The sequence below is a fragment of the Helianthus annuus genome, chromosome 8, assembly GCF_002127325.2.
Source record: "Helianthus annuus cultivar XRQ/B chromosome 8, HanXRQr2.0-SUNRISE, whole genome shotgun sequence".
Taxonomy (NCBI): Eukaryota; Viridiplantae; Streptophyta; class Magnoliopsida; order Asterales; family Asteraceae; genus Helianthus; species Helianthus annuus.
In genome coordinates, this window is record NC_035440.2 from 104508856 (window position 1) to 104580944 (window position 72089).

The window sequence follows — 72089 nt, forward strand, 5'->3', positions numbered from 1 at the left end:
TATGTTGTTGTATGTTAGTTATGTTATTTGTGTAACTATTATTTAAAACTATCACATCGCTTATTCGACACTCGCTTAAATGCATCGCAACGCTCAATGCACGAAAAGAAAAGTCAGAAACCAACTCGCCAAAGCCTTTCGATCGAATGACCCGTCGATGACCATCCGATCGGATGGCCATCCATCGAACGGCCATCCGACCCACTAACCCACATCGCCTTTCTCCTCCTTCCCCTATAAATACCCACCTGTCACATCACTGTTCACGTGATGTGACAGCTCTCCTCCGACCCTTCGCATTCTCGGCCATTTTCTCTCGATCCCTCGCGATTCTTGTAAGTTTTCATCTCAAATCTTGTACTTCTTTGATCTGCACACACTTTCTCATCGATTTCACTCACAAATCTCAACTTTTCACCATGAAATCTGTGGATTTGGGCTGTTCTAGGATGATGTCATCATGGCTTCTCATGAACACCAAAGTGTGACCTCATTCCACCAAGAACAACTCAGATCTAAAGGATTTCTACAATGTTTAAACACTAATTTCACCTAAATCTAAACATTTTCAACTAGATTCAAACCTTCTTCAAACTTTCTCAACATTTCACTCAAAACCGATAGAATCTGAGCTTGTTCAGGCCTTCTACTCATCCTCTAGTGAAGTGCCGGTCTGATAACGGATTACTATCAAAGAGATGACCGACTTAACGGGTTGAACATGAAGTTCCATCAAGAACAGTTAACAGATCGGACGGGGTGATTCCCATCCGATCGGATGACTTGGACTTGATGGGGTTTTCGTTGTTTAGCATGTTGTCACACCATCTTGGTTAAACCGCAAACTTTCTAAACTTAACAAATTTTACAAGTTCTCAAACGAGCAGGCTATCGGACGAATCGCCGTCTGATCGGATTGCCATCCGATTGAACGACGATCCGATCAGTGACTTGTGATATTTTCCAACACTGAACCCAATTTTGCAAAACTCCAAAACTATCAGTTTCCAACGAATAGTCATCCGATTGGATGACCATCTGATCGAATGACTATCTATCATGGCCCCCGACCCGGTTTTACCCGTTTCAGGAGCCGCGGGACAGAAACCCGTGGTATTGTTTATTTTGGCAGCGGAAATTTTAACAGGATCTTTTAAAACTTGAAAATGCCCAATTTATTTTATTTCATAATTTGGGACAAAACCCGTAATTTACAATAAAGGGAATTTCACGAGGAAATCCTTAATTTTACAAAACATGTTTATTTGTTTTATTGAGCCACTACTTCAAACTTGTTTGTGCTCCGTAATACTTTTCCTCGATTCACAGTAAGTCACTGATGTGTCCGCGACTACACATATTTTTACAATGAAATTACACACGATTTGGTTTTAAATTTATAAAAGTGATTATTACTTTTACATCAAAACACACACGAAAGAGGCAAGTGTACCCCGTCATATATGTAGTAAAGTATCGGTAAGAACCAAGTATCGATCCAAGGAAATGGGCGGAGAAATAATACTAGACCTTTGTCACTAAACTACTGGTAAAAACATAAGTTGTTTGATTTTAATTAAACTAAAGTAAGCATAAACAAATACTTATAAAACATGGTAGAAAATAGATAAATAGCCTTGCTTAATACACAACCAAAGTATATCAACTAAGTCGGTTTTGGCACTAGAAGCATTCGGTCAATTTTCCATTTTAAGACAATTAGTATCCCTTTCGGGAATCCTAACATGACAATCATTCGGAAAGTTAAAACGATAAACACACTTTAACCACCTAAAATTGTTCTTTAACGTGCAATTGATAAATGTCTATGAAAATCTCTTAAAAATAAGTTAGTCATCCGTTAGTAGTTTTCTAACATCACTTAAACAAGGAAAGCGACACCGATAAACACAATGCAACCACTGAGACAAGCATAAACTAGATTAAATCACAACCGAGTTCATTTTACAAATCTTGCACATAAATTCACCAAGATAGCAATTTTGGCCTAAACTACTAAGCTAACAAATCATGGCAAGAATTCATAGCAACACCATTTAACCCGTTAAGGTCCTTACGTGACGGAAAGCTTTCTTGATTAACAATAATTACATTTTATTAAACCACTAACCATTTCTAGTATCATGGTGCCCACATTTTAACCAAGCTAAACTAGTTAACCAAGTTTAAAGTTTACTAATACATGATTAATTAAGCTTCATTTTTCAACTATCTTAACTAACCATGTACCAATCATCCAACACAATTACTTATAATCAAGAAATCAATATCAATAACAAGGTTGCAAACTAATCATCAAAGATTAACATAGAAAATACTTCCAAATGGCATTATCTATATATACAAAAACCAACTTAGGGTATGTTTAAACATCACGTCCCTCTCCGTGATCTATCAAAGCAACTCACACCGGTTGGAATTTAAAGGCAATCGGTTGGAATTTTAAAGTGCCATTTCAGAAAACGAAAGAAAATGGAAAACCACAATGACGTGGCGACCTTTTGAAACGACATGTATTATGGATATGATATTTCCTATTATGCCTTTGCCAGCGTTTAACATTAAGTCATACCATCATCTTTTTAAATATTATAATTTTTTTAATTAAAAGTAACCCACCATATTCTAATATCTTAAATTACAAAACTATATAACTAAGGGATAACTAACCGTTGCGTAAAAAAACACACCGTAACAGAACAATGACATCTCGACCGGTTGAATTGATAAAATGATTTTATCTATACATACAAAAACCAACAAAACGTCACCCTTCACGCCTCCCTGAAGAAATTGTGTCACAAAAAGCAAAGGTTGTGTCGATTAAATGAAAAAGATCACGAACGGGTGTTGATCTTTACAAACCGTTGTAATGGTTCATGAAAGTATTATTGAACAATATAAAAGGGAGCGCTTCCCTTTCACTTCATCCATCCTAAATTATCCAAATTTCACACAAACAGTTTACGTTCACAATTCTCTCATTTACACCAGAATTGCTATCAATATGGTTGTTGTATAAACAAAATTTTAGTAAACGGTAAACCTTAAATCGAAATTATGCCCATTCGGCGATTTGTAACATTATTTTTTGGTATCCAGAGAGTCACAACGTCATCTCTTCCTCTCGGGCAAGTCGTAACCACCGCCTCTTCATCTCCGGTGATTCGTAACTACCGCCTCTTCATCTCCGGTAATTCGTAACTGCCGTCTCTTCATCTCCGGTGATTCAAGCAAAAATCATTGTGCAAACCCTTCCAACAATTCATAACCGTTGCCACTTCATCTATGGCGAGTCGTAACCGCACACCACAAATCTACTAACTCCACAATCTGGTCACCGGCTCCGTGACGCGGTTACTTTCTCATTGAAATATCACCAGAATCGTTGTCAGATCAAGCACCAACAATTTCGATGCAGATTTCGTTGAAATCGATCCTTCAAGAGACCGGGTCGTTTCGGGGGGCTAGAATTTGAAAAGAATAAAACCTACCCATCCAATCTTTGGTTTTGAAATATAGGGAAGAGTTGTCATGGTTGGAAAGATGTCTGTGTTTTCCTATTGGTGGGTTGGTTTTGTATTGCAGTAACTTTATTACGTGAAGAGGCAAATGAGGGTTTATTGAACAGTGGCGAGTTCTCATTAAAGGGTTGCAAATGGCTCGCATATTGGTCGGCGACATATCTTTTAGTGGGTTGGGCTCACATACTTCAAATTGTATGTTTATATCATTTGTTTTTTCATTTAATTTTTACCACATAATGATATTGCTGCATAAATATGTGACTAAGCATATGTATATGTGATTAGATGCAGAATTGAATAATAGAAAAGTAAAATGGGTACTGAATAGTAGTTGATAAAATATACCCACAACTTACAAATGAATGAAACGTTTCCGATTATCGGATATATTTTGGATCATTAAAAACGAAAACGTTTTGTAAATACATACATATCAAGAATTTTCGCATCTAATATAAAAAAACGTTCACAATCAACGTCCCGCCGCAACGCGCGGGTCAGCGTCAACTTGTTACAAACAAAGATTAACATACTAATGGCTATAATCAAGCAAGGGAATGTTGTGTTTTTGCCCAAAGGCTACAATAATACATAATAATCAATCTTAATGCTTGAAACATAACAAAATTATGGAAAGACTTAAGAATTCAAACCATAAACAAGCATAAGAATGAGAATCCGGATAGTAATCGAGCTAAACGAGACAATGTGGCTTGAATCCGGGTGAAAGCTAACGCCTCCGGAGCCTGAAAATCGCCTGAATTGCTCTCCAAAATTCCAGAGTTACGAACAGAATGCTACTGTCTGTTTTTTATAACATTTTGCGATCGCACGGTCATGCCAATAAAGTGCACGACCGTTCACTTTTAAATTACGTTGCACCATACTTTTGTGACATCAGCACAGTTGACTGGTCTTCGAGGTCGCACGAACGTTCCTTGGGACGCACGCCCGTTCACTTCCGGAATCATGTTGCACGGACGACTGCACTGGAGGTGCAGTTTCGGTCTTTGGCTGAACATCGGATCCGCACGGGGTGCAATAGGACGCACGCCCGTTCGTTACCGGAATATGCTTGCACGGACTGCTGCATCCTCATTCACTTCCAGACTGGGTTGCATTTGTCGGAGATGCACGGTCGTGCATCAGGTCGCACGACCGTTCAATTTGCCCAGCTCAGAATTCTAACAGAATGTCCGCAGCTTTGTCGTTTCATCCGGAAAGTCCTCGTTTTCACTATCATCTTGTCTGGTATGCTATTTTAGGCCTGTAAACAAAAGTATACATGATTAAGTAACCGAATGACGGTTTTACGGCCGAAAACGCATAAAATGGAGATAAAATGGGGGACTAAAATATGTGTAAATTAGCGAATATCAAATCTCCCCACACTTGAACCTTGCTTGTCCTCAAGCAAGCTAAACTAAAATGCAATAAAAGATAGAATCAAACAAGAACGATAATTTACACACTATTTATTGAAATAACTACAAATGGTTAGCCGGTTTTTCGAAAGACAACATCAAATGAATCAAACCAAACAAGCATATGCAAATATATGTAGATAACCAAAAAGCTATGACTCACTTTCAATTAACTTAACATGTCAATTTTCACACAACTCACAATGTTCACACACACTCGGTTTTATTTATGAAACATACATAAAATGTGTATGTGCAAACACTCAATGCCTCGTCAATGAAATGTGTAATATCATAAGCTTGTCATAAGATCTCGTCTCCACCAACTAACATGCGAAAAAGTGTAAATCAAGAGGTCTTTACGGGGTGTAACGTTAGGCTTGGGCGAAGGGTATGGAAATGGATATTTAAAGTGGCGAAATGGTTAAAACTCGGTAGTTACATTTAACAAGCGCAATACATCAAAACTATACATACAAACGCCTTAAAAAGGCGACTTATGCGACAACGAGCTCATAAACAAGATTTCATCATTTTATCATTCAAAATTGCTCGAATTTCGTCTGCTTCACCCTATTTTAGGGTGTTTTATTTTCTGTTTTTTTTAATCTAATGGATTTATACAATGAATAATAAACTATAATAAGCGCAAGTTAAACGATTACTTTGACCGAGTTTCAACACTAAAAGGTTTAAAACATAAAAAGGCTAAATATGGCTAAGTGGGCGATAATATTGGGTAGACAAAGGTAAACGGGAAGGCTCGACATGGTTAATCCTAAAGAGTAATGTAAGGTTTACGGGAAACATAACACAAAGAACAAGGCTAACACAAAGTGGTAATCTAGGTGCCTCTATCACTTCTACACAATTCCGCAAGTTCATGGTCTTAACAAGCATTTTAGTGACAAGTTCTAAATTACACATGACATCCGGCTCACTCCTACTCCGAAATGAACAAATATATAACAATATCAAGGCTCAAATATGCTCACGTAACGGAAGGAATGGGTAAAAGTGTGAAAAATATCATGCAAGTCTTTCTTTGTTTGTCACGCTTTCCGGTTTTCTTTTTCAAAGTTTATTTTGCTTGTGGAGTTTTTATCAAGTCCGAAGCTTTCTAAAACACAACCAACCGGTTTATTACTAAAAATATGTACAAGGTACTGATATTTTTGAATGAATTTTTCTGAATTTTCTGATTTTTTTTTCAAAGGACAAACAAAGTTAAAAAAGTTAACCCCCTCCCCACACTTGAACTTCGCATTGTCCTCAATGCGAAACCTGAAATATAGAGAAAAAGGATAATAGTACTCCCCTCAAGATGATTTCTGATGAAACGAGACTTCCAAGCTGTATTCCGTGGTGTGCTCCGATCCAAGATATGCTCGCCAAAATCTACAAGTGTGTCACAAGGCACAGCAAAACAAAATAGAAGCATAGGGAATATAAACTCAAACAAACCATAATGTACATAAATATAAGTACTAAGTATCCAAACATAGACAAAACAAACTAACTGAAGTGTCTGGAAATAAAAATACATAACAGAGGGTGTTTGAAACAGTAATCAAAATGAACACCCGAAAAATAAAGTACTAAATCATGATAACCACCAACAAACGACTCCAACAACTACTCGTCGTCATCACCAGCATCATCTCTCGTGAAGGACGGGCCCGCATCTCCATAACCAGGTGGGTTCCAGGGTGGGAACTGTGGAGGATGCTGAAAGTAGTCGGGATAAGCATGATGCATCTCCCCGAACAGGTATGAGAACCCAGCTTGCACTCCCTGGTACAAGCTGACCTGGTTTGCCCTGATCTGATCCTGAGTAGCCCTAATCTGGTCAATATAAACCCCATGCTGCTTCTGTCTAACCTGCATTTGTTGGAACTGCTGGTAGAACTCAGGGTAAGAGGGGATGCCCTCGGTCCACTCCGGGTGGTGGTAGCCATGATGTTGCGGTGAATGTGGTGGCTGGTGTGGTGGTGTCTGTGGCTGGTGCTGCTCGTGCTGCTCCTCCATGTCTATATCCTCATCCTCTGCTGGAAGTGGGGGCAACGGGTCCCAGACCTCGTTGTTGAGCCCCCTCAACCTATCCCCATGATCCGTTTCTACGATAACCCCCATCGCCTTCAACGAACGGATGTCAACAAATACGCCCTCAGTCACCATCGTGAGACCCTCAACTACCTCGTCCGTCATCAACCCCATGCCATATGCGATCTGAGTCACACACTGACCCCCATGAATCTGACTGTTGGGGGTGCGACCAGAACTATTCATGAAATACTCAGCCATCCGTGCAGCGAAGTTTATATGTGCCCCCTCCGCTAGCGCATATAGAAAAAGAAGATCCGATGTTGGACAGTTGCCTAAACAGTCCATGCGGCCGCAGATGGTGTGGCTGAATATATGGTGTATCACTCGATGCAAAGGTCTTTCAATCGTGAGGCTTTAGACATCCTCAGGTCGTAAGGGTCTCCAACCGCAATTTGTGCCCAAAAGTGACCACGATCAATTTTGTTGGGGAAGGTGAACTCATCTGAGAAGAACTCGGAATCCATATCCTCGTCAGTGTAGATTCTAAGTCTTCGCCCCAACCTTCCCACTGTCCAATTATGCCAACGACCGCCCAGTCTGAAATTTACCCTCTTTTTGTGGCGGAAGTTGGGGACTTTATGCGCTTTAGGCTTCACGTACGAATAGGTGGCGAAAAACTCAATCGTAAGCTCTAGATAAATTGGGCGGTTGATATTGACTAGACGCGCAAGTGGGACCGTCAACATGTTTTCTAGACGGTCACACTGATTTAGTTCAGCCATGACATCCCAATCAAGCCTCCTAGGGACACCAAACTGCCCTCGCCTTCTCCATAAGGCGTCACTTTTTGGGATACAAAGAGCCTCTCTCTCATCATTGGGGTTAAACTACAAGAAGGGATGATCCATCTGCATGAGAAATATCGTTAGAATAGAGGGAACAGGAAAAATTTCACTCAAAAACAGCAGAACGCACAATTATGAAGATTTTGTTATGCTGATGTGGGAAAATGACACGGGCGTGCGACCTGGCGCACGACCGTGCGTCACCGAGAACGAGCAATACTGGCCGGCAGATGTCGAAACTGCACGGCGTGCGGTCTGTCGCACAACCGTGCATCACCGAGCCAACAGCGATCAATCGTGAACATCAGGAATCGCACGGACTGTGCCAACGGGGGAACGACCGTGCGACGCCGATTCTGCAGATTTCGGACCCCTGAACTATGAACAGCCTGATTTTTGCAAAATTTCAACAAGTTATGGGCCAACAGGGGTCGGAATCTCAACCGGGTGTTCACGAGATACAAGATTCTTGCAAGGGCTAGGGTTTCGATTTGTTTATGAAGAGAACCCTAGAGAATCCTTGAAGAATCGAACTAATCTAGCCTAGAACACAAATGGAACAGAAAATCGGAGAGGAAAAACATACCATGCGAAAGATCTGTGAAACCGTGCGAGAAGATGGTGCGATTTTGGGTGAATATCGTTCTGGAACGGCTGCAACAGTTTAGGGTTCGCGAAAATGAAAGTGAGGCTGCAGATGAGGGTATTTATACAGCCAAATAACCAAACTGCCCTTGATCTTTCGCACGGGCGTGCGACAGAACGCACGGTCGTGCGTCGCTGAACACTTGTCACTCTGGCACGTCGATCTTGGAACTGCATCGGGGGTGCGACTCGAGGTGCCGGCCTAGCCGCAAACGCATGGTCGTGCGACCCACGGAACGGGCGTGCCACAGCTGCAGATGTGTCTGTTTACTGCAGAATGCAGTTTCAGCAGCCGTTTTCGCCGTTTTTCACCATTTTTACCATCCGCAACATGTTTTAACAATTTTCCCATGTAGACCCTTCACTCGGCACGTACAAAAACTGTACAAACTAACGGAAACTACCAAACACTCCTAAATTACACTAAAACTAGAAAAACACATAAAAAGACGATACTACCCCTAAAGCGCTTTTGACGCACTTGCTACATTTTTGATCCGCGAGTCAGTAACGTAGACTCTCTCCTCCCTACACTTATGATGTGCGCGGGGTTTGGAGCTCGGTGACCTCCACCGCCGACTCTATCGGCCCGGCAACGTACAACTTCAACCGGTGACCATTCACCTTGAAAATAACGCCATCTGCGTTCTCTATTGCAACAGTACCATACGGAAATACCTCTTTAACTATGTATGGTCCTGTCCAACGTGAATGAAGCTTCCCTGGAAATAAGCGCAACCGCGAGTTGTAAAGAAGAACAAGATCGCCCGCTTGGAATTCTTTGTGGTCCTTCAAGCGTTTATCATGCAATCTCTTCATGCGCTCTTTGTACAACACGGAGCTTTCATAAGCGTGTTGTCGCAGCTCTTCTAATTCATGAATCTGGAGAAACCGGGCTTCACCTTCGGCTTTTAAGTCCAGATTTGCAGTTTTTAGAGCCCACATCGCTTTATGCTCCAACTCCACCGGTAAATGGCATGCATTTCCGTAAACAAGCCTAAAGGGAGTAGTCCCAATAGGCGTCTTGTAAGTCGTACGGAAAGCCCAAAGCGCCTCATCAAGCTTATCCGACCAATCCTTGCAGTTTGCACCTACCGACCGCTCAAGGATTCTCTTCAGCCCCCGGTTTGTGACTTCCACATACCCACTGGTCTGTGGATGATAGGGCGTGGATAAACGGTGATGCACACCGTAACGGGACAAAGCTCTCTCGAGCTGAGTATTGCAAAAATGTGTCCCTCTGTCACTGATAAGCGCTTTCAGAGCGCCAAACCGGGCAAATAAGCTTTTCAGAAATCTCACGACCACCCTGGCATCATTGGTGGGTAAGGCCTGTGCCTCCGCCCACTTTGATACATAGTCAACTGCGACCAGGATGTACTTATTACCTCGTGAGGGGGGAAATGGTCCCATGAAGTCTATCCCCCAGATATCAAAGACTTCACAAACTTGAATCCAGTTCTGAGGCATTTCATCACGTGCGGATATGTTTGCTGCCCTCTGGTAGGCATCGCACGCTCTAACCCAACTCTGCGCATCACGAAATATAGTCGGCCAATAAAACCCGGAATCCAACACCTTCTTGGCGGTAAAGTTGGCTCCATGGTGGCCTTCGGTAGGTCCCTCGTGACAATGGCGCAGAATATCTGTCGCCTCTTTCCCAAAAACACATCTCCTGATCACCTGATCAGCACCAACCCGAAACAAGTAAGGGTCATCCCAAATGTAGTACTTGACATCCGAAAAGAATTTCCTCTTTTGCTGGTGAGTCAACCCTTTAACCAGAATCCCGCAAGAAAGGTAGTTCGCAAAGTCGGCGAACCATGGCGACTCATCGCATATCTCAACACTCATCAAAGACTCGTGTGGGAAGTTGTTACTTATGGAATCCCAACGCGCGTCCACGTTGTCTCCATGCTCTAACCGAGATAGATGGTCAGCCGCTACATTCAACGCGCCCTTTTTATCTTGAATTTCAATATCGAACTCCTGCAGCAACAAGATCCACCTGATCAGACGTGGTTTAGCGTCCTGTTTGCTGAAGAGATATCTGATGGCTGCGTGATCAGTATACACAACGGTTTTCGAAAGCACCAAGTACGATCTAAATTTGTCAAATGCGAAAACGACCGGAAAGAGCTCTTTTTCTGTCGTGGTATAATGCTCCTGAGCGTCGTGAAGAGTCTTGCTCGCATAATAGATCGGGTGAAAGTGCTTTTCTCTCTTTTGTCCAAGAACGACCCCTATAGCGTAATCACTCGCGTCGCACATAATTTCAAACGTCAGACTCCAGTCTGGTGCACTAAAATAGGGGCCTCAATCAACTTTTTCTTGAGAAGGTCAAAGGCTCTCAAGCAATCATCTCCAAATATGAACGGAGCGTCTTTCTCCAACAAACGGGTCATGGGCCTAGCGATCTTTGAAAAATCCTTGATAAATCGCCTATAGAACCCCGCATGACCAAGAAAGCTCCGTATCGCTCTCACAGAGGTGGGAGGCAGAAGTCGCGAAATAATGTCAACTTTAGCTGGATCGACCTCCATACCAGCATGAGAAATCTTATGTCCCAGAACTATGCCCTCTTTCACCATAAAGTGGCACTTTTCCCAATTCAGCACCAGATTCGTCTCCTCGCACCTTTTCAACATTTTCTTCAAATTTTCAAGACAATGATCGAAGGAATCTCCAAACACCGAAAAGTCATCCATGAAAAGCTCCATAGAATCCTCGATCATATCATGAAAAATTGTAACCATGCACCTCTGGAAGGTCGCCGGTGCATTACACAACCCAAAAGGCATCCGCCGGTAGGCGAATGTGCCGAAGGGGCATGTAAAGGTAGTCTTCTCCTGATCCTCAGGAGCAACAGGAATTTGGAAGTATCCAGAGAACCCGTCCAACAAACAGTAATACAACTTCCCCGACAGACGTTCCAACATCTGGTCGATGAATGGAAGTGGGAAGTGATCCTTACGAGTAGCATCGTTGAGTTTACGGTAATCAACGCAAACTCGCCACCCAGTGACGGTACGGGTAGGAATTAGCTCATTCCTATCATTTGAAACTACAGTCATACCACCTTTCTTAGGTACAACCTGCACCAGACTCACCCACACAGAGTCGGAAATAGGGTAAATCATCCCGGCATCCAACAACTTAATCACTTCTTCTTCACCACGTCTTGCATATTCGGATTTAAATGCCTCTGATGCTGTGCACAGGGTTTGTATTCGTCTTCCATAAGAATGTTGTGAGTACAAAAAGAAGGATTGATGCCCTTGATATCCATGATTTTCCATGCAATGGATCTCTTATGAAGTCTCAGAACCTCGAGAAGCTGATTTTTCTCATCCTTTTCCAATGATGCCGAAATTATGACCGGTAAGCGACGCTCCTCGTCCAGAAATGCATACTCGAGATGTGGTGGGAGTTCTTTCAACTCCAAAGGCGTCCGATCTTCAACCGAAGGTTTTGCTTTCTCTTCTTTTACATGGCCAATTTCTAGAAACCTCTCCGGACTCTGGGAACCATCGTCAGCAATCTGATAGACTGGCTACTCGAAATCGTGGCCCTCCTGCGTAATGCGAATCAGGTCCCCACACGACAGACGTATGTCCGAATCAATCTCGTCAACAGTGCCTTGAAAATGAGAGCACACACATGCGTCGACAATGTCGACATAGTAAAGCCTGTCATCGTGACTTTGCGGATGCAGCATTGATCTTTTGATATCAAATGTCACGTGCTCGTCATTTACTCGGAGCGTGATTTGGCCAGCTGCCACATCAACAATCGTCCTCGCTGTATTGAGGAACGGGCGTCCAAGTATTAAAGGCAATCTTGAATCTTCGTCCATGTCAAGGATAACAAAATCCACAGGGAAAACAAATTTATCGATTTTTACAAGCATGTTTTCCACAAATCCACGCGGATACTTTATTGAGCGGTCTGCTAACCGAATGCTCATTCTAGTGGGTGACGGCTCACCCAGATCCAGCTTAGTAAAAACCTTATATGGCATAAGGTTGATACTCGCTCCCAATTCAGCCAATGCATGGCTAACAAACATGTTTCCAATCAAACACGGGAGCGTAAAACTACCCGGATCTCCCATTTTCGTGGGCAGACGGTTTTGCAGAACGGCGGAACAAGTTTCATTCATCACCACACATGATATATCCTCGAGCTTCTGTTTATTCGAGAGGATATCCTTTAGGAATTTTGCATACTTTGGCATCTGGGCCAAGGCTTCAACAAACGGTATATTAATGTGTAGTTGCTTAAACAACTCAAGCAACTTACCGTATTGCTCTTCATTCTTCTGTTTCTTCAGCCTACCTGGATAAGGTACTGGTGGAGTGTAATCTTTGACCGGCTCTTGGACTTGTGCTGTACTTGCTGGGCGCAGCCTGGCTTGCACCTCGTCCGGTGTGTCAGTCGGGACCGCTCTAGTGATCGGTGATGAGTCCGATATGACGGGTCCGGTAGTCTTTCCACTCCTGGTCATGACGCATTCACATGCCCGCCTGGGTTTGGTTCTGTATTACCCGAAAGACCGCCTGGGGACCTTTTAGACATCATCTGCGTCAGCTGACCAACCTGATTCTCGATATTCTGAATCGAGGCTTTCTGACTCCTCATTTCTCCCTCGTTAGCTAGAAAACGATCTTCACTTTGTTGGTATCGTTTTTCGAAGCTAGTAAGAAGCTGAGCCATCATATCCTCCAGCTTGGAACTAGACTGAGGGGCCTGCTGCTGGGAGCTACTCCCAGTGCCCTGATTCTGATACGAATATGGACGCTGCTGGTAAGGTTGGTTGTATTGCTGGAACTGCTGACCCTGTTGTGGCGCTGGAGCACGCTGAGTGAACCCCAAAGGGTTTTGATTACCTGTATTCGCTCGTCACCCAAACTTTGGGTGGTTTCTCCAACCGGGATTATAGGTGTTGCTGTAGGGATTGTTCTGCGGCCTCACCTGATTACCCATGAAATCTACTTCTTCGTGGCCCTCATACACGACTCCCTGAAAGCATGCACCAGGCTCATGTGACACTCCACACTGGTCACATCCCGAACCAGCTTGTGCAATCATCTGGGACTTATCGAATTTCGCTGCAAGAGTCGAGATTTGTGCAGTAATGGTCGTGTAGTCATCTACCGCGTGTGCCCCTGCGCGAGATGATGATGATGATGCTGCCCGGCCTCTATCTCCTTCCCGACGCGAGCTGGATTTCAACGCAGCTTTTTCTATGATATCATACGCTCCAGTCGGCGTCTTAGTTCCTAGATCGCCTCCTGCGTTCACGTCTAATCGCTTCTGTGTGTGGTAACTGAGCCCCTGATAGAACGTCAAAACCAGCTGTCTCTTGGAGAAGCCATGATGTGGAACATCAATTAACAGATCTTTAAATCTCTCCCAGGCCGCGTGCAACGACTCTCCCTCGTCCTGGCGAAAGGAAACAATCCGGCTCCCTAGCTTGTTTGTTTTCTCAGGCGGAAAATATTTCTGCATAAACTGCTCTGCCAACTGATTCCAGGTCCTGATGGACCCGGCTGGAAGTGACATAAGCCAAGCTCTAGCTTTGTCACGCAACGAGAAAGGAAACAACCTCAACCGAATTGCATCCTCCGAAACACCTGTAATCCTAAATGTCGAACAAATAGCAAGAAAAGCAGCGATATGCCTCCCAGGATCCTCATGCTCACGCCCGTCAAACAGTACCGAGTTCTGCACCATATTAATAATACTAGATTAATTTCAAAAGTAGGTGCATCTATAGTAGGCTGAAGGATACTCGGCTCCAGGCATGCCCTTCCGGGCTGATTCGTTTCATTCAAAGGTCGATCATCGTCCGCCATAACGACTCTTTCCTCGTCCCCTGAGCTTTCGTCTTCAGAAATTATCACCGGCTCATCAATTGCTTTTGCAATGCGTTGTGCAATGACAAGTGACCTTTCTCGCAGCCTCTTACTTCTCCTAAGATTATGCGCTGGTTCGTCAGTCGGGTCAGCAACAGCGGGTGCGGGAGTTGAGGACATCAACCTGCAAACGAAAATTTGACACAATGAATATTTTATTAATATAATAATGCTATTTTTTTTTTGCTGAAAAGAAACAGAATATTATTTTAAATGGGCTGAAAAATTTATAAAAATCCGAAAATGGGCCCGAAATTTTATAAAAATTAAAGCAATGAAAATAATCGAATTGGCTAGCGTAAAAACGATTTTTAAGAGCCGAAAACTCAACGAATAAATGAATAAATAAATCCGGATTAGAACAACTAAATGGAACAAAAATTTACAAGTGTACAAAATAATCTAGAAAACGAATAAAATGAATTAAAATCAAGAAATATTAACAAATAAATAAACAAATAAATAATCAAGAAAATATTCACAAATACTAACAAGTATATACACCAATAAAACAATGACTCGGGTTGTTCCTAAAGCTCGCCAATTCCCCGGCAACGGCGCCAAAAACTTGACGAGTGCGCGACTACACATATTTTTACAATGAAATTACACACGATTTGGTTTTAAATTTATAAAAGTGATTATTATTTTTACATCAAAACACACACGAAAGAGGCAAGTGTACCCCGTCATATATGTAGTAAAGTATCGGTAAGAACCAAGTATCGATCCAAGGAAATGGGCGGGGAAATAATACTAGACCTTTGTCACTAAACTACCGGTAAAAACATAAGTTGTTTGATTTTAATTAAACTAAAGTAAGCATAAACAAATACTTATAAAACATGGTAGAAAATAGATAAATAGCCTTGCTTAATACACAACCAAAGTATATCAACTAAGTCGGTTTTGGCACTAGAAGCATTCGGTCAATTTTCCATTTTAAGACAATTAGTATCCCTTTCGGGAATCCTAACATGACAATCATTCGGAAAGTTAAAACGATAAACACACTTTAACCACCTAAAATTGTTCTTTAACGTGCAATTGATAAATGTCTATGAAAATCTCTTAAAAATAAGTTAGTCATCCGTTAGGAGTTTTCTAACCTCACTTAAACAAGGAAAGCGACACCGATAAACACAATTCAACCACCGAGACAAGCATAAACTAGATTAAATCACAACCAACTTCATTTTATAAATCTTGCACATAAATTCACCAAGATAGCAATTTTGGCCTAAACTATAATTAAGCTAACAAATCATGGCAAGAATTCATAACAACACTATTTAACCCGTTAAGGTCCTTACGTGACGGCAAGCTTTCTTGATTAACAATAATTACATTTTATTAAACCACTAACCATTTCTAGTATCATGGTGCCCACATTTTAACCAAGCTAAACTAGTTAACCAAGTTTAAAGTTTACTAATACATGATTAATTAAGCTTCATTTTTCAACTATCTTAACTAACCAAGTACCAATCATCCAACACAATTACTTATAATCAAGAAATCAATATCAATAACAAGGTTGCTGTGACACCTGTGTCACCGCGACCATCAAACAAATACCAAGCTGATGAAATATTGTATTTCATACTTGGGATCTTGTATAAATATGTGTATGTTTTGCACATATCAATTATTGTTCCATTTCAAACTCTACATTGCTTCCTAGAGCATTATACGCAAACTGGTGCGTAAACGTACTCAGTTTAATGTGACAAATACTCCGGAACATCAACATATACTCAACATACCTTGAATAACCTTTACATAACTTAGAAATAAGTTTTGAAGGCTTTGGTATAGCAAAAACAAGTTAATTCGCTTACAGGGACTAAACTTGACAAACTGCGAAAGTATGCCAATTTGAACTGTAACGAACATTCCGGAACATGTCCATAAGTTAAACATACCCTAAATATCCTCTACGTAGCTTAGAAATAGGCTTTGAAGTGTTTGGTATGCTAAAACAAACTTTTGGATCATTCAGGGACTAAAAGTGTCAAAAAGTGCACAAGTTTGCACTTTCGCGCATAACTTACGTTCTGAATACATCCGGACATCCAAAAATTTATGTAAGCATCCTTATATTATGCCTTAGTGTTTGGCATGAGAAAAATCCATTCGTCGCGTCATTTGGATCGTTTTTCGCGCTTATGCGCATTCCGTCGTAATTAAGCGAACATCGCGTTCGTACGACCAAACGAACCAACATCCGGAACATTTTTGAGCATGTTTCATGTCCACAATGTTTAGGCATCATTTTAGGGCCTTAAAGTTGACTTTACGGGCCTTAGAAGTGTCAGAAATGGCTTAAATACGCAACAGGGACCAAAACTGTCATTTTTCAAAGTATATGCAGATCAGACGGGCTCAGGCGGCCCGCCTGAGTTTTTGCATATCCTGACGCGGGCCGCGTGGGACTATCAGACAGATTCAATGTATGCATTTAATGCAGTTGGCCTTTCGTTCGATCAAGGGGCGATGCCCTTTCACCCAATCAAGAGCCAAGGGGCATTTTCTGACTTACCACAACATTTCGACAAGTATACGCACAAGATCGCGGCACGATATTCGATAAACGATCCTAACGGTTCCACTTTTCCTATAAATACCCCCCCCTTTGTTCCAAAAACCCACACAATCTGATCTTAAGGCTCTAAGTTGGAACCATTGTTTCATACCTGAGCTATTTGATCTAGATTAGCACTCGGGGACCCTCCGTAAGTCTTCTTTCGCTCTTTTATTCGCTTTTCGAGTCCGAAAGTCAACGTTTTGTTGACTTTCTGCATTGACCAGCTTATGGTCGATGCGAAGTTCATGGAACTTCATAACGTGAGCGTGATCACGATGGTTATAGTCCGTAGTGACTATACCTACTGATCACCACGTTATCTAGGCTCAGTGACGAGTCGTAGTTTCGGCCAAAATGTGCATTCTTGCATATTTTGTAACCAAACTACTCGTGGGCATCAAAGTCGTTTGTTTTGATGTCAAACCTGTTTTCAAACTTAGTTAAGCATGTTCTAACATGCTTAGCTCGTCACTTTTAGTTTAGTGCTTATATAGGGTCGTAAGGTAAGCGATCTAAACCATCGCTTATACTTTCGAACCCGACCCATTTGGTCGATCATTAGGATCCGACCAAACACTTTAGGTGGCCATAGTTGTAACCTTCCGGGGTTATACCTAGTGGTCACGATGTTAGGCGTTCCAGACGCGTTCTACGCAAACGACGCGTAAGGTAGCATAAGCTACCTAAACGGGTCGTGATGGACCGTAAGCACTTAGGTTAAGTTTCATTTTAGTATGTAGGCTTTGTTACACCATATTACACGAGCCTCCATACTCGTTTGGTTTTCGAACCCGCGTACTGTCTGATCCTTCCGATTTGGTCCGGTATATTAACATAAGCTACCTATTAGGTGCCGTTGGTATTCCGTGATCTTTAGCATTATCTGGTTATTATACAAGGAACTCAAAGCAATCTCAGGTGAGTACATTGAACCCCTCTTTTACTGTTTTCCAAACTGTTTTGGGGTGAAACACATGTGCCTACTTGCTACTTTTATGCATTCCGGTTTTCACATCATATACTACTATGTTCGATAGTACATATATAGTACATGATTTCATTGTGTTTATGCTACGTACGCCCATTGTGTGCATACGTAGTACATTGTTTCACATTGCATTACTGTTGCATATGCTCATCCAGCATATGAACACATTACACTACATTTTGAACCGTTGTACTCTACAATACATTTCATGCTACGTACGCCCATTGTGTGCATACGTAGTACATTGTTTCACATTGCATATATGTTGCATATGCTCATCCAGCATATGAACACAGTATACTACATTTTGAACCGTTGTACTCTACAATACATTTCATGCTACGTACGCCCATTGTGTGCATACGTAGTACATTGTTTCACATTGCATGTCTGTTGCATATGCTCATCCAGCATATGAACACATTACACTACATTTTGAACCGTTGTAACCATTTGACTATGTGAACCGTCTTACCCCTTTGATTTCATGAACCGTCTGTAACCATTGAACCGTGTAAACCAGTTGTATCCGTTGACATGGATTACATTTGACAATAGACATTTGACTATACATGAACATTTCTACCGTTGTTAAACATTTCATCTTGATGGTTTGGTTTGAGTAAGTGATTTAAGTAACGAGGCATGTGTAATATGATACAAGCATGGTGGATACGCCGCTGGTACTTCCTATATATAAGTGTTTGTATGGTATTACATATCGTAGCGTTATTTGAATCATTTCAATTTGAGACATAGAACCTTTTATACAAATAACACGCTTTTCACAAGACATTGATTTACAAACAACAGATCTTATACAAACTCTTTTTACATGGTCATTCAGTTAACCAGGCATTGTTCTCTTATTTATACATATCATTTGATCTTACCGTTTTTCAAATGATTTACAAGACAAAGCAAAATACGAGGTTCATGACTAAACATTTTCTCCAACTCAAGTCATGAATTCCGTTTTCACAAAACCAATGTATCTCACAGGCATTTTTATGCTGACGTACCTATTTTCACATGTGTTTTCAGGAGATGATGCATAGGACTTATCAAGACATACTTAGGCGGACCTGTGCCTTAATGACTTAAAACGAGACAAGAACTAGTTAATTCATGTTATGTACACTTTGATTATTGTTCAGACAATGTAAACTTTCATGTTTGATTTATAAAACGAAACTTCATTTACCATGGATTTGAAACAATTGATTCTGTTACAACACTCCCCGACGTTTCCGCCACGTTTTGTATGTTCTACGTGGTCGGGGTGTGACAGAAAAGATGGTATCAGAGCCAATGGTTATAGGGAATTAGGTTATTAGTAATGCTTTGACCTAGTCTATAACCTTCCTAGGACCCTAACGCGAGTTTACTTGCGTTTAGTCATAAAACAATACCGTCACCTATCCTTAGGCGACGACCACAACAAGAACATAAATTTCAAAACCGCCTTGAAAACTAATCATCTGTTCTAGGATGATTGATTACTAGGTTCTGAACCCTCTATTGTAAGGTTTTGAACCTTTTGTTATAAGGTTTTGAACCCCTTTGAATTTTCAAAACTCTCGTCAAAAGTTTTGGGTCCTAAATAGTGTGAACACGTGCGAACTGGAAGAGTGAATGCCTGTACCCTGGGTTTTCTGTCTAAGGTTAGAGTGTTCGTACAAATCCACATAATCGTACCAGTCACTCTTACCTGGGAACTCTTGGGGTGAGTGTCCACTTATAGGTGAGCATGTCTTCGCGATACACTATGAGGATCTATTTGCTTTGATTCAGCCTTGGTGTTGTTTGTTTGCTTCATGATTCAAATAAATGGCCATCAACCGTGATTGTGGTCGGTGATTGTAACATCCTATTCTTACCCAATACCATTTTATTTGTTTCCTTTCATGTTTTCCTCTTTTAGAATGCCTCCTCGACGCGAACACCAGATAGCAACTGCCGAGCTGGCAGAAATTATTGCGCAGCAGATGGCTGCTCAGTTCCCAAATCTCTTTGCTCAATGGAACCAAGCCAACAACAACAATGGTACATGCAATTTCAAGAACTTTAACTCGGCTAAACCACTCAAGTTTAGTGGTTCTGAGGGAGCAACTGGGCTTCTTCAATGGTTCGAGAGCATCGAGAATACCTTTCGCCACGTGCAGTGTCCGGAAAATCGCAAGGTCGAGTTTTCTTCGAGTGTGTTTCAGAAGAGGGCTCTTACATGGTGGAACGGGGTAATGAGAGACCGTGGTGCAGATGTTGCTCTAGTACAAACATGGGCTGAACTGAGAGCTCTTATGATGAGAGAGTTTTGTCCTCGTCATGAACAACGAGCGTTGGAGAAGGAGTTTGATGATTTGAAACAAGATAGTGGCGAACACAGGGCATATACTGGTAGGTTTGAGGAGTTGAGTCTACTTTGCCCGACTATGGTCGCCCCACTCGACAAGGCTATCGAAAGGTACATCGACGGCCTGCCTGACTCGGTACAAGACATTGTCACTGGTAGCAACCCTACCACACTCCGTCAGGCCATTGAGCTATCTGCAACCTTGATTGAATCGCAGATCAGAAAGCATAAACTTTTTCGAAAGGGTGACAAGAAACCAATCGAGGAATCAAAGACCATGGATGAACAGACTGAATCTCCTAAGAAGTCAAAGAAGCGAAAGGCTTCTCAGAACTTCGCCATGGTCGCTCACAATGGTCAAGCCGTCCCCAACCAACCAGCTCAACCCCCTGCTAGAAAACCATACAATGGAACTGCACCCTTGTGCAACCAATGTAGCCTCCATCATCACGCCAATGTACAATGCCGCAAATGCCAAACTTGTGGACTTATAGGCCACACAGCAAGAGTCTGCCCAGCTGCAGCTGCGCCAAACCAAGCTGGCAACAATCCTGCTCAAGGTCGTTTTCTACCAGGCTCTTGTTTCAACTGTGGCGAGATGGGTCATTTCCGAAGAAATTGCCCAAAGCTTGCTAATGCAAATCCAGCACAGGGATAAGCATCTGACTGACTAGAAGACAACATCGTTTAGAAATAATCACGTCTTATGTATTATTTTCTTTTGTTGTCAAGGTCCAAGAAACCGTTGTTATCGTTGTTTATAAATAAATCTTTTATTTGCATTGCAATGTATTTCTGTGGTTGCATGTATAAACGACATATCCCTTACAATACCGACAATCAAGGGACCGTATTCCTTAAAGAACAAACTACCCCCAAAATTCTCCCATTCTATAATCGCTTGCATCTTCTACAAAATTCCTAAGTACCCGTTTATTCTAAGGAAACGAAGTACAAAGCGCAGGTTACAACACAAGATGAATACCCAAAGTATCACTATAAATCCTTAATAGGGTACCTAAGGACTTCCCGTAAGTCTTTAATTGTTGTATACCTTAATTCGAATGTGGTGATTCCTTGTAATCAAAAATCGAATTTTGGGAGATCTTTCTATCTTCTCAGATAGATCCCAGTGAACATTGAGACCCGTCGATTGGTTTCCATATCCGTATTCAATCAATAACAAGTTAATAACAAATTGTAATCAAGTTAAACAATTATGTGACTTTGTGCTTATATGTTCCCTTATGTGTTGTTGTGAGATCCAAATTATGTTATCCAAATCCTCGTAGAATCTTGCATATCCTTGTACAAGAGATTCATAGTAGGATACCCAAGGGTATTACTTAAAATCCTCAATGGACTTCTATGTTATAGTTAAGTCCTTTGGATTATAAAGTACTACTTCATAATTAGACCCCTTGAGTGGTCTAGATAAACAGATTGATCCAAAAAAAAAATCTGGCTAGGGATATCCTGTGATGATATGGCTGAAAGGACTCCTTGGTGGCCTAACTAAGAAGATCCCCTGTCGATCTAATTAAAAGGAACCGATGGAAGTCTAGTCACCCTCATCACAAGTTTGATATCCTTCCCCAAAACATTACAAAACAAACTGTGCGGACTGTGCAAGGGATTACGTAATTATGGATGCATACATAATTATGGAATTTAGTGCACAGAAATCACAGCAAGTTCTGTCATGTGTCTAGAGTTAACCCTATTCATTTCCAACTCTGATGAAGCAACCGTTGAAGATGACTCTGTTAGTTCATTTTCGTTTCTGAAGATTTATCCGTTGAGGAAATGAATATCCGTTGTGTAACCCTTCATTTCCAACTCTGAGGAAGCAACCGTTGAAAATGACTCCGTCCGTTCATTTTCGTTTCTAAAGATTTATCCGTTGGGGAAATGAATATCCGTTGTGTAACCCTTCATTTCCAACTCTGAGGAAGCAACCGTTGAAAATGACTCCGTCCGTTCATTTTCGTTTCTAAAGATTTATCCGTTGAGGAAATGAACATCTGTTGTGTAATCCTTCATTTCCAATTCTAATGAAGCAACCGTTGAAAATGACTCCGTTAGTTCATTTTCGTTTCTGACGATTTATCCGTTGGGGAAATGAATATCCGTTGTGAAATCCTTCATTTCCAACTCTGAGGAAGCAACCGTTGAAGATGACTCCGTCTGTTCGTTTTCGTTTCTGAAGATTTATCCGTTGAGGAAATGAATATCCGTTGTGAAATCCTTCATTTCCAACTCTGAGGAAGCAACCGTTGAAGATGACTCCGTCTGTTCGTTTTCGTTTCTGAAGATTTATCCGTTGAGGAAATGAATATCCGTTGTGAAATCCTTCATTTCCAACTCTGAGGAAGCAACCGTTGAAGATGACTCCGTCTGTTCGTTTTCGTTTCTGAAGATTTATCCGTTGAGGAAATGAATATCCGTTGTGAAATCCTTCATTTCCAACTCTGAGGAAATAACCGTTGAAGATGACTCCGTTAGTTCATTTTCGCTTCTGACGATTTGTCCATTGAGGAAATGAACATCCGTTTGCTTATTCCGTCATTTCCATTTCTGAAGAATACTCGTTGAGGAAAATGACTTCGTCTGTTCATATTCGTTTCTGAGGAATGACCGTTAAGGAAATGACAGGATATTGCCTTGCATATCGCTGGTGGTTATTTGGCAAAGTCACAAATAGACTCCTACGAATAAATTTCGGGACGAAATTTCCTAAAGTAGGGGAGACTGTGACACCTGTGTCACCGCGACCATCAAACAAATACCAAGCCGATGAAATATTGTATTTCATACTTGGGATCTTGTATAAATATGTGTATGTTTTGCACATATCAATTATTGTTCCATTTCAAACTCTACATTGCTTCCTAGAGCATTATACGCAAACTGGTGCGTAAACGTACTCAGTTTAATGCGACAAATACTCCGGAACATCAACATATACTCAACATACCTTAAATAACCTTTACATAACTTAGAAATAAGTTTTGAAGGCTTTGGTATAGCAAAAACAAGTTAATTCGCTTACAGGGACTAAACTTGACAAACTGCGAAAGTATGCCAATTTGAACTGTAACGAACATTCCGGAACATGTCCATAAGTTAAACATACCCTAAATATCCTCTACGTAGCTTAGAAATAGGCTTTGAAGTGTTTGGTATGCTAAAACAAACTTTTGGATCATTCAGGGACTAAAAGTGTAAAAAAGTGCACAAGTTTGCACTTTCGCGCATAACTTACGTTCTGAATACATCCGGACATCCAAAATTTATGTAAGCATCCTTATATTATGCCTTAGTGTTTGGCATGAGAAAAATCCATTCGTCGCGTCATTTGGATCGTTTTTCGCGCTTATGCGCATTCCGTCGTAATTAAGCGAACATCGCGTTCGTACGACCAAACGAACCAACATCCGGAACATTTTTGAGCATGTTTCATGTCCACAATGTTTAGGCATCATTTTAGGACCTTAAAGTTGACTTTACGGGCCTTAGAAGTGTCGGAAATGGCTTAAATACGCAACAGGGACCAAAACTGTCATTTTTCAAAGTATATGCAGATCAGACGGGCTCAGGCGGCCCGCCTGAGTTTTTGCATATCCTGACGCGGGCCGCGTGGGACTATCAGACAGATTCAATGTATGCATTTAATGCAGTTGGCCTTTCGTTCGATCAAGGGGCGATGCCCTTTCACCCAATCAAGAGCCAAGAGGCATTTTCTGACTTACCACAACGTTTCGACAAGTGTACGCACAAGATCGCGGCATGATATTCGATAAACGATCCTAACGGTTCCACTTTTCCTATAAATACCCCCCCCCCCTTTGTTCCAAAAACCCACACAATCTGATCTTAAGGCTCTAAGTTGGAACTATTGTTTCATACCTGAGCTATTTGATCTAGATTAGCACTCGGGGACCCTCCGTAAGTCTTCTTTCGCTCTTTTATTCGCTTTTCGAGTCCGAAAGACAACGTTTTGTTGACTTTCTACATTGACCAGCTTATGGTCGATGCGAAGTTCATGGAACTTCATAACGTGAGCGTGATCACGATGGTTATAGTCCGTAGTGACTATACCTACTGATCACCACGTTATCTAGGCTCAGTGACGAGTCGTAGTTTCGGCCAAAATGTGCATTCTTGCATATTTTGTAACCAAACTACTCGTGGGCATCAAAGTCGTTTGTTTTGATGTCAAACCTGTTTTCAAACTTAGTTAAGCATGTTCTAACATGCTTAGCTCGTCACTTTTAGTTTAGTGCTTATATAGGGTCGTAAGGTAAGCGATCTAAACCATCGCTTATACTTTCGAACCCGACCCATTTGGTCGATCATTAGGATCCGACCAAACACTTTAGGTGGCCATAGTTGTAACCTTCCGGGGTTATACCTAGTGGTCACGATGTTAGGCGTTCCAGACGCGTTCTACGCAAACGACGCGTAAGGTAGCATAAGCTACCTAAACGGGTCGTGATGGACCGTAAGCACTTAGGTTAAGTTTCATTTTAGTATGTAGGCTTTGTTAAACCATATTACACGAGCCTCCATACTCGTTTGGTTTTCGAACCCGCGTACTGTCCGATCCTTCCGATTTGGTCCGGTATATTAACATAAGCTACCTATTAGGTGCCGTTGGTATTCCGTGATCTTTAGCATTATCTGGTTATTATACAAGGAACTCAAAGCAATCTCAGTGAGTACATTGAACCCCTCTTTTACTGTTTTCCAAACTGTTTTGGGGTGAAACACATGTGCCTACTTGCTACTTTTATGCTTTCCGGTTTTCACATCATATACTACTATGTTCGATAGTACATATATAGTACATGATTTCATTGTGTTTATGCTACGTACGCCTATTGTGTGCATACGTAGTACATTGTTTCACATTGCATTACTGTTGCATATGCTCATCCAGCATATGAACACATTACACTACATTTTGAACCGTTGTACTCTACAATACATTTCATGCTACGTACGCCCATTGTGTGCATACGTAGTACATTGTTTCACATTGCATATCTGTTGCATATGCTCATCCAGCATATGAACACAGTATACTACATTTTGAACCGTTGTACTCTACAATACATTTCATGCTACGTACGCCCATTGTGTGCATACGTAGTACATTGTTTCACATTGCATGTCTGTTGCATATGCTCATCCAGCATATGAACACATTACACTACATTTTGAACCGTTGTAACCATTTGACTATGTGAACCGTCTTACCCCTTTGATTTCATGAACCGTCTGTAACCATTGAACCGTGTAAACCAGTTATATCCGTTGACATGGATTACATTTGACAATAGACATTTGACTATACATGAACATTTCTACCGTTGTTAAACATTTCATCTTGATGGTTTGGTTTGAGTAAGTGATTTAAGTAACGAGGCATGTGTAATATGATACAAGCATGGTGGATACGCCGCTGGTACTTCCTATATATAAGTGTTTGTATGGTATTATATATCGTAGCGTTATTTGAATCATTTCAATTTGAGACATAGAACCTTTTATACAAATAACACGCTTTTCACAAGACATTGATTTACAAACAACAGATCTTATACAAACTCTTTTTACATGGTCATTCAGTTAACCAGGCATTGTTCTCTTATTTATACATATCATTTGATCTTACCGTTTTTCAAATGATTTACAAGACAAAGCAAAATACGAGGTTCATGACTAAACATTTTCTCCAACTCAAGTCATGAATTCCGTTTTCACAAAACCAATGTATCTCACAGGCATTTTTATGCTGACGTACCTATTTTCACATGTGTTTTCAGGAGATGATGCATAGGACTTATCAAGACATACTTAGGCGGACCTGTGCCTTAGTGACTTAAAACGAGACAAGAACTAGTTAATTCATGTTATGTACACTTTGATTCTTGTTCAGACAATGTAAACTTTCATGTTTGATTTATAAAACGAAACTTCATTTACCATGGATTTGAAAAAATTGATTCTGTTACAACACTCCCCGACGTTTCCGCCACGTTTTGTATGTTCTACGTGGTCGGGGTGTGACAGTTGCAAACTAATCATCAAAGATTAACATAGAAAATACTTCCAAATGTCATTACAAACAAAGATTAACATACTAATGGCTATAATCAAGCAAGGGATTGTTGTGTTTTTGCCCAAAGGCTACAATAATACATAATAATCAATCTTAATGCTTGAAACATAACAAAATTATGGAAAGTCTTAAGAATTTAAACCATAAACAAGCATAAGAATGAGAATCCGGATAGTAATCGAGCTAAACGAGACAATGTGGCTTGAATCCAGGTGAAAGCTAACGCCTCCGGAGCCTGAAAATCGCCTGAATTGCTCTCCAAAATTCCAGAGTTACGAACAGAATGCTACTGTCTGTTTTAATAACATTTTGCGATCGCATGGTCGTGCTAATAAAGTGCACGACCGTTCACTTTTAAATTACATTGCACCATACTTTTGTGACATCAACAGAGTTGACTGGTCTTCGAGGTCGCACGACCGTTCCTTGGGACGCACGCCCGTTCACATCCGGAATCATGTTGCATGGACGACTGCACTGGAGGTGCAGTTCCGGTCTTTGGCTGAACATCGGATCAGCACGGGGTGCAATAGGACGCACGCCCGTTCGTTACCGGAATATGCTTGCATGGACTGCTGCATCCTCGTTCACTTCCGGACTGGGTTGCATTTGTCGGAGATGCACGGTGGTGCATCAGGTCGCACGACTGTTCCATTTGCCCAGCTCAGAATTCTAACAGAATGTCTGCAGCTTTGTCGTTTCGTCCGGAAAGTCCTCGTTTTCACTATCATCTTGTCTGGTATGCTGTTTTAGGCTTGTAAACAAAAGTATACATGATTAAGTATCCGAATGATGGTTTTACGGCCAAAAACGCATAAAATGGAGATAAAATGGGGGACTAAAATATGTGTAAATTAGCGAATATCAGTCACCTGAAACATGTTTTGAAAAGATTTTATCAGCAAGGAAATACTGGCGAGTCATTCAAGTTGCACAAACGACACATTGTTATAATATACAATATTAAGGGTGATTACAATGTTTCTATCAACCAATTACCCCAAATCGGTATTTGTCACTTGACAGTGTCTGTGACTATGGTCAGATCACCCATTAGCTAACCCGATGTCCAATGGTGACGGGCATCAAGTAATGTATACAAAACCCCATATACTGGCAGTAATTGAAGATTACAATGACTTAATCCCTGTAATTATAACTAGAAAACATTTAGGGTTTTTTAAAGCACTTTGGTAAAAAGAGAATGACACACATTGCAGATTTAAACGGGCAGAGTTTTGCCTACTGATTTTAGCCTGGTTAACCTAATTCAAATAAAAATGCACACGAAACTAGGTCAGTAACTTAATACAACTTTTATGACAACTCACGAGATCAAAACCTTCACGACGAATGACAAAGTATAGCCGCATTACGGGCAACACTTAAACATCCATCGGATTGGTTTGTATCGATCGGACATTGAATCGTAGCAGTGATCGAGTTATTACCCTGTTATCGCGGCAGAATTTCATGCTTGTGTGTGTTTTTGGAGTAAACAGACGATATCTCAGTGTACAAAACGAATTTAAACGTCGAACCAACGCAGCCATGCAAGTGCCAAGGCCCTCTATTTATACTGAAAAATTGTCCCTGTCGCGTGGCACGACAGGCTGTCGCGTGGCGCGACGGGTGCCCTTCTAGGATAGGGTAGCCTCATGTATTAGTAGCCTGGGTGAGTCGACAGATCGATAAAATTTGAATTTTACAGCAAATTGTGTAGATAATACCAATTAGGGTTTACCCCCCCTCCCCCTGAGTTTTAGGGGCCCTGATCCTAGTTCCAATTGTTCTGAAAATTTTATGAGCCATGCAATATTACTTGGGGTCTCAATTAGGGTTTCCTATTGGACAAAATAAAATAAGAAATAGTAATTTTAGCGAGAGTTGTTACACTATCCTACCAGGAGACTTGGATCCTTGAAACATCTCACTCGAACGGATCGCCATCCGAGCGAACGGCCCTCCGTCCGGATGACCGATGGGTAGAGATATTTCTCTCTTTTTAAAATGCTACAACGAAAACTTCAAAGTTCATACACAAACACATCCATCCCAAACGGACAACCCTCCGAATGAATGGCCATCCGTCCGGATGACCATCCGCCCGGAAGGTCATCCGATGGGATTATCCTTCGTCACTTATTCCACCGACACGCTATTTCACGCACTGTTCATCGCTTATGCTATCGTTATCTGATCAGGCTAATCTCCCAAGCGCTCCCTTCAATCCAAGCTTGTGTTTATTTATTTAAACACGAACTGTGAGTATACTCGAACCCTTTTTGCTTTACCCATTGTCGATAACCTACTAGTTTCATTTTTCAACATGTTACATGTTGGTTATGCGTAAACCGCTTCTCGCTATTATACTACTATTAAATTTGTATGCTCACCCTTACACCATGTGTATTGACCTATTTTAACGTATGTGACAGGTGTTTAGGATGCTTCTATTTGCTAGATGTCATGGAATCAAGCTTAGGTGGTCTAGAAACAAACTAAATAATTTATGAGTTGTCGGAACAGTTTTTATCTGTCTTTGAGAACAATTTGTCTGTAATAAATGTGTTACTTTATATGTCACAGTATGGGACGTAATGATTAAATATTTGGTAATTATAGTTGTTATGGAATCTATTGGACAATTTGTTTTGCTCAGTGCCTCACCCCGATGTTTCCGCCATCGGTTGGGTGTGACAATCAAGTAGTGTATACAAAACCCCATTATACTGGCAGTATTTTGTAGAATACAAAGACTTAATCACTGTAAGTATAACTGGAAACATTTAAGGTTTTGTAAAACAATTTGATAGAAAAAGAGAATGACTCACATTGTAAACTTATGTCTTTCTACGGGCTTCCTGGTGATACTTCCTGATTATCTTCTTGAGTTTCTACTAAAAACATATAATGCACGCGTGTTAGTAAAATAACCAAATCACATTAGCCATACAACACGAGACAGAACCCTAACGGACTTAGTCAGGCGGAGCCTAGACATGCGTTGCTGGTCCTAGATCAATCGAGTAGGGTAACGAATTAGTGATCGGGGGTTAAAATACTTACAACGGGGCAGAACTTCGTGTTTTAGGGGGTATTTTGGCTATAAATTCGGCTTATAGAGACTGAGAGAAAGAATAGATTGAACGAATTTGAATTGTCGAACTGAGGCTCCTTTTATAGTTTTTCCGGGGGTCTCTCGCGCCCCGCGGCCCGACCAAGGGGGCCCTCTCGCGCCCCACGAGAGTCACCTAGCTACGGCCAGGTTTGACCAATCATCGAGTAGGCCCAACATCTATCCCGACACGTGGGACCTTGGGTATTCGGCAAGACACAAGCCTGTCGCACCCCTCGACACACCTAGGTGGATCCTGTCACGGCCTGCGAGCAACATAAAAACATTATTTTATTTGATTTCTAATAAAAACTAGTATTTTGCCCGCCGCGCGTTGCGGCGGCGCGCGACGGGTGGAAACATATAGTAAGACAAAACACGATTCGTCAAACACAGTGCGTAAAAGACAATTACAAAAAAAAAGTGTAAAACACAAAGGTAGACACAAAGTGTAAAACAGAATGCCTAAGACATTTCGTAAAACATAATACATTAACATTTGGAAAAGTAGGAGTTGTAGTCTAGGGGTTATAATTGCAACTTTTAAAAGTTGGACGGGTGTAAAAAGGGAGTAATAGCGCAAAGGATAAAAAAAAAGCAAAGTCTAAAAAAGACAGTGTAAAAGTGTAACAGCCCAAAATCATTTAATATGAAAATAAGTGAAAATAAATAAAAAACTTAACTTAGTTGATGAATTATGATAAAAAGGTAGTTAAGTTATGGGGGATGCTTAAATTAAACACATATTCATAATAGGAGGGCTGAATGTGTATAATAGTAAAATGAAAGAGTTTAACAATTATCAAAAATCAAAAACACCCACACTGTGTAGTGATGGGTTCGAACAAGGCAGAGGGAGAACAAGGAAATCCTTGTTTGCTAAATTCCACCAAATTACTTGAAATCTCAAGGAGAATCTAGTGCATGAACTTCAATCTACACTCCTTTGAACTCGTTTATTGAAGTGGTAAGTTCAATTCTTTGAAATTATGATTTGTGGGACGTGGGTCACAACCCAATCTTGAGTTCATGAAACAATTTGTGTAAATTGGATGTTAGGACTACTCTCTAGAACAGGAATCATGTTTGATTATAGGTCAATTGAAAGATTTTAGTATAAACCCACCTTATGAGAATGTGTTATAAATAGGATGATTGAAGTTGATACAACTATGTGAAAACTTGAACTATGATGTTTTCGTGACACTTGAATCTTAGACAAATGTGGTGTAGGATGAAAGATTGTTATGAATTTGATTGATTGTTAATAAGTTATCTGAAGAATTAGCAGGAATCATGCTTTGAAAGCTTGTACATAATGTTTTACAAATGCGAAACCCCCCAAGTGTTCGATGAAATGCCTAAGAGAACATATACGTGAAATTCGGAAAATTATGATAATGTTGCCATATCCTAAACTATGTAAACGATGAAATGATATTCGGATGGACTAAAAGATTGAATGAACATGTTAATGTAGGCGTGAAGGAAGAAGGTTCAAGTACTAGGAAAACGGAAGACGCACAAGATCGAGGTATGTTGTTTTATGCATACAACTTTATTTTATAAGTTGTCGTTTTTGTGCTAAAATCATAATCATGGAAATTCGTAGTAGTTATATAGTAGATGGTATGACCCGTCACAAACGGGTCATATGAAATGAAAGTTTATGAAGAAATTGGTATTATGATCGGTTCATCTCGGATGAATAGTATATTGGAAAGTTAAATAAGAAAGGAAGGAAACTACTCGATCCATTATATATGGGTTGGAGCAGATGTAAGTAAAAGAAAATAATGAATGAAAGGAATGTATGCATTCGTGGTAAACGGACCGATTGGAAGATATGTTGCGAATGTAATTACCCGTTTTTAACGGGTAAGTGATGAATGATATGTTTATCTCTATCTTGAGTGTAACGCCCCAAAACCGAATTATTAATTTGCTAGTTTGTTATCATGTTTAACAAAAGGGGGTATAATAACTAGGTTAGTAAACCTAGTTAAATGTCTAGCAAATTAAGTAAAGGATTGAAACTTGTGGTAACTATGATGGGTAATAAACTTGAGGGACTAGGATTGCCAAAGTTGAAAGTGAATTTAATTAAAACAAAAATCTCACACACACAAGGTGTGTGTGTGCGTGAGAACGATCAGGAGAAGGGAGTGAGGGGTGTAAACCCTAACCCTCAAGAAACCATCAAATTGAAGAAGGATTTCAGCCTAAACTAATGCATGAACACGTTTTCTTGATGATCTAGCCCTATTAAACATGTGGTAAGTTGTAATTTACGATTTAATGATCTTGCTATGAAGTGGGTTATGAACAATCCATGAAATTGTACGAAATTGATCATGTACATGTGTTAGAATCACCATATAGAACATGAACTATGCAAGATTCTAAGTAATTTGAGGATTTTGGATGAAACCCACTTGTAGTAGTGAAGATGATGATATGGATAATCATACATGTTTAATTGTTGTGTAAAATTCATGTATGATGTTGTATGTAATGAGTAATTGTTAGTTAATTTGGGTATATTATGAGAATTATATGATTCTAGTGGAACTTGATGATCTTGATATGAACTTGTAATATTATGCATAAAATACTTGTACATTAGGCTTAGAATGTTGTACGCACACCAAGTGTTTGATGAAATGTCTAAATGGAAATGATGTGTGAAATTGTATGCAAGTAATAGGTAATTATATATAGAACGTGATAATAATGTATTGATAGTAAACTAACATGAGAAGTGCGTTTTAGATATAGTTCATGCGGAGGCTATGTTGAAATGATGTTGGGTTAGCTAAGTATGAGTTAAGGTGTTAGTTGTGAAGATATGAAAACGTTGGTGTGGAAGAAATGGATTATGTATGTACATGTGTATACAATTAGGTGATCATGTAGTTTAATATGTCATATAATACGATCATGAAATGCGTATAATGTTAATACTATGCTCTACCATATTAAGATGGATACATGTTCATAAGTTGAAAGTGTGTAAGTAAGACAGTTGACTTTTTGAAAGTCAACAATGAATGAATAACATGGTTAGCCTTTCGGACACAATTGTAATAGTAGAGAAGTAATGTGTTATGTACTAGATGATCTACATGTCGTGTACGATGATGATTGAGTTGCGTGAATGTGGAACAAGGTAACTTTTAGTCTATGCCTTATGTATGTGGTATTTGGTTAATAAAAATGCAAGTAATATATGAATGGAAGGAAATGAATGTTAGTATGAATGCGCATTTGTGCTAACCATAATGTGATTGTAATGACATGAAAGGATAGGGATCACATTAGCATGGACTCAAGAACGGAACGCTAACGGGTCATGAGGAGGTAAGGAAGCAAGCTTGAACACGAACGCTTAAGGTAGGTGATTTCCGTAATCACTTCTTAGTTGTTTACGTAAAGATATGTGCTAGTTAATTAAGTATGATAATTGAGGACAAATAAGGATGGTTCGTATGAAATCGATGATTTTCGCTAAGTAGAGGTAATGGATCAAAATGTGGTTTTATTACTATACCGGAAGGGTTGCGTAAGTGATGAATACGGTGCTATAACCGGGTAAGGGTAGAATGGTACATAAGCACGCTAATCAAGAATTAGAGGCGCGAATTAATAGTATAAATACCCGGTTGTGAGTTACGGTTAATGGACAATCAAGTTAGCAAGTTGAAATTGTATTAACCAAGTTGTTTTCGTATAAATGAATGAAATGAATAAGTTTAACGCATACCGGGTATCGGGTACGTAAATCCCAAGTACGAAACCCCGGATAATGTAAAAGTATTATGGTTATAAGGTTCGTGTAAGTTTTGGGCTAAAACGAATGAAATGTTTGATAAAAACATGAACGGGTCGAATAATCGTACATGAATATTAAGCCGATAGCGTGTAAGTTAAGAATTTGCTTAATCCGGATATGGGATTTTAAGTTCATATGATAGAATGTGAATTTACAAGCATGTAGAAAGAAACGGGAGGTTAAACGGGTAAACGGTTCAAAAGTTATGCACGTTTTAGTGCGTACGGACGACGAAACGGATCTGCAGAAAAATGGGTTTTCTAGAGGGCGTCGCCGACGGGGTTAGGGCCGTCGCCGACGGGCTCTAGAAAACCTATTTTCCTCCGACGCCTTATTTACCTGTCTACGGGTGTTTCTGGCTACGGGTAAATGCAAGGCCCGTCGCCGACGCCCCTAGGGCCGTCGGCGATGGCCTCCCCAAGTTCCAAAAGCTGAAATCTTGTTATTTAAGTTGATTTATGTATCGTAGGCTTCGGTTTGTCATCCGTGGTCTACGGCAGACCTTCCAAACATGATTTTGTTGGTTCCTTAGATGTTTATGGGTTATAAAGCTAAGTCTAAGACCCATGTAAATATTGTATGATTATGTAAGAGGTACGCGTGATCTAGCACGTGTACGTAAAGGTATGTACGAATGTAGATGTGTATATATGTATGTATAAAGATATGTACGAGTATATGCATGTATGTAATGATGTAGGAAAGGTATGTACAAATGTAGGTGTGTATATATGTATGTATATAGATATATACGAGTGTATGCATGTATGTAATGATGTATGAAAGGTTTGTACGTATGTAGACGTGTATGTATGTATGTAAGTATAAAGATATGTACAGGCGTATGCATGTATGTAAAGATGTAGGAAAGGTACGCACGTATGTAGATGTGTATGTATGTATGTATAAAGACATGTATGAGTGTATGCACGTATGTAAAGTTGTAGGAAAGATATGTACGTATGTAGATGTGTATGTATGTATGTATAAAGACATGTATGAATGTATGCACGTATGTAAAGTTGTAGGAAAGATATGTACGTAAGTAGATGTGTATGTATGTATGTATGTATGTATGTATGTATGTATGTATGTATGTATGTATGTATGTATGTATGTATGTATGTATGTATGTAAGTACCTATGTATGCATGATTTAGACACGTTGAGGGTTAACGTTATTAATGGTGTACCTTGAGAATGAAAAGTAATGCAGGTACGTTATTGAAGCCTCACCAGGAAATGGATACGCAGATGAAAAGCTTAAAGTTTGAAAGAAGACGAAATGTGAAGTGTACGTGAATGAATCTTGTTATTATAATGTGTGCTAATGTTATGAATGTATGTGGTGAGTGCAGGTTGTACGGATAACGGGCGATTATCACAAGGATTAGAGATCGAAGACCGAGTCACAAGATAGATTGTACGGGAATAATTGAGTATGTACTATTAGTAAACAGGACTTATGCTTTATCTTTGTAAAAGATACATAATAAAACGAACTTTCAAGTAAGTCAAGACGTTTGTAATGAAAGAAATTTTATGGCACGAATTTCCGCTGCAACTTTTTGTCAAATACGAATTAGGGTCTTACATTGAGATAGGTATGTTTCGACCCGTTTCAACGGGTAGTAAATGCAAGAATGATGTAAAGGCATGAAATGGATGAATTGGTGTATTGAATAAAGAGTAATATAGATGACGGAATTAACTTTACTAGTTTGTTTTTTGATGTAGGTAAATCCTCGGCATAATGGCTTGGCGACTTGGAACGAACACACTCGAATCGCGCCCACTTTGCGCTTCCGAAAATGTTTATTTTGTGTGGTCCTAGTTTTTGTCATATGTCTATTCCCATATGTGTAAACAATTTGTCGTCTTTGTGTTTTGCCATAAACTTAGTTAGTTTGGTAGACTTGTATCTTGCCAACTTAAGTTTGTTACTTTTGGTTAAAAGAAAAGGTTGTTTATAAAATAGTTGGGTGTTTTGTTGTTAAAAACAGGGAAACGTTTTTCTTACGAACAGGTTATGCCCAAATTTTGTAAATTAGTATGTCATTATTGTTATTTCCGAATGTAAAAAGAATGGGCTTTACAAAAAGTATAGGGGTGGTGGTGAAAATGTGTAAAAGATGAGGGATGTTAGTGGAAATATAAAAGAAGAAGGTTGGTGGCGTAACTGTGTAAGAGCTAAGGGGGTGATGGTGGAAAACCAAAGTAAAGGGTTGATGCTGACAAAATTTGAAAGATGTGGTTGTGATTTTGGAAATTCAAAGTAGAAGGTTTAGGGACTAAATTTGTCATTTTATGAAACTTTAAAGATACCAAAACCAAAGTGCTAAAATTGCAATATCGTTAAAGTACAGGAGCTGAAAGGCAAAACCGGTTGAAAATCCACCGACTTTGTCTTTTAAGATTGTATACAATAATGTTATACGGGTTCAGTTACGTGTATACGGGGTATGTTAGGTGTTTTCGAGGGTTGTTATACCTACTTTTTCCCATATTTTTACCATATTTTCGCAACCCAGCACCGTAGGCTACATTGGAACAGGTTGAAGTCGTAGTCTACTACTAACAGATTCTTATCAAAACTGTTTTTTAAACTAACCTAAAACAAGAAATATCAAAACAAATTCACGATTACCATTAATTACTGGAGTTGTCACCGTGAATCGAACTTCACAAACCATGTTGTAGTGTGTGTGTGTATGTGCGAATGTAATGTAGATGTGAAGGGGATAAGATGAGGGAGGTGGTGGTGTGATTGGGGTGAATGACTGTGGTGGTGATCCGGTGTCCGTCGACGGAGGAGGTGGTGCAGTGTGTGTGGAGGTGTGGGTCGTGTGGTGGAAGAAATAGAGTATGTCAGAGTGTGAAGGGGGTAAGATAAGGGATGAGAGGATGAGTGGTTGAGAGGTTTGGACAGTGAATTTACCATAATACCCCTCAATTAAACGGTCAACTGACAGTCAATAGACGGCGTCGTAATAGAGTGCAATGTTATTCTAACAGAGAGAGACAATGCAAAATATGAAAAATGTGTTGTCATTATACAACATGGACCAAACCACATGGGGCAAATTGTAATTTACTATATAATATTGATCGGATATGTTGGACGATATTATTATTACTAGATGATAAACAACAACCATATGTTAAAGCTATTGGTATAGAGATAAACATAGAAAAAAATTATAAAAGAATAGTTAAAATATATAGACACACACAAGTAACAAAGATAGATATAGATCTGCATGGGTAGATTCTAGACGGAGAAAACAATGGATGGTGAAAATAGTCCATTATTTGACACCGAGAGAGCAAAAGGGAGGAAGCTACACAGGGTGTTTGCAACGACGGTGTTAGTGAGTATTGTATGGATATGGGTATACAGAGCAACACAACAGCCACCATCAACGGCAGTTTCCGGTGGGCGGAGGTGGTGGTGGAGGGGGATGTTTATGGCCGAGCTATGGTTCGGGATGTATTGGGTGTTTACTCAGTCGGTTCGATGGAATCCCACGTACCGGCGCACCTTCAAACAAAGACTCTCACAAAGGTTCTGAACTTCTGGTCATTTTTTGTCTCATTTGTTGTCTATTTTAACACAACGGAAGACAGCCTATAAAATATTAAAATCACTTCATCCTTTGAAGATCTAGTAATAGAAAGTGTGGGATGTTATTAATAAAACAACCTTAGAATATCAAAAGTTTCTAGAAAGAAATCATATATTAAATTGTCTCTTGAGTTCAATTCAAACAATATGTAGATTAGGATTAATAATTTTTTTTTTTTAATTTAGGAGTGAATAACCTTTGTCCTTCAAAAAAGAAAAAAACTTTTTTTATTAATATTTTATAGGATATTTTTTTTAAATTAAGAGTCCGTGTTAAAAATATCGACCCTCGTTAATTTTTTCACCGCTTATTAAACATCATCAACATGTAACATCATTAGTAATTTCTGCTTTTTATATGATAACATTTATCAACTTTTGTTTGCACGATAAAATTCTATAGCATAAGGAGTAGAACACATTTAGTCAACCAGTTAAAAAATTTTACCAACTTTTATGGCAACATAAACTAGGTATGAAGACCAACTGCCGAGGGTGGACCTATTCGTTTGCACGGCTGACCCCAAAGTCGAGCCACCAATGATGGTGGTCAGCACTGTTTTATCAGTAATGGCATACGACTACCCGCCGAAGAAGCTCGCTGTCTATCTATCTGACGATGGCGGCTCTGAACTTACCTTCTATGCTCTCACTCAAGCTGCCATCTTCTCCAAGCATTGGCTGCCATACTGTAGAAACTACAAGATCGAGCCACGCTCTCCGCTTGCCTATTTCAAATCAGCATCTCGTCCTTCAAACACGAAACAGGATCAAGATTACACCAATATTAAGGTAATCATATCTGTTAGGACTCGAGCTCAAATATCCTCAAAAGCTCACCAGATCGATTATTTAAAAAAGTTAAATTATTTAATTTTCTATTTTTTAAGGTTTTGAGGAAATTATTTAATTTTCTATTTTTAAACAAAAATAATAATTTTAGAATAAACATAATGCATCATTTATAAACTACAAAACTTTTAGTTTATATAATTAAAATTAGGTTATTACTTTGGTTATAACTGATAGATAATAAAATTTGCGTTTAATTTAAACAAACCAAATAATGGCAAGCTTACATTCGCTCGGGCTAGGCACATTTACAAATTAGCTGATTTCGAGCGAGTCTCGTGGCGCAAGCTATTTCAACTGAAGTAGTTAATGCGGTAAAATATTGGATATCGGTCAAGGACCGATATTTGAGATATGGGTTATCGTGGTGGGATATCAGTAATTTTAATATCATGCTAAATTTATATATATATATATATATATAGGGGAGGGTTTAAATGAGAACGCTAAATATTGTGAGAACCGTGAGAACAAATGAAAAAACCATGAGAACTTGGTCAAAAACAATTCAAATTCAAAATTTTTTTCTACACTTATCATTATTATTCGAATACAATGTTAGAAATTCAATTTACACGTTTAAATTTACGTGAATTCGTAAATAAAGAAAATTTACACATGTGTAAGTTTGCCATTTACACATGTGTAAATCTGCTATATTTACACATGTGTAAAAAATCTAAAAAGAATGATTTTGAAATGAGAAATGAATTATTTGATGTTGTAAATTCTTGTTTTGATGTTGTATCTTAATTACAATGAGGTTTGTATAAAAAAATTGGTTTTGGTTGGTTTTTTCATTCGTTCTCACGGTTCTCGCAATATTTAGCGTTCTCAAGATAACCCTCCCCTATATATATATATATATATATATATATATATATATATATATATATATATATATATATATATATATAGCAATTTAACACTAACAATTCAGTATACTCTCCTACCATTAATAAATTAACCTTTTTCAACTTGCAAAACGCTAAAAATTGTAGCAAGTAGGAGTTGACTAAGACTTAAAAACACTAACAACTAATAATTAAGTCTTAAAACACTAATAGGAGCAATAAGAAGAAAGACGAATAATAGAACTAAGATGGAAGGTATTGATATCGGGAAATCGGTGATATATCTGTCGATGTCGCCGATGATATTATCGGTATCGATATAAATAGACCGATATTTTGCACCGATATCTCACCAGAGGACCGATAACCGATATATAACTGATATATCGGGATATCAACTACATAGATTTCAACAACCCTATATTCGTGATTATAAAATTTCTAGATCAGAAATGTGTTTCGTTCAAATTGCAGAAATTATTTGAAGAAATGAAGGATCGAACTGAAAATGTGATGAACAATGGAAGAGTTCATGATGAATTGCGCTTAGAACACAAAGGATTTACAGAATGGGATTCATTTACATCTTCAAAAGATCATGCCACTATCGTTCAAGTAAACCCTTAGAGCTGTAAACGAACCAAACGTTCAACGAACAGTTTGTGAATCTTTCTGCGGGAAGTTCGTTTGTTTAATAAATAAACAAACACGTACAAGAATTTTGTATTTGATAAGTTAAACAAACGAACATGAACAGGGGCTGTGTTTGTTCGCTTATGTTCGTGAACGTTCGGTAATGTGTTCATTTATGTTTGCGTGCTTATGTTCATTTGTGTTCATTTATTTAAAGATTTTCTTATGTTATATTTTTATTTTATTGGTTTTAGTTTTTAAAAATTCGAAACCATAGTTATACTAGACGTCTCCACCAACATCCCTCATTTGATCATTTCAATTTCAGTTTGTGTTAAAGCTTGACAAACTTTTAAATTTTTTTGTTGATTATGTTTATGATAATTATGTCAACTATGTTCGGATAGTTATGTTAAGTAATTATTTATTTTTGGTGGATTCTTCGTAATCATTCTAATGAAAAATGCAGATTTTATTTTAAGATGGATATATAACGTTTGTTCGTGTTCATTTATTTTCATGAACATTTGTTTGTGTTCTTTTGTGTTCGTTTACGTTCGGTAAGTGTTCACGAACAGTTTATGAACATGTTCATTTAAGGAAATGAACGAACACGAACAAAAGATCTCGTTCGGTAAGCGTTCGTGAACCGTTCATAAACATGTTAATTCCTTAATAAACGAACACGAACAAGGTTTTGTTCGTGCTCATTCGGTTTGTTTACAGCCCTAAAACACTTAAAAGTTATATCACCTTGTCTTCCAACTCAAATTTAACCCATGAAACTCTTGTGTTTTTGCAGGTTTTACTTGATCAAAATGAAGATGCAGAAGGTCATAGCCTTCCAAAATTGGTATACCTGGCTAGAGAAAAGAGACCAGATCATTTCCATAACTTCAAAGCTGGAGCCATGAATGCATTGGTAAGTGTTTACCATTATTTAATGAGTTTCATAATTTGTTTTGAATTAGTTATGTGTACTTTTTTGAAATTATTTACGACGTTATCTGAATTTTGAAATCGGTTTAACAAGTGGTGGATTAGTAAGATAACCGGTTCAATGATTGGTCCGGTTCTAAAAAATTAAAGAGTATTGCTGGTTTGAAGTTGTAATAATCAGTTCTATATGCCTATGTATTTTCCTAAAAAAATTGTCATATTTATTAGTTAATATATTAATTTCTTAAATAATGAGAATTTACTAAAATAGTCAATGATTTTATTATTTACAACTTCAAGCAACAACACTGTACATCCAAACACTAGTTTTTACAACACATTTGTTACAACAAATTATTCATTTTCTGGGTCTTATAACAAGACAACGGTTTAATGTAGATAAGGGTCTCATCGAAGATAAGCAATGGCCCGATAATTCTCAATGTCGATTGTGACATGTACTCAAATAGCAGCGATACCGTGAGAGACGCTCTTTGCTTTTTCATGGATGAAGAAAAAGGCCACGAGATTGCTTTCGTTCAGTACCCGCAATGTTTCGAAAACGTTACGAAAAATGAAGTTTATGGTGGTTCTATGAGAGTAATTTTTGAGGTAATATTAGTTTCTAATAAAGAGGTGGCAAAATGGTTGTGTCGGGTTGATTGGATAAGTAGTTAAAATGAATAAAATTCTATGAGTTGAAAGGGGCCAATCATCTTGATTTAAAACACATTTGGCCAGAGTTTATTTTAACATACATTGTGAAAAGTTGTTACGAAAACCATACTATTATTATTATCATCTCGTGTTTTTTTAATAAAGTAGCACGCTTTTGATTCCCTTTTAAGATAATGTTTTTGGGGTTAAAGTCTTGTAAGATTCGAGTTCGAAATTCCGAGGTGATTGTTGGGAATTCTGAGCAATGAAACCGACCTACTTGGCGTGCAAGGCTCAAGGAGGGTTTTAAGGAGTGGATAATTATAGATTACGAAATGTGATTTGATGTAATAATTAGGCTATGGGATGTGGGGTTCGAGGTAGGAAGGGAGAAATGAGGTGGAGGATGTAGGCCGACGGAACATCACCCCCGATTGAATTTTGGTGCAATCGGCAAAATCCCACCAATCTCCCCGATTGTTTTTTGTAGGTGATTGTCCAATAAGAAAAAGCAAGGGGGAGGGGGGGGAAGGGGGAGCACACCCTTGGATGGGGGAAGGGGGTGTGAGGTGGAAGGGGAGAGTGACGGGACGCTGAGGTGGAGGATGGGGGAGATAGGAGAGCATACCCTATAGCCTTAGTTGTAATTATCACGTCCTAGTTAATTAATTAGATAATTAGCATCTTAAACGAGTTAGGTTTAGATGTCTTTAGGATAATTACGTAAACAATCCTAGTTATAGTCTGATGCGTTAGGTTAGCTATATATATACTGTGTATTGGGTAAGGATTTGTAATCAAGTTTTTGAGTAGTTTTCTTGATCTAATAATATTGTGGGAGTTACTTATAATTTTGTGTTCGTTTAGATATCAATTGGGACTTGATTTATACGAGTCTAACTGTAAAAAATGGCACAGATCTATGAACTACTGATGAACAAATGAACAATACAAGAAATAGCGACAAAAACATGACGAAAATCTTATTTAACCAACCCAAAAGAAATTACCCCGCAAAGAACCCTAGATCTCACAACTGTGAGATCTATACAATACAAAGTACAATGATACAGAGATGATCATCAACCGATGATCAATCCACAAGAAATACAGCAATCTCTCACTGATACAGGTGAGAGATCGTAACCAGAAGACAACCGTCTTCAACAAACCTTAACAAACAAACGAGTACAGAGAAACAAGAAGAAATTTTCGTAACAATAATGGGGGAGAGACTTCTGGAATATCAGCTACTTCTCTTTTATATCACCAAACACAAAATTTACACTTTAAACCCCAGAGAATGATCCAAGTTGATCGCAGCCCTTCGACACTTTCATAACAGCCCCTGCACTCTTAAACCTGCACACTCAGACCCAAAATATTAATAAAACTAAATACCACACAACAATGATGAAATGCACCCCAACCTCATACTTAGGACAAAATGAATGAAGACCAATTTAGGACATATTTTTTAACATCCCCCTTCATTCATTTGTCCTAAACAAATCTACCAACCCCAACTTTTCACAAAAATATTCATGCTGACTTACACTCAAACCTTTAGTAAGTACATCAGCCAGTTGACTTTCTGAGTCAACCTTTTCTGTACTTATAAAACCAATGGATACCTTTTCTCTAAAAAAATATAAGTCAATTTCGAAATGCTTAGTTCGCTCGTGAAAAACTGGGTTCGCAGCTATTGCAATAGCTGCAGAACTATCACAAAATAACTTGATTGGTAATTTGCAATCAACTTTTAATTCTTTTAACACATTAACAATCCAGACCAATTCACATGTTGCTGAACACATGGCCCTGTATTCAGCTTCCCCTATGGACCTTGAAACAGTACTATGTTTCTTACTTTTCCAAGACACCAGGTTTCCACCCAGAAAAACACAGAATCCAGTAACAGACTTTCTTGTTATCAAGCACTTAGCCCAATCTGAATCAACATAGCATGTTAACTCAGAATCACAACCCTTCTTAAACACAAGACCTTTACCCGGGCTAGACTTTAAATATCTTAATAATCGCAACGCAATTTTAAGATGTATTTCCAGTGGATAATGCATAAATTGACTCAAATATTGGACAGCGTAACTGATATCAGGACGAGTCAAAGACAAGTAAATCAGTTTCCCTATTAATTTTTGATAGCTAGTAATATCTTTTAGACTTTCTTTACACGTACTCATTCTAGCATTCACAACATGGCTCAACTCAATAGGAGTAAAAACAGGTTTACAAGCTAAATACCCAAACTCACCTAACAATTCAATGCAGTACTTTCTTTGGTTTAAACAAATTCCAGATTTGTCATATATAACTTCTAAACCTAAAAAATACTTTAAAACCCCTAAATCCTTAATTTGAAATGTGTTACTGAGTAATGTTTTTATTTTTGTAATCTCTGTTTCATTGTTTCCTGTGATAATTATATCATCTACATAAACTAATAACACAATGAACACAACACCTTTCGAATATGTAAATAAAGAATGATCACAAGTGCTTTGAACAAAACCAACACTAAGTAACACATTTGTAAGTTTTTCATTCCACTTCCTAGGGGCTTGTTTTAAACCATACAACGATTTAACAAGTTTACACACTTTATTTTCATTTTTATTATAATACCCCTCAGGTAGAGTCATATATACATCCTCGGAAATAGATCCATACAAAAAAGCGTTATTCACGTCTAATTGGAACAAAGTCCAATCATTTTGGACAGCCAGACTTAAAACACAACGAACAGTCACCATTTTCACGACTGGTGAAAACGTCTCACCAAAATCTATACCTTCTCGTTGGTTGTACCCCTTGGCAACCAGACGAGCTTTGTATCTTTCTATCTCACCATTGGATTTATACTTTATTTTTAAATCCATTTACAACCTATTGGTTTTCTACCTACAGGTAAATCAACAACATCCCAAGTTTTATTTCTAAGTAAAGCTTCCATTTCTTGATTCATAGCTTCTACCCACTTAGGATCAGTAACAGCCTCATTAAAACTACTAGGTTCAATAGACTTGTTCAAATTAGACACAAAACATTTATTTTCAAAAGACAAACAAGCATAACTCACATACTTTTGTATACCATACTTAGCTGTACTGTTTAAAACAAAATCATCAAATCTTTTAGGAAAAGATGCAACCCTAGAAGACCTTCTAACAAATTCAATATTTCCCTCAGATTGGACCGTCTCAACATTTGAGGTTCCTGTGTCCTCTGCCACGCCAGATTCACCTCCACTACTATCCTCAACCCTAGACTCAACATGTTGAGATTCATCAACATTACTAGTGGTGGTAGATGTAGAGGGAACTGGCTGCTGATCATTACAAGATACCTCGTGAGAATCAGTATTCCCCTCTTCATCATCGGGAGTGACAGGAACAATGGATGAAGACGTGTCAATACTATCAAAAAAATTCAAATGATTCAGACCATTTAACACATTTTTTTCTTGGTTATTCATTTGATCAGATTTAAAAGGAAAAACAGTTTCAAAAAACTTTACATCCCTAGAATAAAAGTCCCTTTTTTTGTCTAAACTCCACAACCTATAACCTTTTTTTACATTAGAATAACCAATTAGAACACATTTTTCCGCACAAAAAGAAAACTTATTAGAATCATCTAAGATAGTACTGAAACATAAACAACCAAAGTTCCTAAGATGCATCAAAGAGGGTTTAAATTTAAACATCAACTCATACGGACTTTTACCTAACAACACTGATGAAGGTAACCTGTTAATCAGATATACAGTAGTCAAGATATAATCAGACCAAAAACGAGGAGGTAGACCACCCTGAAACATAAGAGCCCTAGCCATGTTTAAGAGATGCCTGTGTTTTCTCTCTATAATGCCGTTTTGCTGTGGTGTATAAGCACAAGTAGTTTGATGGATTATACCCTTATTTTTACAAAATAAACTCATTTGGTTGTTAACAAACTCAGTTCTGTTATCGCTTCGAAACATCTTTATCCTTTTATTAAATTGAGTCAACACTAACTCATAAAAAACTTTAATATTTTAAAACACTTCTGTTTTATTTTTTAACAAATAACACCAAACAGATCTTGAGTAGTCATCAACCACAGTTAAAAAATACTTATATCTATCTCTACTTGTGACCTTATATGGACCCCAAACATCTAGGTGAACCAACTCTTCTACATATTTAGTTTTATGGTCGCTTATAGGAAAAGGTTCTCTAACTTGTTTGGACCTATGACAGATATCACACGGATGATTAACAACTTTACTAACACCTAAGACATCTTTTAAAACAGTTAGAACTTGGTTTGCAGGGTGTCCTAACCTACTGTGCCAAAGATTACTATTATTCAAGCTATTAAAGCAGAAATTAGCAGTATTACCACTTTTGTTAACAAAATAAAGACCATTGTCCTGGTTACCAGTCACCAGGACTTTCTTTGACTTCGAATCCTGTACAGAACAGGTATTCTCGTTAAAAACAACAATGATCTGATTATCTTTTGACAGCTTGAAAACAGACAATAAGTTAACTCCATAATCAGGAACAAAGAAAACATCATTTAAAACCACCCCATCAGCTAACTTGATATTACCAATTTTAGATACTTTGGCACTAGTCCCATTTGGGTGACACACTTTCAAATCAAACTCAGAAACATCAATACTATTAAACATGTCTTTGTCAGTATTAACCATGTGTTGATTCGCCCCCGAATCAACAATCCAGTTATAATCAAAACCAAAGTTTATACTAGTGGAACAACAAATAAAACCACCATTAACATCATACACACAATTAGACTTACCCCCCATATTGGAACTCTGAGGATCAGACCCGGATTTCTCACTCAAAAGACTTAAGAGTTTTGCAATCTGCTCAGAAGAAAAAGGAGACACAGGAGAACCAGAAGACAAGTTTGATTTACTGTTTGATGACACATTCTTCCCAACCTGACCAACCCTTTTTTTAAAACCTGGAGGATACCCTACCAACTCATAACATCTATCAATAGTATGACCTAACATGTTGCAATTAGTGCATTTTAGATTAGGGTTAGGTCCTCTATATGGTTTCTTTTTAGAATCATACGACTGATTAGACTTAGAAACAAATGAAACACTTTGACTTTTGGGACTACCACTAGTGTTTCTATGAGACTCCTCCCTAGATACAATAGAGAAAGCAACTTTGATAGAGGGCAACGGTTCTCTTGTTAATAAGTTTGTTCTTATAGGCTGGTATACATCATCCAAACCTATAAGAAACTGCATTAGCTTGAGAGTTGAAAAATCATTACAATCTATAGCTGCATTACAAGAACATGTAGGTAACTGAACCATAGCATCAAACTGTTTCCACATGGTGTTCAGTTTGTGATAATATTCAGAGACAGAGCTCCCATTTTGAGAGATACAATTGATTTTTTTATATAAATCATAAACAACAGAACCGTCGACCTTATCATAAGTCTCTTTCAAATCTAACCAAACCTCAGATGCAAGTTTAGAAAAAACTTGACCTAAATATAATTCCTCAGAAACAGAATTAAGTAACCAGGTCAACACAACTGAGTTGCATCTATCCCATTGACTACTCAAAATAAGATCATCCGTAGATTTTTTACATTTACCATCTATAAAACCAAATTTATTTTTAGCTTCTAAAGCTAATTTCATAGCACTAGACCAGACCCTGTAGTTTTCTGTACCTTTTAATTTTATTCCAACTATAGTCAATGAACTAGAATCACTAGGATGCAAATACAGAGGATCTCCTATACCCAGTTTACTTATTAAGGTTTGTGAAGTTCCTTCACCCATGATAACAATGCACAAACAAACACAAAACACAAACAGACAAGAGAAGCAATAGAATATACAAACAGAAACCACCTAACAAAGGCGAAGCTGAGTCAGGGACCAGATTCCAGGATCGTCACTCAGAGGTGCCTGGACAAGCCTTTACTCAGGAGCCCACACTAAACCTAGAAGATCTAGGACACAAGACAAAAAAAGATAAAAAAAAAAACAAGAACCAATACAAACACAAACTAGCAAACAAAAACACAGAAGCTAGCACAACCAGCAAATAAGAAACACAAAAAACAAGTAATATGTGTCGGTCCTCACTACCCCGACTTCAACTATTCAACAACAGAAATGAAAAAAGGGAGAACAGAACGATCTTACAGAGGGTGCAATTATCTTCAACAAAAAATCAGATCTGTAGTTTTCATGAACTACAAAATCTGATGCAGAAAATCTTCAAGAACACTTCAGGTTAGTTTGCCCTGAAACTTCAATGGTTTCAGAGACTAACGCAGAAGTCAGATCCGAGAAGACACACAGAAGCCACCAAACCCTAAGTTTAGGGTTTCGTCTGATAACAACACAAAACACCACCAGAGGCACCAGATCTGAGAAGATCAGCCACGCACAGATTCCAAGAACAGAAACCCTAACACAAAAAATAAGACGATCAGAAACAAAGCAGCGGATAACGTAAAACAAACAAATCAGAAGCTATCTAGCTCTGATACCATGTAAAAAATGGCACAGATCTATGAACTACTGATGAACAAATGAACAATACAAGAAATAGCGACAAAAACATGACGAAAATCTTATTTAACCAACCCAAAAGAAATTACCCCCCAAAGAACCCTAGATCTCACAACTGTGAGATCTATACAATACGAAGTACAATGATACAGAGATGATCACCAACCGATGATCAATCCACAAGAAATACAGCAATCTCTCACTGATACAGGTGAGAGATCGTAACCAGAAGACAACCGTCTTCAACAAACCCTAACAAACAAACGAGTACAGAGAAACAAGAAGAAATTTTCGTAACAATAATGGGGGAGAGACTTCTGGAATATCAGCTACTTCTCTTTTATATCACCAAACACAAAATTTACACTTTCAACCCCAGAGAATGATCCAAGTTGATCGCAGCCCTTCGACACTTTCATAACAGCCCCTGCACTCTTAAACCTGCACACTCAGACCCAAAATATTAACAAAACTAAATACCACACAGCAATGATGAAATGCACCCCAACCTCATACTTAGGACAAAATGAATGAAGACCAATTTAGGACATATTTTTTAACACTAACAGGTTTTGTTGATTAATGAAGGTAGATTTTCACGGTTTGGATGGAAATGGCGGAAGTATGTATATTGGAACGGGTTGCTTTCACCGGAGAGATATTCTGTTCGGAAAAAGCTTTGATGATGAAAGTAGAATTGATTGGAAAATGGAGAATGATCACAAGGAGACACTAGAAAACATGATCGAAGAACTAAAGAATCTTGCGAGCTGCACCTATGAAATTGATACCGAATGGGGCAAAGAGGTTATAAGCATTCGTCTTTGTGTTTCTTACATTCTTAGTTATCAAAAGTTTATATTCAGTTGTTTTGTGTCGGGTTGATAGGTTGATAGGTTGAGCTAATGTACCCAAACATGACTAATATATGTATCCTTGTGAAATTTATCAACCCTAACCCAAACACACTTAAAAACTTAAACACTACTAATATATGTATCCATTTAAATATGTATCAGCAAGCATAATGGGCCAACCTGGCCCAACCCGTTTCAGCAAGCAACAAAATTACTTGTTTGAATATGTATCCTCTAACAAGTTGACTTTGCAATGTGTTTTTGTATTACAGATGGGCTTGAAATACGGGTGTCCAGTTGAGGATATACTAACAGGCCTATCGATTCACTGCCGAGGATGGAAATCTGTGTATTACAATCCAAACCGAAAGGCGTTTCTAGGTGTTTCTACAACCACACTTGACCAGACCCTTGTGCAGCACAAGAGGTGGTCCGAGGGTGATCTATTGGTTTTGATCTCAAAATATAGTCCGGCTTGGTTCAGGCTCGGAAAGGTTAACCCTGGTCTCATAATGGGCTATTTGATATACTGCTTATGGGCCCCTTCCTCTGTGCCAACTCTATATTACTCCATTGTCCCTTCAGTTTGTCTCCTTAAAGGGGTTCCACTTTTCCCAGCGGTATGCATCTATTTATGATTTCTTGTTCTTGTTAAATCATGTAAAACTAGCCCTACGGGTGGGTGGCTGGGTTTTGGTAATCCGAGTCCCATACATGTTGGATACTTGTCACCCATTGGGTTGCCAATTTGCATTTATGTTAGGGGTATAAAACGAGTTGAGCTGCTCGTGAGCAAATAAAGATTGACTCACTAAAAACTCATATCAAGTTGAGCTTAAATGAGTTTTGAGGCCAGGATTGAGCTTTTATCAAGGCTCATTTAATAAACAAGTTTGATCCCAAGCTTAACATACCGCGCTCTAGCTGGCTCGTGAGCCTAAACCAACTTTTTGTATATAATACATATTTCATATATATTTTTATAATAATATTTATTGTATAAAAATTAGTATATAAATAAGTAAATAATATATTATATTATATTATATTATATTATATAGAAGTTATATAAGTGTATGTGTATATGTAAATAGCTATAAAAATACTTTACTATAGTAATAATAATAATAATAATAATAATAATAATAATAGTAATAATAATAATAATAATAATATTAATAATAATAAATGAATGAATGAATAAATAAATAAATAAACGAGACAAACCCGAGCTTTAAAGACTACTGTCAAGCGGAGCATGAGGTTAAAAAAGTACTTTCATGTTTAGCTTGGGCTTTAATAGTAGAGCTCTATACGAGCTGAACTCAATCCCGAGCTCTCTTAAGATAAATGAGCCTGGGCTCGGCTCAGTTTATTTACACCCATTGTATGCTTGTGAGTATCAGGTATGCCATATACATGTTTGATCTCACCCTAACCCACTACCCACCTAAAAGTTTATATTTTGTTCATATCCAGGTAACAAGTGGATGGTTCCTCCCATTTGCATACATCATAGTCTCCATCACTGCTTTCGACTACCTCGAATTTCTCCGGTGCGGCGGCACCACCAAAGGGTGGTGGAACGGTCGAAGAATTTCGCTCTACAAACGAACAAGTTCGTACCTTTTCGCGTTACTTGACATCATTTTGGGCTCCGATTTATCATTCGTAATCAGCTCAAAAGTGATGGATAATGACGTTCAAGCGAGATACGAGAAAGAAATGATGGAATTCGGTGTGTCATCGCCTTTAACAACAACTGTGGCAACGATATCGATGCTCAATCTTGTGTGTTTTGTTGGGGTCGTTATGAAGTCTACGTTGATGGATAAGGTAACTAGGGGAGTGTACTATGAGACCATGGCAGTTCATGTTGTACTTTGTGGTGCATTGGTTGTACTCAACATGCCATTGTACTGGGCTCTTTTTGTTCGTAAAGATAAAGGGAAGATCCCGGATCCTGTTACAGTTAAATCGGTTGTTCTAGCTTTGTTTGTTTCCACTGTCTTATATTTTATGTAGAATATTGATAATTAGTACTTTGGTAGTCTGGTACCATGACATGTACTTGGGCCTAGGTCCATTTTGATAATTATACTTTGTAAAAACAATACTTTGTTTGGATAATTTACCGAGTGTTAATAATACAATATTTGACAACAAAAACTATAAAGCCACCTCTATGTTGGTTATTAACTCTTGTAAACAAATCAAACATTTAGAAAATCATTTGTGAACCGTTCAACGGAAGGTGTGTATACGTTCGTTCATTTAATAGATTAAATTAAGGAGCATGAACAAGAAATTTTGTTTGGTTAATTAAACGGACGAACATGAACAAAGGATGTGCTTGCTCAATTATGTTCGTGAACGTTCGTTTATTTTCATTTAATATATGAAGTAACATGAACATGAAATTTTGTTTGGTTAATTAAACGGGCGAACATAAACAAAGGATGTGCTTGCTCAATTATGTTCGTTAATGTCACACCCCAACCGATGGTGAAAACATCGGAGTGAGACGAAAACGAGATTGTTCAAGACTTCATAACTTGCTATTTGTGACAATATTTAAATAATTCGAATTTGATTTCATGATAGAAGAAATACATTGTTCAAAAAGGAAATACAAAAACTAGAACATAACAACTAAACAACGAAACATAATTTAAAATAAGGCACGTTTCTAGTCCATCATACTAGATTTCTTTTTAACGCATCATCGTCATATTCCTGCAATATATATTAAAGTAACGGTCAACACATAAAGCATTGGTGAGCATACAAGTTTGGTTTACTAGCATACGTATAAAAATTTAACAAAATTCACATGGCAAAATCGTATACTAAGGCATAACTTAACAGAGGCTAGCATGCATCACATAAATGTCAAACCAAAATTCACATCACATAACTTAACAATCACCCATCACCGGGCAGTGCGCTACTCCTATAGCGCTATACATGTTAAGGTGGCTCATGAAGTTAATGACAAGTATTCGTGCAAGAATGTCTTCTAGCATGCAAGTATCCTAGTGTATAACGTATTAAGCATGTATGTATGGATTTGTTTGTTTGAAGCATGTGAAGGTTTGTGTATGTGTAAGTTTGGTACGTATATATATTGCACTCTAAAAATATACTTAAAGTAAAAAAGGGGTCATGTATACTCATGGTTTTGTAAAAGCTTCCAAAAACGTGAGTGGAGAGTCTTGAGAGTTCGGAACGCCGATCGAGGTCACCCTACAAGGGGAAAACGAAGGCGTGTGAGTTATGGAGTTCGGTATCGAGTTAGATTCGGGGTTTAAAGTAGTATGAAAGTATTCATATTGCAAGAAAGCACATCTTGTCTAAAAGCACTCATATGGACATTATGTTGGTCATGTTTTCATGGGTACCGATTTACCCATTAGGGTCCATAATTTGAGGAACTTAGGCTAAGATGAGAATTACCATAATGCATAGCATTCAACCATGGGTTTGGTTGATGTTATGATTCGGTTCTAAGTTATATATATATATATATATATATATATATATATATATATATATATATATATATATATATATATATATATATATATATATATATATATATATATATATATATATATACAGGGTCGTCTCCGAAAATCTTCGAAAATTTCTGGGCCCTGTGCGAAGATAAAATACGGGCCCCTAAAATATAAATTTTTAAAAAGAATATAAAAAAGTTTTAAATATATGAAAATGAATTAAAAATCTGTGGAATCACCCGCATGTTGCGCCAGGCTGCTTTTTTACGTGAAACGTAGTTAAAAAGCACATCACACGCACATTGGACAACGTAACGTAGAAAGAAAACATGTTGTAAGGGTAAATTCAGAAAATACGGAATAGTTAAAAATTGTTATTTACGATCATGTAAACCATTGTAACCTATCCAAATTTATTTAGAAAATGCACGGCGTTGAAAGGAAAAAAAAAAACAAAATAAGACTTTGTTCATTAAAAAAAATGGAACACATAAAACTAATTGTAGATTGAATTATATTTTAAGAAATTAACATAAATAATCATTTTTAAACTAGATTTGAGAAGTAACTATGATTCCCATTTTGATTTAGTGTAACACAAAATTAGTTAATTAATATAATACATAGGTAACAAAGATAAGGAAAAAAAATCAACTAAAAATGAAGCTATCAGGTTTAGAACCCAAGACCTGCTTGCAAATAGAGTGACTTGGAAACCACCAGACCACCATGCATCTCATCATGTCATTTCTATTTCAGTACTTATATATTCTAAGCTATACAGCATAACTTTATTAAAAAAAAAAAATTCGGGCCCCCGGAGGGTTTGGGCCCTGAGTCGTCACCCACCCCGCACCCCTTCCGGGCCGCCCCTGTATATATAATTATTTAGTCCAAAGTCATATATGGTCATGCATGGAGGTAGGATGAATTCTATCTATTTAACCTCATTGTATGCATTCACCAAAGCACAAAATCATCAACTTAGTTAATGATTTCGGTTGGTCATGAATAGGAAAAGAATGAAAGTGTATTATCTAAATCATCAAGTAACTAAGTGAAGCTCAAACTAGATTAGTGCATTCCACCATCTGCCACCACCAGAAAAAAACACTATCACCTCTGACCATACATCACCACACCGTCATCAACCACTTTCAACCCCATCGCCACACCATCTCCGTCCCCCTTGTTCCTCCACCGAAAAATTTGAAACAACCACTGAAAAACAACGGTCTTCGGTGTTATCAACACTCTCAACCCTCTCCGTCACAACCAACCTAACCACCCACACCAGGTTCAACGGCAACAAAACCTCATCCACTCCAACACCACCTATAACCTCAGACCATCCCCATTAACCACAACCTGTAACCTGCTTCGTGTTGTTTGGTGGAATGACAGTGGTGGTGAGCGATGTAGATAATGGTGCAGTGTAGATGGAGGTGAGGTGGTGGTTATGCGGTGGGAGGTGGGTGGTTGTGGTGGGTGTTGTAGAGAGAGAAAGTAGAGAGAGTGGGTTGGTGGTGGTTGAAGGTGGCTGGTGGTGGTGGAGGTAAAGGGAGAAAAGGATGAGAGAGACATGTTTTTTCTGTCAAATATGGTCCACATCATCGTATATCCACATCAGCGTCCACATTAATGGGGGCCAAATTCTTACAAGTTATGATTGTTGGATAGAATTTTTTAAATGTGATTAAGTATCGGACCAACAGGTAAACCTTAGAATTATTAAAATCGATCCGATAACCCTTTTTCAAACCATTAGAATAAAAACATCAAAAGTGATAAACCTCATGGAAAAAAGGAAGATTGAAAATAATACTTCCTTTCTCCTACGAAATAATTTTCCCAATATTCAAACAGCCATGCTGCATTACTTTACTTCCCACGAGACCGTCACTCAATATTCATACAAGCACTACGCATTTATGACTGATCTTACTTATTCAACTGCTATCAACCACTAGTAAGTAACCATTCATTTAATTACAATAATAATCCAATTAAATATGCCGAAAGTAGAAACTAGAAACTACACCATAAACCGTCCTTCCCACGTTGTCTCCCAAAATAATGCATATCACCGACATCTTAACATGATTCCGTTAATCCAACGGCTCACAATAAGTAAACCAAAGCGTGTAGACCATTTTTCTCCTTAAATTTCGGTGCAGGTGGCTTAGTATAAAATTGCACTTCACTTTGTCTACAAGTTATAACTGTCTGAAACTGAAACTGAAACAAACAATATGGATAATTGCTTCTGCTAGCACCTCCAGAAACCGAATCCTATAATCCAGAGAGGTGAGTTAAACTTACTTATTCCTTATATCTGACTTGATGTCGTTTATGGCTTTGTGTTGTATTGTTATGGACATAAACAATTGCAAGGTATCAGACTTGTCCCATATCGATTGTTGTATGGGCGACACATGTGGGGTTTATAGACCAAACACGCTCTCTCACCCACCAGACTAGTTTTTTGGGTTGACTTCTCTTGTTTGGGCCGTACGTTGCAATTGTTTCAGTCTTAAGCATTGCACCAACGATTGCATTTTATGTTAGTTACGCGGGAAAAACAATTTCTAATGAGAATTGATTTAACAAGTAGAATATAGATCTTGGTTTAAAAGAAAGCAAGAAACACACAAAAACAACAAGGTCTAAAACCGAAGCGCAAAAACGCACCGCTTTTCGTACCTAAGGCACAAATAGTTATATAATTATTTATATATTTTCATATAGGATTCTAGCATTATTTACCCAATGGTTAGAGGCATATAAGCTTTATATATGTTTTAGTATGAAAATTACATACATGTACAACCTGAAAAGCATGTTGTACAACTACCCACTGCACAAAAATATGGGAAGTACATGAGGCGTGCGACCACGTGCCTCAGGGTCAATTGTTTTGCCAAGAAACCACGCCTCAAGTGTGCCTTTTGAAAGAAATGTGCCTTATCCTACCAAAAGGGCATCGCCTTGCGCCTAGACGTGCTTTTTTAAACCAAGATATAGATTTTGAATTTCATAATATTTTGTAATTTATGCAGAGGTTATGATAAACAGAACAATATCATGGAAATTTCTTGCAAAGGTTCTTTGTATAGTTTCAGTAATTTGATATCAAACATTTGAATTGTTTCACAGGCCTACCAAGAACTGTTGCACACCGAGCCGCCATGTCATCAAACGATGGAAACCGAACGTCACCAACAACCCCTAGCCAACCACAACCCTCACTAGCAAAAGATCAAATAACCTCCCTTAAAAGAAAACGATTCAGGCGAATTAAAAGCGCCCCGACATCAGATTCATTTCCTTCACAATCCAAATCGACCGCCTCTCTTCCACGGCCCAAATCTGTTTTTAACTACCTCCATCCAAGTTACCGAAAAGTAGCCATCATATTATGCATCTACTTGGGTACCGGCACGCTTTGTTTTTACTTCCTTAGACACCAAATCAAAGGCCGAAAAACAAACAGCGTTCTGGACGCAGTTTATTTCACAGTGGTCACAATGACTTCTGTTGGGTACGGAGATCTTTTCCCCGGTAGTGATCTTACAATACTACTCGCCTGCTTATTTGTCTTTTTTGGTATGCTTCTTATCGGGCTGGTACTAAGTAAAGCTGCAGATCTTTTAGTCGAAAAACAAGAACTACTTCTTGCGAAAGCGTTTCATATGCATCAAACCGTTGGTACTGCAGAAACGCTTAAAAGAATGGAATCAAATAGAGTTAGAAACAAGTGTATACTGTTGGTTGTTTTGCTGGTGGTTCTTATGGGGGCCGGGACCGCGGTTTTGGTTGCTGTTGAGGATTTGGATTTTGTTCACGCGTTTTATTGTGTCGTGGGCACGATCACGAGCTTAGGTTATATTGATAAGTGTTTTTCAACGAAAGGGGGGCGGGTTTTTGCTTTGTTTTGGATATTGTCGGGGACTATTTATTTAGGCCAGTTGTTGTTTACTTTTGCTGTGTTGCATACTCAAAGGAGACAGAAATCGTTAGTCAAATGGGCTCTTAAAAGAAAGACGACACCTGCGGATCTTGAGGCGGCTGATCTCGATGATGACGGGGTTGTTGTGTAAGTACACAAAACCCTGATATTGTCCATATACTAATATTGAATGATCCGACATGACATGAACCTGACATAAAATTGAACTAGATAAGTGTATTTTTGTGTATATTAATAATTTGATTATTCTATAGGGCGGCGGAGTTCATCCTATATAAACTAAAAGAAATGGGAAAGATCAGCCAAGAAGACATGACGCCGATCATGGAAGAGTTTGAAAGGCTGGACTTTGATAAATCCGGCACATTGACTACATCCGATGTTCTGCTTTCACAATCATCATGGTACGACCCAAAGATGTTGCTTACGCAAACATCCGTCTGATGTTGCACATGACACAACTATAAGGGAAATATGATAGGTAACTGTTTTATTAGGTAAATCTAGTTGCTAATATACTAATTTATTTGTTTTATCAGAAAATCATACTTTTATTGATTGTCACGATAAAATCGTGTTGTAATAACTTTTGTACTAAAGCTATTTTGTTTGTAGACTATCAAGATCATGTGTAATATATGGGACTAAAGCTATAAACTGAAAAGCGTGTTTAACACGTATACCCAAACACGACGTGAGTTTTCTCGAGTTAATACGAACACGACCCCGTTTAAAAAAATGTATGTTTTATCTTTTTGCTGCATATCAATTCTCTAAAACAATGTAGAATTTTGCATAATGTAAAAAAGAGTGGCATTGACCATTTATGAAAAAAAGATCTCTTATATGTTCAAGCTTATTTTCTCGACCCGACCCGCTAATTCTCTGATCCGCTAAATCTTTGTTTCCGTCCATACGAGTTAACATCTTGTTTTGATTGTGACGGTAGTGCTCCGTGTGGCCCAAGATATATGTTGGAAATCTGTGACTAAATCTGTGAATAATGAAGAGTAAATCTGCAGAATGTTCTAACCGATAATGTTCATAAAATGAATTGATAAGTTTACAAATGTGGCGATACAGATATATATACATACATTCATAGGGTTTTAATAAATGTTTGTAACCGCCCCATGATATATAAGAGTTATAACTAAAATAACAAAAATAAAAATAATTATATCTAGCTTATCTATTTAGTATACATATAATGCAGAACATATATGTATTCTTGTACGTCTAACACCCTCCCGTAAGCTAGATTACTTCAGATGACATACGAAGAAGCTCCTTAAGTCTTATGAAGTCCTTTGGTTGTAATGCTTTTGTCATAATATCAGCTATCTGATCCTTTGTTGCACAAAAAATGACATTCAGTTCTTCTTTCTTGACTAGATCTCTGATGAAGTGATACTTAACTCTTATATGTTTGCTTTTTCCATGATAAACAGGATCCTTTGCTAAACATATCGTGGATTTATTATCACAGTATAAAGGGATTGAGGAAACGTTAGTTTCTTGTAAATCGTCTAAGATTCCCTTTATCCATAATGCCTGACAGCCAGCTAGTGATAAGGCCATGTATTCTGCTTCTGTAGATGATAAAGCCACTACCTTTTGTTTCTTTGATTGCCATGAGATTGGACCTGACCCTAAATGAAATATATATCCGGATGTACTCTTGCTATCATCCATATCTCCAGCATAATCACTATCACTAAAGCCTATCAGAACTTTCTTTCCTCCTTTGGAATAAGTAATTCCTTGATTTTGAGTTCCTTTAATATACCTAAGTATTCGTTTAGCTGCCTCCCAGTGATTCTTTCTCGGGTTTTCCATAAACCTGCTTATTTTACTAACTGCAAACATGATGTCTGGTCTTGTGTTTGTGAGATACATCAGACTTCCTACCAAGCTTCGATACATACCTTCGTCTACAAATTCTTCTGGGTCATCTTTTGATAATTTTAACCCATACTCCATAGGTGTAGATACCGTATTGCATTGTGTCATTTTATATTTATCTAATAGGTTTTTCATGTACTTCCTTTGGGACAGTATGATATTTCCGTCTTCATAAAGTACTTCCATACCCAGGAAATAATGTAATCTTCCCATATCAGTCATTTCAAACTCCTTGTTCATTGACTCTTTGAATTCTTTAATTAAGTGCATGGAATTACTTGCAATAATTAAATCGTCGACATATAAGCATATCACTAACTTCCCGTTGTTAGTGTCTTTTATATATAAAGTATGCTCATATGCACTTTTCTTAAAATTATGTTGTAAGAAGTATGAGTCTATACGACTGTACCATGCTCTTGGTGCTTGTTTTAAGCCATAGAGAGCTCGTTGAAGATGGCATACCTTTTGTTCTTCTCCTTGTTTGACGTAACCTTGAGGTTGTTCTATGTAGACTTGTTCATTCAGTTTTCCATTTAGGAAAGCTGTCTTAACATCCATTTGATGAAGATGCCAACCATAATGAGCAGCTAGGGCTAGTACTATTCGAACTGTCTCGAATCTTATTACGGGTGCAAACACTTCTTGATAATCTATTCCATATTTCTGCCTGTATCCTTTTACGACTAGTCTGGCTTTGTATTTGTCTACATTTCCCTTTTCATCATACTTTGTTTTGTAAATCCACTTTACCCCTATTGGCTTCTGATGTTTTGGTGGATCTACTAATACCCAAGTGTGATTTTTTCTAATGGAATCCATTTCCCTGTCCATTGCTGCTATCCATTTTTCATCTTTACTTGCTTCTTCATAACTTGACGGATCTGTACTAGTATAGAGAACAAAATTCACCACTTGATTTTGATTGTATTTCTGCAATACCTCCGCATTCGTCAGTTTTCTTGTATTGCGATAAACATTCCTAATGCTTTTGGTTTTAATGACTTCATTTTCTGAATCTGTAGATGAAGTGTCACCATTGTTTTGTTGATCTTGATCAGCACTTTGTTGATGTGCTTCATACGTCCCCGAGCTACTGCAAACTTGTTGATCATTATTTGAAGAGTCCTGTGGATCTTCGTTTACATTATCTGTTGTGTGGTTATCAATTTCATGTTCTTGATTATTTCCTTCATCATGTTGAATTTGTATCTCATCTACATCAGTAAAGATGAGCGGTGCATTTGAGTTTTCACCTTCGAAGACCCATCTCTTATTTTCGTCAAAGATTACATCACGACTAATGATGATCTTGTTGGTTAGGGGATTATATAGCTTATAACCCTTGCTAGCTTCACTATATCCAACAAATATAGTTTTTATCGTTTTGTTGGATAACTTATCCCTGTGTTGTTTGGGTATATGAGCATAAGCTAGACAACCAAATACTCTTAAATGTTCTACATTTGGTTTCCGTCCATTCCAGGCTTCGTAAGGGGTGATGTTCGGTCTAGTCTTCGTAATTGTTCGATTTAAAATGTAAGTAGTGCATGCTACCGCTTCTGCCCAGTAACAGTTAGGTAATTGCTTAATGTTCATCATGCTTCTACTTAATTCCATCAAAGTCCTATTCTTTCGTTCAGCTACTCCATTTTGTTGGGGTGTATAGCTGTTAGTAAGCTGATGTCGAATCCCATTAAGTCTCAGATATTCTTGAAATGTTTTGCTACAGTATTCTCCTCCGCGATCCGTTCTCAATGTTTTGATTACATGATTTGATTGCTTCTCATTCAAAATTCTAAAATTTTTGAAGTGATATAGTGCCTCGGATTTAAATTTAAGAAAATACACCCATGTTTTTCTAGTGTAATCATCGATAAATGTAATAAAATACCTACATCCACCGATGGATTCTGTTCTCATTGGACCGCATATATCAGAATGAACTAATTGTAATGGTTCGGTAGCTTGCCATGCCAATCCTTTTTGAAATGGTTTTCTGGCATGTTTTCCAGATATGCAACCTTCGCATGTACTGTCATCCTTCCTTATCTTTGGTAGTCCAATTACTAAATCCTTGTTTTTCATGTCAACTAAAGTATCCATGTTCACATGTCCATAGCGTCTGTGCCATAGACGTGAAGGATCACTGGTAGTCATGTTCATGACATATGTCAGATCGCTTTCAGGATGTAATGGGAACATCTTATTGTTGGTCATCCTAACAGTACCAAGAAGTTCACCATTTGAATCTTTGATAATGCATCTATCTCCCTTAAACGCAACTTCATATCCTTTCCCTATGAGTTGCCCTACGCTTAACAGGTTGTGTTTCAACCCCTTTACATATAATACATCTGGTATCTTCTTTTCTCTTCCTCTAATCATAATAGAGATACTTCCGCTGCCTAATACTTCCAACCGTTTATCATCCCCTGTTCTTACCTCCTTTTTTAAAGATTCATCGAGATGAGAAAACAGTTCTCGGTTACCACTCATGTGGTTACTGCAGCCACTATCAAGATACCAACAGTCACCTTTGACTGTCTCCTCCATGTTAAAAATCATGAACATGGTATCATCTTGTTCATCGACATCATCTTCTGTATGAATTAATGCATTATCTGTTCTTTCGCTTTCATCCTTTTGTTTACAAAACTTGGCTGTATGTCCAAGTTTATGGCAATTGAAACATCTAATTGAATTCATATTAAAATTCTTGCCCTTATATTTATTTCGTCCCTTTCCTGTGGAATCATTCTTGAATGATTGTCTAGATCTATCTTGGTTTACACTCGCTATTTGAAAGGCATGTTCTACAGGACTGTCATCGTATCTTTTCAACCTTAATTCGTGTGATTGAAGTATCCCCATTAATTCTTCGGTGGATACTTCAGCGAGATTTTTTGTTTCTTCGATAGTGATGACAACTGATTCATAATTCCTAGTTAGACTACGTAAAATTTTCTCTACGACCCTCTGTTCATCTAATTTTTCCTCATTCATCCGCAATTGATTTACTAAATGAATCGTTCTGTTGAAGAATTCCTCAACAGATTCTCCATCTTTCATGTTTAACGAATCAAATTCACATCGGAGAGATTGAAGTCTTACAGTTTTTACGCGTGTTTCTCCCCTGTATGATTTGTGAAGAATGATCCATGCCTCTTTCGCCGACTTTGCTTGTGAAATCCTTTCAAATACGGTGTCAATTACTGACTGAAATATGATATGCAGGGCCCTTTTATCCTTTTTAATTGATTCCCGGTATGCAGCGGTTCTTTCTTCCGATGGATTTGGTCCCGGTTCTTGATACCCTTCATCGACAACCGTCCATAATTCCTGTGATTCAAGCAACACTTTCATTTGAATGTGCCAATAATAATAATTCTGTCCATTCAGTTTGGGAATTTGCGTTTGTATTCCTTGCGCTTGATTCATGATCTTGACCGACGATAAATTAAAACAGTTAACGTGAATAGATTTCTTGGATCGAATGTTGTGGCTCTGATACCACTTTGTTGGAAATCTGTGACTAAATCTGTGAATAATGAAGAGTAAATCTGCAGAATGTTCTAACCGATAATGTTCATAAAATGAATTGATAAGTTTACAAATGTGGCGATACAGATATATATACATACATTCATAGGGTTTTAATAAATGTTTGTAACCGCCCCATGATATATAAGAGTTATAACTAAAATAACAAAAATAAAAATAATTATATCTAGCTTATCTATTTAGTATACATATAATGCAGAACATATATGTATTCTTGTACGTCTAACAATATATGTTTTCCTCCTTTTTAGCCTATACAAATGGAAATGAACTGATAGACGTAAAACTAGAGGTGGCAAAATGGCGGGTTGTAAAAACGGGTCAAAGTGGGTTATGACCAAAAAGGGTGATTTATAAACAGGTCGGATTTAGCAAAGCACAAACACTTTCGCTCTTCATTTTTCTTGGATTTTTTTCAAACAACTTATTTCACTGACGTTTAGCCCATTTAACCTGTTTCTGTTTTTACCCTTTGTTAAAACTTAAAAGTAACCATTTGACCCGTTAGGGACAAAGTAAAACCCTGAATAAACGTTAAACGGGTCGGAGTTTCCACATCTATGTACAAGAAAAATAAACATAAACCAATATTATCAAGACTCCTGCCCGACAAACACAACTACAGAAACAAACTAACACACTCGAACTCTAACCCTAAACCTTATCAAGGTTATCCCCAAAGAGATGTTCATAAACCGATGAAACTGACCAAACCGCCCAAACTGAAAAAAGTCAGCTATTTCAGTTGAGATCTATACTATTCCATTCACAGTTCGGTTTTTGTTGGTCGGACGCTTAATATCAGTGAATCATAGTTGTCAAAAGCGCACAAGGCGCATGTGCGCTGTGACTTGAAAGCCCACCTTTTAGGCGCCCAGGCGCAAATTCAGGTGATTTTCCGGCCAAAAATGGTAAAGGGAAACCCTAATTAAGGCTGGAATTAACCTTGAATCAACCTAAAACAACCTAACCTAGCCCTAAACATGTCTAAAACCCCTAATATTGGTATTTTATACCATGCACCTAGCTTAAAAAAGTCCTCGTTTTTCTAGCGCCTAGGCGCCGGGCTCCAGGCTCGGCCTATGCACCTTGGGATTTTGACAACACTGATTGGAAATGCAGATATGCAAAGGCAATATAGTACAAACTAACAATTCCCAAATAAACCTTCTGTTCAAACGGCTAAAACATGCCGACACACCCAACTTGGATGGTTTGATTTGTCGTTTCCCAAAACTATAGTTAGCAGTTCGGCCCAGAATTTTCACAAAAGCATCCGGACAGTGAACATCCCTATCGGCACCAATAAGATTGGATTGTTCACATACACAAAAGTCTGTTGTACAGTTACACTCACTACAAAAACCTAAGCAAAGGATCTACAAACGAACAAGCTCGTACCTGAGACATACAGAAACGTAGGAGATAGTATCTATAAATAACAATAATAGTTACAACTAAGTACATGATGAATGAATAAAATACAAGTAGGTACATCAAGAATCAAGTATGTTTAATACGCCCCTCAAGTGAGAAGGTAGCAGTCCGAGGCGAAGCATGCGTTGGAAAATTTAAACTGCGGGCGAGGAAGACTTTTTGTAACTTGAAGCTTGGTCGGGACAAACTGAGTAAGAAGTTTGCCAGAAGTGATAGTCAAGCTCGATATGTTTGGTTCGTTTATGAGAGATTGGGTGCGCTACGGTTATCACACAGAAGCTATGAAGCACGGGGACGGCATATTGCATCGAGTACCCGTCCCGGGGACGACTCGGGGACGGAAACGCGTAGGGGACGGCTTGGGGAAACGTACCCAGATATTGGGGACTTCTACAAAACCGTACTCGATATTGGGTACTTCCAAAACAGAGTATCGGGGACGTTTCCTAAAATATTTAGGGTTTTAACCCTTTTAAACGTAAGTCGGCCTTTTGTAATTATATATGCTATGTCGGCCTTTTATAAATATCTATGCTATTCTAAATATTCACGTACAACAAGTCTGATCATCATCTCTATTCTAGTATTCATCATTCATCAAAGATGTTGGGTTTTTGGAGGTTGCCGATCTTTCGCTAGATGAACCGGAATTTGAAAACTTTTTTATTATTGATAATTAATTACCTATGGTTGATGTAGTGTTTTTGGAGTTTAATATATTTTTGGACTTTGTTTACTATATTTTTATTTTTGGGACTTTGTTTAATATATTTTTATCTTTTAATATTATTTTTTTTTGCCGTACTCGTATCTTGTAGTTTTGAGTTATGTCGTTCCCCGTACCCATATTGTTCCCGTACCCCTGTCTCGTACTCGTCTTCGTGCTACGTAGCACAGAAGAGTGGGCCTATCTGGAGGTAAGGCATGAAGTTCACATAACATGTGAGTGATCCAAAATAGTTCTACACCATAGCTCGATATTCTGATTCACATCTTGAGCGAGAAATGGTAGGTTGTTTCTTGGCACTCCATGAGACCAGGTTACCTCCAAAGAAGATAGAGTAACCATATGTAGATATTTGTGTTTCAACACAATTAGCCTTGTATGCGTTAGAGAACCAAGAATATTGGCGTGGGAAAGTCAACTGTAGGTAAGACCAAAGAAAATGGTACCTTTAATATACCGGAGAATCCTTTTAACACACAGATGGTTCATGATGGTTGGAGCGTGCAGGAATTTTCTCACTTGGTTCACTTCATAAAAGATATCGTTTCGAGAATCGTTAAATATTGGGGAGCTCCAACAAGGGATCGATAATGATTTGGATCTTTATAGAGTTCCCTGTAGAGGTAAACATCTCATTTGAAGCTAGTGGTGTGTGAACCGGTTTGGAATCAAGAAGAGCAGATCGGTCAAGAATGTCATGAGCATATTTGGATTGGCTAAAATATAAGCCATCCATTGTATACATGACCTCAAGCCCAAGGAAATAGTTAAGTTCACCAAGGTCTTTGATAGCAAACTCACTGTGTAAGCGAGCTTTGAAAGACACCATAATGTTCTCCTGATTGCAAGTTAGTATTAAGTCGTCAACGTAAACAAGGAGACACATAATGCACGTGTCCCATTTGAGGTCGTATATGGATTTGTTGAGACAACACACATGTGCAGGAAACAGAGAATCAGTAAAGTCGGGAGGTTACTCCATCATGGAGGAGAGCATTATTTACATCTAGTTGATGTAGTTTCCGATTGTCTATAACTGCTAGGGAGATGATTGTACGGACGGTGGTGGCTTTCACAACGGGACTGAATGTTTGGGAGTAATCGAGGCCAGGTACTTGGCTAAATCCTTGAGCAATGAGACGGGCTTTATGTCGTTCAATGGTGTCATCTACATTATATTTGGTGCGAAAGAGCCATTTGGAGCCAACCACAGTGCGATCTTTTGGTCGAGGAACTAACGACCATGTATTATTTAAACAGAGGGCATCCATTTCTTTGTTTGTTCCACCACCCATTAAAAATATTCCATCATCATTCCAAAAATTGCTTGATGCAATTGATACAACTGACTTGCACATACCTAGTTCCTCTCAACAACAAATCACAGAGAGTACATTTCAACAAGTGACTAGGGCAAGCTCAGAAATCATTGTTATCCCACAAGCAAAGGAGGCAACACCTTCTGTGTCTCAAGAGACACTGGTAGGTATATCAAGTGGGGCAGCTACTACAACTGTAGAGACAACAGTCTCACAGTTGGACGGTGGTTACATCATTAAGATCCCTTTGAAAGCAACAATTATTGAGACAATAGTCTCTTCACCGGTTGGAAGTCCCCACTACCAAGAAAAAGGGGGCACCTAGTTCAAAACTAGGTACAACCAGTTCTGGTGAGAATTCAAATGATCCTATTAACTTAGGTGATGGATTAAACTATCCTGAATTGACGGAGAGAGTCACCAAGTTGGAATCATCAGTTGAATAAATCAAAGAAGTGATGAAGACTTTGGTACAAAACTCTAGAACTCCACCATCAAATGCAGACATTGCAAAAGAAATGTGGGCACATGTTCAACCATATTTACATCTTCAAAAGTAAGCTGCAGAAGAAAAACATAAGATGCAAGTAGAGTTGATAAGATAAATGGTGGATGCCAAGTACAAAGATACTCAGGCAGAGGTTAAAGCTATCAAAGACTTTATCCTTGAAAACACTGGTAAAACTCTCACTCTCCCTAAATATGAAAATGATTCCAGGGGGGTGATTGCATGAGAAAGCTCTCACCTCTAGTGAAAAAGGGGGGAAAGGCCTGACACTGCTGCACTAAAAAAGGAAAGGCAAGACAAGAAGAGATTGCTAAAGCAGTAGAAAAAGAAAAGAGGAAAGATACAAGGGAAGCAAACATGCAGATGTTCTAGAAAGCACTGCTGCAACAACTATCCTACCACTATCACATCTATCCAAATGCCCATCACTCAAACCACTGCTCCCATTGTCCAAACATCTGTTGCCACTACAAAAGTAACACACAAGTCCCCTAAAGGACTCCTCAAAAGAAAACCAACAACACAACCTCCACAACTACCAACAAAAACACAAACACCGCAAACCAGAACCAGAAGAACTACATTCATTGTGCAAGATGATGATGAAGAAACTCTTGATGCATCACCTATCAAAACCACAAACTAGGGTTATAAATGAACCGAACGAACATGAACAAGGCCTTGTACGTGTTCGTTCATTAAGGATATAACGTGTTCACAAACACTTACTGAATGAGATGTTCTGTTCGTGTTCGTTCATTAGGGAAAGTAACGTGTTCGTGAACGGTTCACGAACACAAACGAATACAAATAAAATCGGCGAAGACGACGATGGTTAGAGGTGGATAGTGAGAGGGATCGGTGCTAGACCTTGAAACCCTAATCGTTGAACGAAGGTCGATAGTATTGTTCGATGTTAATAAAGGAAAGTGGAACGGTGCATAAATAAGGTGGAGATAGTATTTCCTATTATATTTGTTTGGGTAATGAGATAAATAAGAATTAAAGAATATAAAAAGTTTAGATAAAATAAACAAATCCTAAAAACTCTTTAATGAATAACATAAACAAATAAACATTATCGAACGTTCATGAACGCATGACTGAACGTTCACGAACGCAATTAAACGAATGAGACATTTGTTCATGTTTGTTCATTTAACTAACCAAACAGAATTTCTTGTTCATGTTCATTCATTAACTGAAAGAACGAACGTAAACGAACTTCCCAGCAAACGGTTCACGAACTGTTCGCTAAACGTTCGGTTCGTTTACAGCCCTAACCACAACCACCACAACCTCATCTATCATATCTCAACCATCCACTACCACAACCACAACACTCACCATCACACCTCCACCTACAAAGCTACCCACCACCATACTTGGCCCATTGGAGTTAGAAAATGTATCAAAAGAGATACAATGTTTCTACTCCATAATTGAAATCAGCTAACTTACATTTCCATCCCTCAGAAGATATCAAAAGCCTAAAATGTACAAGAGTACTTGGAATAAAGATCAAACAGGCGGAGAAGATAGATGCTTTCAAAAGCAAAGGGATGATAAGGAGGCTCAACAAATCATGCCTGCAAAATTCACAAAGGTGAATAGACTTGAAGATTTTGTTGGATTTATATGTACGGGTTCGATAAATCACGCTGCTGACCGAGCTATGACCCGTAAGAGTTACACCTTGGGCAACGAACATTAAATCCACTTAACTTGGTTAACTGGTGACCACGAACAATTAACGGAACGAAATATATAATTATCTAGAATAATTATATATCCACGAGAAACGGGATTTATTATTTATACGGCTTATAAATAATATAACGTTTAATTACTTATTTAATTAAACTTTGTTTTTCGGGCTACGTATCGCATCTGGGCTTGAACTTATTATATTGGGCTTTAGGACCTAAAAGATAAATAGGGATGTTAACCAAAATATGTTACTATATATACTTAATTAATCATCCTTAGGGTTCGTTTGGTATGAGGTAATGGAATGGACGAAGGAATGGAATGAACGAGGTAATGGAATGGACGAGGGAATGCAATGGATCATTACCATTTCATGTCTTGTTTGGTTACCATGTGTGAATGGAATGAGTTATTATTGTGTATTGTTCAGTAGGCAAGAAAAACGGAGTAATAAAATCAGCGGTGAGTGGTGGTGGTGGTGGTCGGTGGTAGTGATTGTGGGTGGTTATAGGTGGCGGTGGTGGGTGTCGGCGGCGGCGATGGGTGGTGGTGGTGGCAGCGAGTGGCGGTGCGGTGGCGACGACGAGTGGTGGTGGTGGCAAGGTGGCCGTTGGTGGTGGGTGGCAGTAGAGGTGGCAGTTGGTGGTAGCGACGGTGGTTGGTGGTGGCGGTGGTGGTGGCGTCAACGATGGTGGTGGGTGGCGGCGGCGAGTGTCGTTGGCGGTTGGTCGCAATTGTGGATGATAACGGTGGCGAGTGGGTGGCGGCGGCGGTGGCTGTCGGGATGAGGTGGTGGAAGGTGGCGGCGATGGCGTCAGTGGTGGGTGTTGGTGGTGGTGGGTTGTGGCGAAGGTGGTGGGTTGTGGTGTTGTTGATGAATGGTGCAAGAGGGGATGGAATGGAAAAAAAACACGGGGGGTGGAAGGAATGATTTTGAGGGAATGGAATGCATTTTGGAATGGGTGATTCCATTCCATTGACCAACCAAACACCCTTTTCTTCATTCCCTCGTAATCATCCATTCCATTCCACCTCTCATTCCTGCATACCAAACACTACCTTAATGTTGATCATATGAGTCTGCCGTAAGAGATCACAAATAAAAAGGAATTCACTTTTTGAGACAATCACTAAGAAGTTGTCGTCAAAAGCCGAAATACGGCCACCACTTTGTAGAAAGTGATGTCCTATTTCTTTTTCTTATATATTGTGATGAACGGGCAAGCCAAAGCCGCCGTCGCTCGGTTCGTGTTCGTGTCTAGCACTCGTTTGTTGTACCTTGGTGTCTCACACGGTTATTATTAACCAAAAAGGGTATAATTTTTCTCATCGGTAGATTAATTATTTTATGTGTCGTATTTGCATATTTGTAACCATGATCCTGTTCGGTTCACTTTTTGGTGTTGATTGTTATATTTATTCCGCTGTGTTTTATTAATTATATATTTAGTTAATAAAATATATCAAACCTGTTTTGATAAAAAGTAAAATTGACACCACTGAATCCCAACAGTGGTATCAGAGCCACACTTACAACATGCAAATCGGAACCTGTCCTTTTAACCGGTTATAGATCTCAAAGTTTAACTTGTTTAAAGTTTTAGATCTAAATATTTCTTGGGCAAAAAGTTATTTGGTCAAAAGTTTTTTTTTTATTTTTATTTGACCAAAATATTATCCACTTTAATATGATTGTGTTGAATATGTAAATCTGGCCGACCTTTTACTTGTATTTTTGTTCTTGTTTTGTTTCTGTTTTATGGTTTTTGGCCTACTTTGTGGCTCAAAGTTGTAATAGATTAGGGTTTCAATTTTATTATATTTTTATTATAATGTTGAAGACCCGAAGACAAAACTGAAGACATTACAGGAATCATGGAGGTGCTAAAGACAACTAGATGCACTAGGTCCATCCTTGTGGTTGTTTTGTGTTTGTTACCCCGTGACCCAGTTTGGTCTTGCTATTTGGCTCTAGCAAGAACAAACAAAATTGCGTAAAGATTTACATATTTATTTTGCTATTATGGTTGCTTTTATCATATAAATTGTTATATAACATACCAACCTAATACCAAACTTTTAAAAGGTGTTTTAAAGTGTTCACAATCAATTATAACAAGTTCTAAACTGATTTTTACAACTTGTAAATATTTGTTATAAAACAAATAGTTTATTTTAAAATAAATAATAACCATTAGAGTTTTTTAAATTTAACAAGTTTTAACTTTCTAAAACTCATAACTTAATAGTTTTAAAAACTATTAACTTTTATATGGTTATACAAGTCGCGACAAACTTAGTTTTAATAGGTTATTTAAAATTAAGTGTCCTGAGAGATGAAAGGGTTCATCAAGATGTCACGACTAAATATGTACTAAAATTGGCTCTTACGACCCTATTTGGTAAATATTAAATTAACCCATACTTAAAATCAATAGTCTATGCCATCCTATCATAAGCTACACTTGGAACGTTGTCTAGCATATCCTTCCAAGGTTCAAGGGTTTCGTTGACACATCTGACCCTTCCACAAGTACCTCTTTTAGGATGACTATTACCTTTTCTTTTCTCACCACATGCTCCAGCTGTCTTGAAAGTAAAAAGTCGGCATAGATGAGGCTAAACGTATCAATGCATAGACATGAGTTGTCTTAGCGGCCTCATACTCGAGAGTTGTGCAATTCTCACAATTGACACTCGTTTTCAGTCTGCCTAGTCACTTACTAAAGTGCATGCCACACCTGCCTTTACTACTGACACAGCCAGATTCTCATTCCTTGTTCTAATTACTGTAATGAGCCATTAATTAAATAAGGAAATATACATCGAAAATACTAATTAAAATCTCCTTGCTTATGTAACAGATGTCTAATGAAAACAACTCCTTCGCTCTCAAGTCTATACTTGAAAAGGAAAAACTGAATAACACCAACTTTCTCGAATGGCACCGCAATCTGAGAATAGTTCTCAAGATGGCGAAAAAGCTATATATCTTAGATGGCCAAGTCCCTACCGAGCCAGAAAGTAACACTATTGCTGCTCGTAAGGCATTGGAAAAGCATAACGAGGATGCCATTGAGGTAGCCTGCCTTATGCAAGTCACCGTGTCTCCTGAACTTCAGAAGAACATGGAAGATTAAGATGCTTATGACATGATCCAGCAACTGAAAGGCATGTTTCAGAAACAAGCCCAACAGGAGCGATATGACACCATGAAACAACTCATAAGCTGTAAAATGCAAGAAGGATCGTGTGTCAGTACTCATGTGCTTAAGATGAAAGGGTACATTGACCAGATGAACAAACTTGGTTATCCCCTGCAAGATGAAATGGCAGCGGACTTCATCTTGAACTCTCTCCCTAGCTCACATGACCAGTTCATTATGAACTATAATATGAATGCTTGGGTGAAGACTGCTCCTGAGCTACATGGTATGCTCAAAAGGGCCGAGATGAACATTCCACATAAAACCAACCAAGTTCTGATGGTCAAGTCTGGTGGTATTAAGAAGCCCAACAACAAGAAAAGGGCTCATAACAGCAGAGGCAAGAAAATGGTTGTTGTTGCTGCCAAATCTGCCACTAACAACAAGCAGGTTGATAAATCACCCCCTCCCCGGGAGCGTCAGTGCTTTGAATGCAACCAAATGGGGCACTGGAAAAGGAACTGCCCACAGTATCTAGCCAAGCTGAAGGCGAACAAGGCCAATAACATTGGCACTTCTTCAGGTATTCTCATTTATGTTATTGAACTTTTTACTGTCTCCAGCAACACATGGGTATTTGATACCGGTGTGGTTACCACATCACTAATGTTTTGCATGAGCCTGAAAAGTGGAGGAAGTTGAAACAAGGCGACATGGAACTCATCGTTGGTGATGGGAAAAGAGTGCCCGTTCTTGCAACCGGCACATTTCATTGTTCATGTCCTTCTGGCCTTGTAGTTAATTTAAACAATTGTTTGTTTGCACCTGGTATAACCAGAAACATTATTTCAGTTTCCCTTTTGTTTGAATAAGGTTTCAAGTACGTTTTTAATGGTATTTCTATTTCTGCCTACTTGAATGATGTCTTTTATTTTGAGGCTAAACCTCGAAATGGTATCTATGAGATTGATGTTCAAACATGTAATAACATATATCATCTTTCTAAGCATAACAAAGCTGGTATTAATGAAACCTTTCTATGGCATTGTAGACTTGGCCACATAAGTAAGGCACGCATAAAATGGCTCCAATCCGAGGGGATTCTTGAATCCACTGGATAGGACTTCTTTAATGATTGTGAATTTTGCTTAGCTGGCAAACTCACAAAGCGTCCCTTCACTGATGTTGGTGAACGGGCCAGTGGTCTGCTAGGACTCATTCATACTGATGTATGTGGCCCTTTCAGAATCATGACAAGAAACCATGAAAGATACTTCATTACTTTCATTAACAATTATAGTCGATATCCTTATGTTTATCTTATAAAGCATAAGCATGAAACTTTTGAAAAGTTCAAAGAGTTTCAAAACGAAGTAGAAAACCAACTTACTAGAAAGATAAAAGTACTTCGATCAGATCGAGGTGGCGAATACCTCAGCTTAAAGTTCCTCAATCATCTGAAGGAGTGCGGAATAATTTCAGAACCCACTCCACCTAACACACCCCAACTTAATGGCGTGAGCGAAAGGAGAAATCGAACCCTACTTAATATGATTCGATCGATAATATGTAGAACTAACTTGCCTCACTCCTTTTGGGGTCATGCTCTTATGACTGCCGCCCGCGTTGTCAATCTGGCTCCGACTAAAAAGGTAAACAAAACCCCATATGAGATATGGCATGGGCATAAACCCGATTTGGAATACCTAAAAGTATGGGGATGTGATGCATACATCACAAGTGATGTTGATGATCCTCGAGGCGAAAAGGTTGTTTTCGTTAGATACTATAAAAGAAGCGGATATTGTTTCTACCATCCTGATGCAAATGTTATTTCCATCAAAAGGAATG

At 38.5% G+C, this 72089-nt stretch overlaps 2 protein-coding genes and 1 long non-coding RNA gene across 4 annotated transcripts; all 3 read left to right on the plus strand.

Annotated features, from left to right (window-relative positions):
- Nucleotides 1-30441: 30441 nt before the first annotated feature.
- LOC118480881 lies at nt 30442-35490 on the plus strand. The gene is made up of 3 exons (XR_004864047.1): nt 30442-30566; nt 31080-31133; nt 35169-35490. It is a non-coding gene; the product is annotated as an uncharacterized LOC118480881 (long non-coding RNA).
- A 1099-nt stretch (nt 35491-36589) lies between these two features.
- Nucleotides 36590-50603, plus strand: LOC110873579 (cellulose synthase-like protein E1). 2 transcript variants are annotated; one of them, XM_022122526.2, is made up of 8 exons: nt 36590-36996; nt 37530-37848; nt 39237-39377; nt 40198-40317; nt 40734-40946; nt 48166-48384; nt 48707-49054; nt 49914-50603. In XM_022122526.2, the coding sequence occupies exons 1-8, from the start codon at nt 36719-36721 to the stop codon at nt 50457-50459; spliced, it is 2184 nt and encodes a 727-aa protein (XP_021978218.1). In that variant the 5' UTR covers nt 36590-36718; the 3' UTR covers nt 50460-50603. The 2 variants fall into 2 exon arrangements, with proteins under 2 accessions (XP_021978218.1, XP_021978219.1); XM_022122527.2 differs by lacking the exon at nt 40734-40946.
- A 3528-nt stretch (nt 50604-54131) lies between these two features.
- On the plus strand, nt 54132-56599 carry LOC110873581 (two-pore potassium channel 1). The gene is made up of 3 exons (XM_022122528.2): nt 54132-54259; nt 55109-56048; nt 56177-56599. Exons 2-3 carry the CDS (start codon nt 55141-55143, stop codon nt 56364-56366), a joined length of 1098 nt encoding a protein of 365 aa, XP_021978220.1. The 5' UTR covers nt 54132-54259; nt 55109-55140; the 3' UTR covers nt 56367-56599.
- The last annotated feature ends 15490 nt before the right edge of the window (nt 56600-72089 follow it).

What these genes read in the sequence shown, in the direction of transcription:
- LOC110873579 (XM_022122526.2), top strand. Translation starts at nt 36,719, where the DNA reads ATGGATGGTGAAAATAGTCCATTATTTGACACCGAGAGAGCAAAAGGG. An exon ending in AAACAAAGACTCTCACAAAG is followed by an intron (nt 36,997 to 37,529) that starts GTTCTGAACTTC and finishes AACATAAACTAG; the next exon opens with GTATGAAGACCAACTGCCGA. An exon ending in AAGATTACACCAATATTAAG is followed by an intron (nt 37,849 to 39,236) that starts GTAATCATATCT and finishes TTCAAATTGCAG; the next exon opens with AAATTATTTGAAGAAATGAA.
- LOC110873581 (XM_022122528.2), top strand. Translation starts at nt 55,141, where the DNA reads ATGTCATCAAACGATGGAAACCGAACGTCACCAACAACCCCTAGCCAA. An exon ending in GATGATGACGGGGTTGTTGT is followed by an intron (nt 56,049 to 56,176) that starts GTAAGTACACAA and finishes ATTATTCTATAG; the next exon opens with GGCGGCGGAGTTCATCCTAT.